The sequence below is a fragment of the Schistocerca gregaria genome, chromosome 5 (assembly GCF_023897955.1).
Source record: "Schistocerca gregaria isolate iqSchGreg1 chromosome 5, iqSchGreg1.2, whole genome shotgun sequence".
Lineage (NCBI taxonomy): Eukaryota > Metazoa > Arthropoda > Insecta > Orthoptera > Acrididae > Schistocerca > Schistocerca gregaria.
Window position 1 is genome coordinate 83,690,075 of NC_064924.1, and position 72,089 is coordinate 83,762,163.

Here is a 72,089-nt window from a genome sequence, read left to right on the forward strand (position 1 = left end):
AGTTCATTCAATTATTAGATCTTTCCTTAGGAGATTAATTATTAAGTAAAATATTTGTATATGTTGATGACGTATTAGTAGTATCTAGAACATGGAAGAAACACACAGAAATGTTGGTTAAGTTATTTAAAAGTTTAAGATCTCAGGGAATTTTTGGGAAAAAATTCAAGTCAGGAGTCAACATTACCTAACCCAAGGAAATTCTCGGCAATTAAACGTTGTTCTATCCCTACAAGTAGGTAACAGCTGAAGGCTTTTCTAGGATTTAACGGAAGGAATATTCCTCGTAATTTAATGAATAGTGTGCACTTTAATATGTTGTTATAAATGACTACATCTTGAGGAGGGGATGAGAGTTGTCAACAATAGTCTGATGCTGTGGTACGAGAATTTAGTAATCCTAGATTGTTAGGGCGTTCAGGTCTGACCAAAGAGTTTTGTGTGGTTCCAGACGCGTAATGATTTGGATTGGGTTGTCAGGTGATCAAGGAAACGGTAAATGACGGAAGAACAATGACATTAGCATTTGACAGTCGTATGTTAACCAACTGTGAGTGGAATTACTCAATTACTGAAAAGGATACTATAGCAGTAGCAACGGCTCTAAAAAAGTTCAGGTATATATTCCATGGGAGAAAGATTGGATTACATACTGTACAAAGTCCATTGATATTTTTAAGGACAAGGATGCTCTTGCACAGTCCTTTGATGCGATGTTTTCTTTTTTATCAGGAGTATGATTTAGAAATACGATATATTATAGGAAAGGAGAATTGTGGGCCAGATGCACTATCTCGCCTGTCTGTGGAATGGAAAGCGATTATAGCTGTGAACTGAGAAACAAGTTCAGTTTTCAAAGTTCGTCATTTAGAATATGAGAAAGAGTTTGAGGCATTACTAAAAAATCTTAGTAGAGCACAAAAGAAGGAGAAGTATCTTACAAAAATGAAGGAAGGGTGACAAGTAGGGATACCAGTGAAGGGGAAGTGGATTTGCTGTAATGACTTTTTTTCTTTTTTAGCAAGTTCCCACACTGCAGTATCAACTTAATTTGTAAAAGAGTTTCTGGGTATTATAGTATACACAAGTGTATTGCACACTTACATAACTATTATTTTGCATGTAAAGGGTAATAGTAGGATAGCTAGGAAGGAGTAGAGAACTTGTGAGGTGTGCCAATAAACGAAGATGAAGAATCAGAAAGACACAGTGCAGCCTGTTACAGTAATACCCAAGGGTTTGTGTGAGATATTTCAGCAGTTGTTATTCTAGGACTATTGTCAAGAGATGTTGGTGCAGAGATTTTTTTCTGTGCATGTATTGGAGGTTTAGTCCAATTTTGTGAAATTGTGTCAATTGAAAGTGGCGACCAGTAATACGGTTATGCGTATCCTGGAGAGTCGTATTTCCCTATCGTAGGGACACCATCGCGGCTCTCGTCAGACACTGAAGTGCAATTTGTGTCTTGTGAATTTCAAGATTTCTTGAAACAGAACAAAGTACAAGAGTTGTTAATAGCCAAACGTCACCCAAATCGAATCCTTGAGCGAGCATTATCCACTTATTTGGGAGGCATTTGACTTGGCCTAAATTTATTCGAGAATTTGAGAGGTTACTGAAAGATAAATCTCCTGTTAGTATTGTAGTTGCGCCTAGAGGGATAAAAGAAGGCAAGATACAAATGTATCGTCTTTCTGACTAGATTAAGTATACACCTGTAATACCTAGCTTTAGATATAAAATAATTGTGTAGATACCTATTTAAAGGAGAGTACTGAAACCAGCAACGTGGTGCCTAATGATGCTAAAAGTAATGGTAAACATAATTTTGTGGGAAAGACGGTGTAGAGAAGGACGTGTACCCTACTTTGTGGTAAGAATGTACGTATGAATGTGGGTGGAGTAGAAAGTTTATCAACAGAACTGAATTTATATTGCTGAATCAAGTAGCGAAGAACAGAACTGTAACAGCGGTAAGATTATTACTATATGATGAGTACATCTAACCAGTAGATGAATATTAAGAAGTGGGAATGAACGAAAACCAAGCAAAGAAAAGAATAAAAATATTTAAAAAATCAGTCAGAAGGCAGGATTATCAGAAGTATTAAGAAAGAGTGAAGTTTGAGGGAGACATAAACTAGTGGTTATGGTAGAGTACAACGTGTTGTTCGATATGTTGTGAAATTATTGTAACTAGAGGACTGGGAGTTTGGACGGGCCTTACTACACTTTTGGCAGGGCAGTTTTTGCTCGGGCGGCAGGGAATTTCTTCATGCAGGGATCCGTAGTTGCTACGAATCACCGCTCAACCCGACTGCCGAGCAAATGCAAATTTTATGTTGTTGTGTGAATGTAGTGCTGTTCCTTTAGTCGAGTAAATGGTTCTACGTCGGTTTGGATCGTAATAAGGGCAGCCTTCAAATCCGAGATCCCGAGGAGAAAATTAGAGCTCAAGGAAAGGCAGAAAGTCTATGCTAGGCGCATGAGGGATAGCTACAGCTGTTTCTGGTTTGTAGATGAAAGAAAAGTCGTTAAAAAGGTACCAAACAAAATAATTGTAGAGCCAGAGATAACTTACAAAAGCGTTTGGTACTAGCCTCTGGTGCTGTGAATTAATACTTCGAGGTTTAGAACGACACTGGTGAAAGTTCTGTGTATGTGGTTATTGACAAATTATTTTGGATATTAATATTTGTAAAAGTTGCGGTTCTTGACCTATATTAGCGTTTCGCGAAACTTAGTGTATGCTGTAGTGATAACGTCGTGGTGAATTTGAACGTAAATGTCCTTGGTTCCCAAACTTAAACAGCTGTATGAGGGCAGGCTGTCCGTTTATCAGTTCACTGGTTTACTATTGAGAGGAATTGGTTGATTATCTATTCGTTACTAAACTCAAGATTGTAGGCGGATTGGATGACTGGTATGGTGGGGACACAAAAGGGATCCACGACTGTTGTATGGATGGAATTGTTTGTTGGAAGTTCCTTATGTGGAAGCTATCGAAATGCTGCATAGAATTAATTGAAAGGGGGGTGGGGGCGGTCAGCCCTGTTCCGTTTTAGAAGACGAAAAAATAGTGATTGATGATACCTACAGGGTGTTTTAAAAATGACTGGTATATTTGAAACGGCAATACAAACTAAACGAGCAGGGCTAGAAATACACCGTTTGTTGCAATATGCTTCCGACAACAGTACATTTTCAGGCAGACAAACTTTCGAAATTACAGTAGTTACAATTGTCAACAACAGATGGCGCTGCGGTTGGGAAACTCTATAGTACGACATTTTCCACATATCCACCATGTGTAGCAATAATATGGCGTAGTCTCTGAGTGAAATTACCCGAAACCTTTGACAACGTGTCTGGCGGAATGGCTTCACATGCAGATGAGGTGTACTGCTTCAGCTGTTCAATTGTTTCTGGATTCTGGCGGTACACCAGGTCTTTCAAGTGTCCCCACAGAAAGAAGTCACAGGGGTTCATGTCTGGCGAATAGGGAGGCCAGCCCACGCCGCCTCCTGTATGTTTCGGATAGCCCAAAGCAATCGCACGATCATCGAAATATTCATTCAGGAAATTAAAGACGTCGGCCATGCGATGTGGCCGGGCACCATCTTGCATAAACCACGAGGTGTTCGCAGTGTCGTCTAAGGCAGTTTGTACCGCCACAAATTCACGAAGAATGTCCAGATAGCGTGATGCAGTAATCGTTTCGGATCTGAAAAATAGGCCAATGATTCCTTTGGAAGAAATGGCGGCCCAGACCAGTACTTTTTGAGGATGCAGGGACGATGGGACTGCAACATGGGGCTTTCCGGTTCCCCATATGCGCCAGTTCTGTTTATTGATGAAGCCGTCCAGGTAAAAATAAGCTTCGTCAGTAAACCAAATGCTGCCCACATGCATATCGCCGTCATCAATCCTGTGCACTATATCGTTAGCGAATGTCTCTCGTGCAGCAATGGTAGTGGCGCTGAGGGGTTGCCGCGTTTGAATTTTGTATGGATAGAGGTGTAAACTCTGGCGCATGAGACGATACGTGGATGTTGGTGTCATCTGGACCGCAGCTGCAACAAGGCGAATGGAAACCCGAGGCCGCTGTTGGATCACCTGCTGCACTAGCTGCGCGTTGCCCTCTGTGGTTGCCGTACGTGGTCGCCCTACCTTTCCAGCACGTTCATCCGCCACGTTCCCAGTCCGTTGAAATTTTTCGGACAGATCCTTTATTGTATCGCTTTTCGGTCCTTTGGTTACATTAAACTTCCGTTGAAAACTTCGTCTTGCTGCAACAACACTGTGTTCTAGGTGGTGGAATTCCAACACCAGAAAAATCCTCTGTTCTAAGGAATAAACCATGTTGTCCACAGCACACTTGCACGTTGTGAACAGCACACGCTTACAGCAGAAAGACGACGTACAGAATGGCGCACCCACAGACTGTGTTGTCTTCTATATCTTTCACATCACTTGCGGCGCCATCTGTTGTTGAAAATTGTAACTACTGTAATTTCTAAGGTTTGTCCGCCTGAAAATGTACTGTTGTCCCAAGCATATTGCAACAAACGGTGTATTTCTATCGCTGCTCGTTTAGTTTTTATTGCCGTTTCAAATATACCAGTCATTTTTGAAACACCCTGTAGACTAAGACGTATTTTATTTTTTTAAATGGGATTATGTATGGAGAAGTATGACAGCACTCGTCACAATCCTTTGTCAAGCAATACGCAGTTTCCTAGCAATAGAATAATAAAACAAAGGCTATTTATCGAAAATAAAATAAAATAAAATAAAGCAAACCCGTGCTCTAAACTAGAAATCTGGATCCCTACCTACTCACACCTTAACCCTAAAATGAACCCATTACAGACTGGAATGTCACAATATGGCAATGTAGTATTATTGGAAAATGTTACTACGTAGCTAAGGAAGAAAGAGTTATTACAAAATATAGCTAAGATTCTTTCTATAACAACACAAAACATAGTATTTTTAATTTTTCTCCAAATCAGGCTAATAACCTTCACCCGCGACTAATTATATTCATGAACGTCAGCAACGTGATAGCTATTTGGCACTGTCGTTCAGAATAGAGTTCCAAAAGTTTATTTTATCGAAGAGTCACGACGATAGAAACACTAACTATCAATAATGAAAGTAGTTGGTTTAGGTATCATAAATAATCGCAAGTAATAACCACAAGAAAGTAGTATTAATATTTTTGAAAGAAAGGAACAACAGGAAAGAAACATTTTTAGTTATATGTGTGAGGAGAAAGACCGTAGCAGTAATCATTGAGCTTGTCGCTGGTATTCTTGGATACAAGGAACATCTCTTCTCTAAGATTGCGTATTTATTTCATTCAAAGTGATAAATTGAAGTTAAACACAGAAAAAATATTAAAGATATTCTTGTGAGAGAGATAACCTACAACCTCAAGGTAATTATTTCTACGTACGACTCATGAGGCAGCGAAAGCAGTCGTTCCATTTAATTATTAATAAAATTCTAGCTGTAGCAAACATTTCTGTGGTGTGTCCACGAAAGCTCTGATTATCTATCGAAATAAACTACCTGAATAATTAAGTGGAACGTTACGTTAACACATTGGTAGATGAAAATATATTTATTTTTCTGTAACATACGACACCCACTGAATAGGGAGATCCTATTGCCCTTTTATGAGCGTATAAAACAAATGAATTTAAAAAAAAAGGTATATGCAATGTTGTACATTTACAGTTCATTATACGTTTCATTTCCTCTGCTGTACTTACATGTCATATTTCAGACACAGATTATGCATTGGTGTTTGGTCAGTGGATATTGTGCGGAAAAAAAATGCCCACACATCACGTCTCATAACCTCTAAATTTTTTGTGTTTTTCCTGATTGTTCCTGCCCACATAGCACGTTTCATTGCCTCAATTGTTTGTGTTTTCGTGATAACTCTCCTGTAAAATAGCTGAAGAGAAACAATTTCTTTCAGAGTAAACCTTCATTTTCCGGCTAGTGGTTTTCTTGTCCGCAGTCACTTCAAAACGAGAATAAAACCCGTACATAAAACATGTCAGCCAAAGATACAGATGTCAGTCAAAGGAATCAAAAGAAAGTAGCATTTACACTCACAAAAATTTCGTGGAAGCAAGCAGTTTCCCAAATGCCGGAAATGGTGGTAGTGTCTGTCAGTGCAGAGTTAAAAAGTTTAATATCTTACAGGCATTTCTAATCCTGCAATCACTATAAAATTCACAGTATGCATAGATCAATCTTTGTAGATGAAGAAAACAATGTTTTTGGAAAATGGATTTTGGACCCAAATGTATTACATCTCACCTTGAACAATAAACTGACATAATTTATTTCCTGTATGATATGCGCCAGTTTAAATTAAATAATAAAAAAGGGCGACGCAAGGAGCAGCACACGAGGGTGAGGAGTGCAGGGCTCAGCGAGGTAAACATACAAGGCCAGCAGCATTCACAGTCCCTTATTGTCTAAACTAAATAACGTTTCCATCAGAATTTATTGTAAAGTCAAGAGTTATGTCCCTAGCCCATTCAGTTTTGAACAGTTGTGTTTATCAGAATCATTAAATGATCAACAAGCATTCAAATTTCAACTGAATACTGAGCAGTAACACAAACATTAATTAATTAAGCAACGCAGTCCTATTCCCCTAAAATGACATCAATAATCAAAAAAATGGTTCAAATGCATCTGAGCACTATGGGACTCAACTGCTGTGGTCATCAGTCCCATAGATCTTAGAACTACTTAAACCTAACTAACCTAAGGACATCACACACATCCATGCCCGAGGCAGGATTCGAACGTGCGACCGTAGCAGTCGCACGGTTCCGGACTACGCGCCTAGAACCGCGAGACCACCGCGGCCGGCCATCAATAATCACAACCGAAGAGTTGTATCATCACAAATGCAGAATTTTAATCAAACTCAGGTTGCAGTAATCTTGCACCCAAAGTGGCTTTATTAGTAATGGTCATGATTAGTTACTCAGACTTTATACGACTGAAAATTTGAAATCAACTTCAGTTACAATACTTGACAGTGACAGTAACGAATACTTATAACCAAATGGGTCCCCCATGAACGATGTATCTTGCCGTTGGTGGGGAGGCTTGTGTGCCTCAGTGATACAGATAGCCGTAACGTAGGTGCAACCCGAGTGGAGGGGGTATCTGTTGAGAGGCCAGAGAAACGTGTGCTTCCTGAAGAGAGGCAGCAGCCTTTTCTGTAGATGCAGGGGCCATAGTCTGGATTACTGACTGATCTGGCCTGGTAACATTAACCAGTGGTACTGTGAACGGCTAAAAGCAAGGGGAAACTGCAGCGTAATTTTTTCCGTGGCCATTCAGCTTTACTGTACGGTTAAACGATGATGGCGTCCTTTTGGGTAAAATATTTCGGAGGTAAAATAGTCCCCCATTCGAGCCTCCGGGAGGGGACTACTTAGGAGGACGCCACTACCAGGAGAAACAAAACTGGCATTCTATGAATCGGTGTGTGGAATGTCTGATCGCTTAATTGGGCAGGTAGGTTAGAAAATTTAAAAAGAGGAATGGATAGGTTAGAGTTAGATATAGTGGGAATTAATAAAGTTCGGTGGAAGGAGGAATAAGACTTATGGTCAGGTGAATACAGGGTTACAAATACAAAATCAAATTGGAGTAATGCAGGAGAAGGTTTAATAATGAATAAAAATAGGTTTGTGGATAAGCTGCTACGAACAGCATAGTGAACGCATTATTGTAGTCTAAACAGACACAGAGCCCACACCCACCAGAATATTACAAGTTTATATGCCAACTAGCTCTGCCGATGACGAAGAAATTGAAGAAATATATGATCAGATAAAAGAAATTATTCAAATACTGAAAGGAAACGAAAATTTAATAGTCATGGGGGACAGGAATACGACAGTAGGAAAGGAAGAGAACGAAAAGCTGTAGGTGAATATGGACTGGGGGAAAGGAATGGAAAAGGAAGCCGTCTGGTGCAATTCTGCACAGAGCATAACTTCATCATCGCTGACATATAGTTTAACAATCATGAAAGAATGCTGTATACGTGGAAGACACCTGGAGACACAGGAAGATTCCAGATTGATTATATAATGCTAATACATTTCCGAACGATGTTTTAAATTGTAAAGCGTACACAGGGGTAAATGTGGACTCTGACCATAATTTATTGGTTATGAACTGCAGATTAAAACTGGAGTAACTCCAAAAATGCATGAATTTATGGATATGGATAGGAATAAACTGTGAGAAATAGAGAATACAGAGTTTCAGAAGGAGCATTCTGGAACGATTCAAAAGAACTGCAGAAAGGAATACAGTAGAAAAATGGGTAGCTTTCAGAGCTGAAGTAGTGACGGCAGCAGAGGATGAATCGGATAAAAACCTGAGGGCTTGTGGAAACCCTTGGTTAACAGAAGAAATACTGAATTTAATCGATGAAAGAACAAAATATAAAAATGCAAATAACTGAATTAGGCAAAAAGGAACAGAAACGTCTAAAAATGAGATCGACAGGAAACGCAAAAGGCTAAGCAGGAATGGCTAGAGGCAGATGTAAGGTGTAGAAGTATATATCACTAGGGGGTAAGGTAGATGCTGCCTAAAGGATTACTATAAAGAGACCTTTAGAGAAAAGTGAAACACCTATACGAATATCTAGATTTCAGATGGAAAACCAGTCCTAAGCAAAGAAGAGAAAGCAGAAAGGTGAAGGGAGTATATAGAGGGTCTATACAAGGGAGATGTACTTGAGGCCAAATTTTATGAAAATGGAAGAGAACGTAGATGATGATGATAAGAGAGACATGATACTGCGTGAATAATTTGACAAATCACTAAAAGGCTTAAGTCGAAACAAGGGCTCAGGAGTAGACAAATTTCCGTTGGAGCTGCTGATTGCCTTGGGAGAGCCGCTCATGGCAAACTCTTTCATCTGGTGAGCAACATGTACGAAACAGGCGAAATGCCCTTAGGCCTCGAGGAGAATATAATAATTCCAGTTCTAAAGAAAGCAGGTGCTGACATTGTGAAAGTAAGTCACGGTTGCAAAATACTAAGACGAATCTTTTACAAAAGAATTGAAAAACTGGTAGAAGCCGACCTTGAGGAAAATCAGTTTGGATTCAGGACAAAGGTAGGAACATGCAAGGGAAAACAGACTCTATGACGTATCTTAGAAGTAGGTTAAGGAAAGAAAAGCCTATCTTTATGGCGTTTGTAGACCTAGAGAAAGCTTTTGACAATGTTGAAAGGAACACTCCTTCAAATTGTACACGTAGATGGGGTAAAATACAGGGAGAGAAGGCCTATTTAGAATTTGTACAGAAAGCAGATGGCAGTTAGAGTCAAGGGGCGTCAAAGGGAAAGCAGTGGAGGAGAAGTGAGTAAGTCAGGGTTGTAGCCTATACCCAGTGTTATCAATCTGTATAAAGAGCAAGCAGTAAAGGAAAGAAAAGAAAAATCTGGAGTAGGAATTAAAATCCAGGGAGAAGGAATAAAAACTTTGAGGTATGCTGATGGCATTGTGATTCTGCCAGACAAAGCAAAGGACTTGGATTAGCAGTATAATGGAATGGACAGTATCTTGAAAGGAGGATATAAGATGAACATCAACAAGAGCAAAACGAGGATAATGGGATGTAGTCGAATTAAATCAGGTGATACTGAGGGAATTAGATTAGAAAATGAGATACTTGAAGTGGTAACTGAGTTTTGCTATTTGGGAAGCAAAATAACCGATGCAGGTCGAAGTACGGAGGATACAAAACATTCTGGCGTAAGCACAAGCGGCGGAACGAAGAATGCAAGAGAAGAGAAGGCGGTGGAACGAAGTCTGCCAATGGTGCACTGGTCAGGACCGCACCACGACAGGAGTGGTCTCTACAGGAGAAGAATATAAGCGCCGCTCCTGCCAGCCTCGGACGCTCAGTATCTGCTTAGTATTCGGACAGGCCCAGCAGTGAACGCTACGATAGCAGTTATTAGTGATGCTCAAACTGTGTGTCAAACTTGCATGAACCCTTTATACAGCAATGGACTGACTTATTTGCATGTCGTCCATCGCTTGCGACATCACTGTTACTTCAAAGTCGAGAGCTGTCAATCTGCTTTATTGAAATAAAACTACTAACGTTATTTGCTTGAATTTCTGTATAGCATTCCGAGAACGCGGCATCCCTTAGGCACCCTACACGCGACGAGTCGGTAGGATCCCACACAAAATGTAGACTAGCAATGCTAAGAATAGCGATTCTGAAGAAGAGAAATTTGTTAACATCGAGTATAGATTCAGGTATCAGGGATTCTTTCATGAAAGTATACGTATAGAGTGTAACCATATATGGAAGTGAAACATGGATGATAAACAGTTTGGAGAAGAAGAGAACAGAAACTTTTGAAATGTGGTGCTAGAAATGTAAATGTGTGTGAAATCTTATGGGACTTAACTCCTCAGGTCGTCAGTCCCTAAGCTTACACAAAACTTAACCTAAATTATCCAAAGGACAAACACACACACCCATGCCCGAGGGAGGACTCGTACCTGTGCCGGAACCAGCCGCACAGTCCATGACTGCAGCGTCATAGCCCGCTCGGCTAATCCCGCGCGGCAATGTGGTGCTAGAGAAGAATGCTGACGGTTAGATTGGTAAACCCTGTAATTAACGAGGGACTGAATAGAATTGGGGAAAAGAGAAATTGGTGGCACAATATGTCTAGAATAAGAGATCGGTTGGTAGAACACATTCTCAGGCATCAAGGGATCACCAATTTAGTGTTTGGGGGAAGTGTGGGGGAGGTACAATTTGTAGAGGGAGACCAAGAGATGAATACAGTAATCAGATTCAGGACTGAAGACCACAACAATAACACAACCAAGTGGGAACAATAGTAAAACCAGAAGTTCAGCAAATAATAAAACATGGAAGCTCAAATACTATGTAAATCCAGTATAAAGAATCAGATTTCAATTGTAAAATAATTAACCACTTGCTCCCAAAGTGTCGTTAATAGTGATGATAATGAGCTTTCACTCACACTGTAAATTTGATTACAAAATTTGAAATCTACTTCCGTTACGGAAGCTATTGCTGACAGCAATAAAAATTATGTGCACAAGTAAGACAAGGAAATCTCTCTTAAAGCAGTAAATACTAAAACATAGAACAAATATTAAATAACTCTAGCATTAATAATCTTGTTTCAGTTCCAAAATAGTTAACCCTGAGAGCTATAAAATGTTAAGCCCAATGTCGATAATACTAACACCAAAAACTCATTTGAGACTACAGTAATTAAAGACAGAAAATTTTAGCCGCTCATGTTAACAGACAATTTAACATAACAAAATCAAAAATGTTGTTCAAATGTGTGTGAAATCTTATGGGACTTAACTGCTAAGGTTATCAGTCGCTAATCTTACACACTACTTAACCTAAATTATCCTAAGACAAACACACACACCCATGCCCGTGGGAGGACTCGAACCTCCGCCAGGACCACATATCAAAATCATACTTCCAAAAAACTGACACTTGCCAGCCAGCCAACTTTGAATTACGGCAATAAAATAACGAAGCGACTACCTACAAGGTGTTGCCAAACACTTTGACAGAATGACACCTTCAGTGCACCGGCAGTTGGAGAGGCCAGAAAAGTGCAAAGGTAGATCTACAAAACACTAAGGCTCTGCGTGAACGACCAGTGACAGCAAAGATAACATAACAAATTGAACAGACACAACCCATGTAAGAGCAGGTTATCACATGAGATGTTTCAACATACAGAGCGGCCATCAACAAGCCACAGAGTGGATCTCAGACATGCGTCAGTGGGCGAACGCAGCTACCGCGGCCATTATGGCGGACACGGAGAGCACGCGAGAAGTGGGGAGAGCTGCCACAACGCACAAGACTGGCAGGTCCTCGCGAACTGCAAACAGTGCAGTCCGTCTAAACTATACAACGGTCGCCAAGCATGATTAACTCATTCGGATGATATTAAATTAAATGACACTTGATTTAAAGATATTACGTAGTTCAAACGAATGTACGTGAGCTAGTTATTTACTCCTGTTAGCAGGCCTTTTAAAGGAACTTGTAACACTCCAGTCTGTCTGCTGCTGTACCATAACCTTAAAGCAGGTTGTGAAATAAAAACAATCTTATTAAAGCAATTGTGGTATAACGCAACAGAGCAGTGTTACCCTCTCAGAGGAATTTTGTTGTGTTGACCGTGTTGTAACTAACGGAGGTGGCTTATCGAAAGTGAAAGTCAGAATTACGGAAATATTTGAACAGTAACAAACAAAATTTTGCCTATCTGCACTGTTTAACGGGAAAAGAAAACGGTCGCCAGCCTAACTAGGCAAGAGAATGATTAACATTCTCGTTCAAGAAAATAGTCATTAGTACCTTTAATGGATAAACACAACCTATACTTTGTCACACGCGAGTGCAGTGAACTCTTGACACATACGTATGTTTTAAGATTGAAGCTAACAACTGGAGCAGCACAAACTATTTGCAAAATTATAACAGATACCGAAACTTTCAGGGCTTACACAAACTGGATGGTCTTTATAACGTTATTATTACTATTCACTGCAGAATCATTAATTGGATGTAGGTTATGTCTCTTTCAGTTAAATACTTTACTATTTAAAATGAAAGTTAACTGGAATCCACTAACAGGTTACTTCTCACTATCATTTCAATAAAGAAATTATGGTTGTCATAATTAATGGTCTTTCCGTTACTTGTTACCGAGCATTAACACAATAGACAAACTGTGGATCCTGGTATACTATTCATATGCACTTCTAATACACAAGAGAGACAAACACTTAACAAACATGAGTATATAACGTTTCATACTGCAGTTTTCCACTCTTACTACATTGAGAGACAAAATTAACATATATGTAAGATACTGACTCACCTTCTGTGATTTAAAACAGGCAGTAATGAGATCATTTACGAAGCAAAACTTTATAAGCCTCAGTCTTAAGAATCTGCCTGGCAGATTAAAACAGTTTTAATCTGCTAGGAAGTTTCATATCAGCGCACACTCCGCTGCAGAGTGAAAATCTCATTCTGGAAACATCCCCCAGGCTGTGGCTAAGCCATGTCTCCGCAATATCCTTTCTTTCAGGAGTGCTAGTTCTGCAAGTTTCGCAGAAGAGCTTCTGTAAAGTTTGGAAGGTAGGAGATGGAACAGTTTTAATCTGCCAGGAAGTTTCATATCAGCGGATACTCCGCTGCAGAGTGAAAATCTCATTCTGGAAACATCCCCCAGGCAGTGTCTAAGCCATGTCTCCGCAATATCCTTTCTTTCAGGAGTGCTAGTTCTGCAAGTTTCGCAGAAGAGCTTCTGTAAAGTTTGGAAGGTAGGAGATGGATACTGGCAGAAGTAAAGCTGTGAGTACCGGACGGGAGTAGTGCTTCGGTAGCTCAGTTGGTAGAGCACTTGCCCGCGAAAGGCAAAGGTCCCGAGTTCGAGTCTCGGTCGGGCACACAGTTTTAATCTGCCAGGAAGTTTCACTGGGCTTTAATGTTCTTTCAGTAAGCATACTCGGAAATTACTTTAGTTCAAACGGAGAGGAACCTGAGAGGTGTTATGATAAGGAGAAAAATCAAGGTAGGTACATAAATTCAGTTATAAATTACCTTATATTTGAGCACACTAACACATCCATTTAGCTGATCCGTTACTATAGTGCTCCATTACAGTGATTGCGCAATATGGTGGCGATTGCATGTTGGTAGTTGAAATTGCAGGTAGAATTGCTCGACTCTGCCATTTCTTGATGGGGATGACACATACAAATTCCAGAATAGTTCCAGCTATTTATTCATCCATCTGAGGCATTGGATAGTAGCAGAAAAAGCCTCTCTCGGGACCAGCACAATATGCAACATTTACATGGCAGTGCACAGTTTGGTAGTTCGCCGCCGACTCGTAGCTCGTCCCCGATTGGTACCTCGTCCCCGACTGACTCTTGTTCCACCTTTTCTACATGGTCCAACCACAATTTGCGCACGCTACACAGTTTCGTTCCCGAGGGGAACCACTATTCCTTTTACATACAAACTAACTAAGAACCCTAAGTGAGGATAAGCACTTTACATAACAGCAAACAAATACAATAAATAAAACAGAACATTTGCACATAGTGACATTTCTACCAAAAATTATTCACACAAAATTACAATTATATACAGTAAGTTTTGTTCCCTCCAAGTGGGACAAAGAATTTAAATGACAGATACACTACATTGCATAGAATTATATCATGACGTCGAAGTTCTTACAATGAAAGGAGTGTAAAATTTTATGTTATCGATTCAAACAAACACATTTACAGAAACTCAGTGATGTAACATTAAATAAAACACAAGGAGACTAAATCAGTACAGCATTAGAGCTATGGTATTACAAACTCACTGACATTTAAACTCCGCTGTTTGAGCACCACATAATCGTAACTTCAGTGTAGGCTACGTACAGGGCACTATTAGGAAAACGTGTAATAAATTTTGACTCAGCAGGAATGGCCAACAAGGCACCCAGATATTCATACAAATATTCATACTAACGGCCCACAATTGCATTGCCGGAACAGACACCGTCTCGTTTTCGTGACCGACACCGATAGCAAGGGCTATGCTGCCAGTAAGCAACACTCTGAATACGACATCGGATGATTGAGGATACTAACGTTTATAGTGATCTGCAGCTCCGTTTTTACAATAGAGCGTCTATTTAGTGCAGTGGTTTCGGGGACCATTAGTAGGTGTTCCATTGAACCACAAAGTACTGAGTCAATGAGATAACTGCTAGAACATTTTGAATAAAATGTTGGAGCAGCTGCCAGAGTGTCACGATTGCTGCCTAGAGTCCTTCTCAGAGAAGAAAGCTAACTACTGGCATTGATGGTAGTCACTTGTTACAAGACATGGTTTCTCTGCACCAGTCCTCCCCCTAGCAGCACATGGATTCACCCACATACTGCACCCCCATCCCAAATCAGCTATACATAGTTTGTAAATCACTTCATTGATGGACTCTTTACTTCGGAAATGAAAGCGGTTAGCAGAATTCAAGCTGACAGTGTTTAGTAATAATAATAGTGATAATAACAGTAGAGTGTAGGGCTTACAGCAATATAATGGTCATATCCGTAATTATTGTTGCGTTTTTAGTTAGTTCCTTCATTTGTTGCCAAATGAATCATGAAACCTTTTATAGGTTATTTGCGAAAATACCTATAACTTGGAGGTTTTTCATGCGATATTTAAGCATATTTTATGTGTATATATCAATTTTACTCTCATAGATGAATGCTATAAGACACAAAGTATATGCGTAGTAGATGGACTAGCTGAAGACAATGACATTGATAAATTCCTTTCAGAAGGTGTAGCCTTCACCATATTGAGCCAAGGGCCAATGACAGTACGTGAAAAACTATGTAATTAGTATTACAATCTTTATATATACATATATATACATATATATATGGAAGAGCCCCCCCCCATAAACCATGGACCTTGCCGTTGGTGGGGAGGCTTGCGTGCCTCAGCGATACAGATAGCCGTACCGTAGGTGCAACCACAATGGAGGGGTATCTGTTGAGAGGCCAGACAAACGTGTGGTTCCTGAAGAGGGGCAGCAGCCTTTTCAGTAGTTGCAGGGGCAACAGTCTGGATGATTGACTGATCTGGCCTTGCAACATTAACCAAAACGGCGTTGCTGTGCTGGTACTGCGAACGGCTGAAAGCAAGGGGAAACTACAGCCGTAATTTTTCCCGAGGACATGCAGCTTTACTGTATGATTAAATGATGATGGCATCCTCTTGGGTAAAATATTCCGGAGGTAAAATAGTCCCCCATTCGGATCTCCAGGCGGGGACTACTCAGGAGGATGTCGTTATCAGGAGAAAGAAAACTGGCGTTCTACGGATCGGAGCGTGGAATGTCAGATCCCTTAATCGGGCAGGTAGGTTAGAAAATTTAAAAAGGGAAATGGATAGGTTAAACTTAGATATAGTGGGAATTAGTGAAGTTCGGTGGCAGGAGGAACAAGACTTCTGGTCAGGTGATTACAGGGTTATAAACACAAAATCAAATAGGGGTAATGCAGGAGTGGGTTTAGTAATGAATGGGAAAATAGGAATGCGGGTAAGCTACTACAAACAGCATAGTGAACGCATTATTGTGGCCAAGATAGATACGAAGCCCACACCTACTACAGTAGTACAAGTTTATATGCCAACTAGCTCTGCAGATGACGAAGAAATTGAAGAAATGTACGATGAAATAAAAGAAATTATTCAGATAGTGAAGGGAGACGAAAATTTAATAGTAATGGGTGACTGGAATTCGAGTGTAGGAAAAGGGAGAGAAGGAAACATAGTAGGTGAATATGGATTGGGGCTAAGAAATGAAAGAGGAAGCCGCCTAGTAGAATTTTGTACAGAACACAACTTAGTCATAGGTAACACTTGGTTTAAGAATCATGAAAGAAGGTTGTATACGTGGAAGAACCCTGGAGATACTAAAAGGTATCACATAGATTATATAACGGTAAGACAGAGATTTAGGAACCAGGTTTTAAAATGTAAGACATTTCCAGGGGCAGATGTGGACTCTGACCACAATCTATTGGTTATGACCTGTAGATTAAAACTGAAGAAACTGCAAAAATGTGGGAAATTAAGGAGATGGGACCTGGATAAACTGAAAGAACCAGAGGTTGTACAGAGTTTCAGGGAGAGCATAAGGGACAATTGACAAGAATAGGGGAAAGAAATGCAGTAGAAGAAGAATGGGTAGCTCTGAGGGCTGAAGTAGTGAAGGCAGCAGAGGATAAAGTAGGTAAAAAGACGAGGGCTGCTAGAAATCCTTGGGTAACAGAAGAAATATTGAATTTAATTGATGAAAGGAGAAAATATAAAAATGCAGTAAATGAAGCAGGCAAAAAGGAATACAAACGTCTCAAAAATGAGATCGAGAGGAAGTGCAAAATGGCTAAACAGGGTTGGCTAGACGATAAATGTAAGGATGTAGAGGCTTATCTCACTAGGGGTAAGATAGATACTGCCTACAGGAAAATTAAAGAGACCTTTGGAGAGAAGAGAACCACGTGTATGAATATCAAGAGCTCAGATGGCAACCCAGTTCTAAGCAAAGAAGGGAAGGCAGAAAGGTGGAAGGAGTATATAGAAGGTTTATACAAGGGTGATGTACTTGAGGACAATATTATGGAAATGGAAGAGGATGTAGATGAAGACGAAATGGGTGATACGATATTGCGTGAAGAGTTTGACAGAGCACTGAAAGACCTGAGTCGGAACAAGGCCCCCGGAGTAGACAACATTCCATTAGAACTACTGACGGCCTTGGGAGAGCCAGTCATGACAAAACTCTACCAGCTGGTGAGCAAGATGTATGAGACAGACCAAATACCCTCAGACTTCAAGAAGAATATAATAATTCCAATCCCAAAGAAAGCAGGTGCTGACAGATGTGAAAATTACCGAACTATCAGTTTAATAAGTTACAGCTGCAAAATACTAACGCGAATTCTTTACAGACGAATGGAAAAACTGGTAGATGCGGACCTCGGGGAGGATCAGTTTGGATTCCGTCGAAATGTTGGAACACGGTAGGCAATACTGACCTTACGACTTATCTTAGAAGAAAGATTAAGAAAAGGCAAACCTACGTTTCTAGCATTTGTAGACTTAGAGAAAGCTTTTGACAATGTTGACTGGAATACTCTTTTTCAAATTCTAAAGGTGGCAGGGGTAAAATACAGGGAGCGAAAGGCTATTTACAATTTGTACAGAAACCAGATGGCAGTCATAAGAGTCGAGGGGCATGAAAGGGATGCAGTGGTTGGGAAAGGAGTGAGACAGGGTTGTAGCCTCTCCCCGATGTTATTCAATCTGTATATTGAGCAAGCAGTAAAGGAAACAAAAGAAAAATTTGGAGTAGGTATTAAAATTAATGGAGACGAAGTAAAAACTTTGAGGTTCGCCGATGACATTGTAATTCTGTCAGAGACGGCAAAGGACTTGGAAGAGCAGTTGAACGGAATGGACAGTGTCTTGAAAGGAGGATATAAGATGAACATCAACAAAAGCAAAACGAGGATAATGGAATGTAGTCCAATTAAATCGGGTGATGCTGAGGGAATTAGATTAGGAAATGAGACACTTAAAGTAGTAAAGGAGTTTTGCTATTTAGGAAGTAAAATAACTGATGATGGTCGAAGTAGAGAGGATATAAAATGTAGACTGGCAATGGCAAGGAAAGCGTTTCTGAAGAAGAGAAATTTGTTAACATCGAATATAGATTTAAGTGTCAGCAAGTCATTTCTGAAAATATTTGTTTGGAGTGTAGCCATGTATGGAAGTGAAACATGGACGATAACTAGTTTGGACAAGAAGAGAATAGAAGCTTTCGAAATGTGGTGCTACAGAAGAATACTGAAGATAAGGTGGATAGATCACGTAACTAATGAGGAGGTATTGAATAGGATTGGGGAGAAGAGAAGTTTGTGGCACAACTTGACTAGAAGAAGGGATCGGTTGGTAGGACATGTTTTGAGGCATCAAGGGATCACAAATTTAGCATTGGAGGGCAGTGTGGAGGGTAAAAATCGTAGAGGGAGACCGAGAGATGAGTACACTAAGCAGATTCAGAAGGCTGTAGGTTGCAGTAGGTACTGGGAGATGAAGAAGCTTGCACAGGATAGAGTAGCATGGAGAGCTGCATCAAACCAGTCTCAGGACTGAAGACCACAACAACAACAACATGGAAGAGCAGGGTCTGTGTATTCTAACATTTTAGCTCCTGTGGCGAGATGTGCCACCTGCGAGTTTTGCGTGTTGCCTCTTAGGCCGAAGTACTTCAAAAGAGTCTTTTAAAGCAGTGCAAATCACAAGAGATGGTCTGAGAATTTCTATAAAAGTTCACAGCTAGTTCTAAAAGCGGAAGGGTACAACTGAACACGGCTATGTTTCTGTGAACGGTATGGGAAGCGAACTGCATTTACACGCGCAGACATCATGCCGCCAATAGCAAGGTGGTGGCCAGGACACTGGCTACTTTTAGTTTGTTGACAGAAAACACAACAAGTACTGGGGAAGAAAATTCTGCAAGCTTTCGCTACATGCAGCAACAAAGACGGAGTTTTCAGTTGTCACAGTGGCAATCCTGTAATTTTCCTCTCCTCTTGCGGTAATATGGAGAAGTATGTCAGAGCAGGTAGGCAGTAGTGCATTTTGGGGCGAGCACACATTAGCGGCGGTTCGTGTCTCGTTTGAAAGACTCTCTGCTTCTCACTGCTGTACCGTCACGCTCCTTTCACTGTTTCTGAGTGAGACTCGCGTTTGCATCGTCTGTGAACTGCGTAGCTGACACTTTGCGAGTCTTTTTCGTGACTTCGTGACTGATTATTATCGTTAGTTCTTTCTCATACTGGGATCAAAACTCAAAGCCATCCAGTATATATCGCTTTTGGGAGTTAAGCAGCCTTTGGGAGGTGATTTGCATGTTATTACGCTGGTGATTCAGAAAAATCTTACCCTTCTACGAATATTGCTGTTTGCAACGGCCTTGCCGCAGTGAATACACCGGTTCCCGTGAGATCACCGAAGTTAAGAAGTTAAGAGATGTCGGGTGTGCCGGCACTTGGATTTGAGACCACCCAGGCAGCCATGTGCTGTTGCCATTTTTCGGGGTGCAGTGAGCCTCGTAATGCCAATTGAGGAGCTACTCGACCGAATAGTAGCGGCTCAGGTCAAAGAAAACTAACATAACAACCGGGAGAGCGGTGTGCTGACCACACGACCCCCCCCCCCCCCCATCCTCATCATTAACTGAGGATGACATGGCGGTCGGATGGTCCAGATGGGCTACTTGTGGCCTGAAGACGGAGTGCATATTGCGGTTTAAATTTTTTGATGAAAGTAATTGTAAATCAATCCAGCTTCAAATTGAAAAAAAATTGATTGAAGGAAAATAAGTTATCTTTGAAATGACTTTTCCTCAGTCTACTTTTTATGAAGCGACCCTTTTAATGAAAAATTTCGTCAGAGGACTCTAGCTCACTGAACTGCAGTCTCAATATGAAACTGTTTCCGATATAGTGGAGGTGCCATTACACCTTCGTTTCTTTTAATTTGGAAAGTTAGCTGGATACTTGCTAATTATATGAACTGAATTAAATTTTATTTTGGGAATAACGAAACTCCAACTTCATTGGCATTTAGCAGCATTAATAATTATCAATTTAACATTTTTATTATTGTGTTGAAGTCTGCCTGAGCTCAGTATCTCTTGTTTGGTCGTTTGCATGTTGAGTTCACGTGCGTGGCAGGCAGCTTGCAAAACGATACCACTGCAGAAACTCAGTCGACTCGCAACAACACAACAGGTACGGCAAAGAGTCATAAACAATTCAGTAGTAATAACAGAAATAATATTTTAAAAATAATTGAAATTCGTGACCAGCACAATCGAACACTTTTTGTTTTCATTCCTCAGAGAATTTCATTTTGTCTCTCAGCGGTAATTACCCCCAGGTTGGGAAAGTTAACTACCATAAACATCGACAGTGACTACAAAATCACTCAACATTTGTCATTCTTTGGCTTTCTAAGGACCCTGGAAGGTAGGAAAGGGTACATCATCACAGAACTGTTTATTTACGATTCTGTTGTACCGTACCGACATTTACCGAATAATGTTTTCCTTTAATAACAAAAAAAAAATTGTTAGCATATACCTGAAGATCTGACCCTTAGCATAAAGACATTGTATGTCTATCATAAAAAGTCGAATTTTGTCCGCTACACTTCAAGGCCAAATCACTGAATTTGGAACATGATTTCACCTTCATTACTTAATGTACGAAATACGCCACCACAGCTGTAGCTTGAGATAAAACGCCACAGACGTGATAATAAATCATCAAACGCAATAGAACTGTTTCCCGATACAGAAGGAACGAGTTCTACACATGTGGCTAAATTTTAACCACAAACGGCAAGGAACATAAACACGTTCGTTTTTGTAGCAAAAGTAACAAGATTTACAAAATAGCTCGTGCTTTAGAGAGACGAGTGAAGTTTAAGAATAGGTGAGTCGTTTGACTCCATAAAATTACTTAAGTGTGGAGGGAAGTATTTATGATAATAACAACAGGCAACATCAGAAATATGGGCTTCACATGATCGAAATACACGTTTATATTCCCTTGCTTTTAGCGGAGGAAGCTGCAAATATGTACGTTGTTGAAAGTATATCTTCACGAATAAGTTGGAGCTTATGTTATTGGGTAAAATGGCTCTGAGCACCATGGCACTTAACATCAGGCCTCTAGAACTTAGAACTACTTAAACCTGACTAACCTAAGGACATCACACACCTCCATTACCGAGGCAGGATTCGAACCTGCGAGCGTAGCGGTCGCGCGGTTCCAGAATGAAGCGCCTAGAACCGCTCTGCCACACCAACAGGCTTATGTTATTGAATTAACGTAATTCGGCTGGTTTCACATGAGTTTCACGATAATTCATGTCTTTAGGTAATTTACTAGCGCGAGGAACGCACAATTATAGCAACCGTTTCGTTGATAGAGTAGAAAATAATCAAAAACCAGCATTATCCTCAAGACGCACCTGACTGTCTGCTTTCTTACCGCTTGGAGCGCTAGTGTCCCTGCAGCCATCAAATGTTAACAACTTTCACACCAGAGTGTCTCCTGGCTGTATTTAACAGACTGTGACATGTATCAAGACGTAGAGGAATTATGGGCAGAGCTTAAACTGATTGTAAATCACGCCACGGTAAGAATCTACCGAGTGGATTAATGGCAGAGGAAACGTGGCACGGTTTAATTCTAAAATTTTTCATAAAACAGAGGCTGTTGCACTATCGCTTCAAAACAGAACGCGCAAATGAGGACAGATAGTAAAATCGTGCCTCTGAAATAAGACCGATGTGCGAAACATACAACTACCACCGTCACCAAGCGAAACATCTTCCTGAGAACCCGAGAAAATTCTAGTCCCACGTTAAATCTCTCGACGGTTCTAAGACATCCGCCCACTCACTTTGTGACCAGTCTAGTGTGGAAAGTCAACGTAAGGAAAGCCGAAGCTTTAAACCAAGCTTTTAAGAAATCATTCACCCACGAGGATCGTACAAATATATCGTCGCCTGAACGTCGCAGAAGTTCCCGTATGGAGGTCCGAGTAATAGGCTTCACTGATATACAGAAGGAACTGAAAGGGTTGAAAACAAAGAAGTCACAAGGCCTGAAAGGATTCCCAGTTCGATTTTACAGAGAGTTCCTACGGCATTTGCCCCTTACTTAACATACATTTATCTCGAATTTCTCACCCAGCGCAAAGTCCCAAGCGACTGGAAACAAACGGAGGTGACTTCTTTATATAAGAAGAGTGAAATGACCCATTAAGTTACAAATCAATATCCACAACATCGGTTTGCTACAGGATTCCTGAACGTATTCTTAGTCGAATATAATAAAATTACTTGAAACGGGCCTCTTCTGTTTATAAATGTGCTCGAATTTATAAACCATGGCAAATGCCCTTTTCTCACGTGATGTACTGCAAACCATGGACGAGGGGTGACACACAGATTCCATATTGGTAGATTTCCGGAAACAAATTGACACCGTGTCCCATTGCGAACTGTTAAAGAAGGTTCGAAGATACAGAGAATGCGAGAATGGTTCGAAGGCTTCTTAAATAACAGAACTCAGTGTGTTGTCCTCGACGGCGAATACTCATCACAGACAAGGGCACCGTTTGGAGTGCTCGAAGGAAGCGTCCAAGACCTCTGTTGTTATCAATATACATAAATGATTTGGCGGACAACGTGGGCAGCAATCTCAGGTTGTTTGGTGATGATGCAGTGGTACACCGTAAGCTGTCGTCGTTTAGTGACTGCATGAAGGTACAAGACGACTTAGACAAAATTTCCAGTTGGTGCCACGAATGGCAGCTTGCTCTAAATATAGAAAAATGTACAGAAATCCAGATGACTAGGAAAACAATCCCGTAATGTTCAAATTCAGTATTAGCAGTGTACTGCCTGACATAGTCGCGTCGATTAAATACCTGGAAGTAAAATAGGAAACCTGAAATGGAACGAGAACGGTAGGACAATGGCAGGGAAAGCTAACGATCGAAATATGTTTGGTGGGAGGATTTTAGGAGAGAGTGGTTCATTTGTAAAGGGGACACAGGCATATGAGAGAGTGCCTTTTATCCATCGCACTATTTGCGAGTTAAATGGGAAACGAAATGGCAAGTAGAGGTGTACAAGATACCCTCCGCCACTCACGATATCGCTACTTGTAAAGCATTTACTGCATGTAGATGTTAGTAGTAGGCCTAACAGAGACCCAGGGCTGTACGTGGAAACAGTACGGTGCAATTAGAGTCAAAGTTCAACATCCAAGGTAAAAGTCTACCTCCAGCTTCAAATTGTTCCAGTGAGTCCACATATTGTTTGGAAAATAGTTACACCATTTTAAGCGTCAGGTTTGGTGGGAGGATTGTACAAGTTCGTAAAGAAGTGGCATACACAAAAATAATCTACATCAAAATGCAAACAAAAATGGTCCCATGCATAATCTTGCTACAGTTTCAGAGTTAAGTAGAAATTTTTGCGTATTTTTTAGATTTTGTGGAATAAATATGTCATTATCACTAAGGAAACTAATTTTTTATACAGGATAGTGTTTTACCAAAGCTAATTGCGATTTTAGTGGCCGGTGGTATGTTAGTGATAAGCCCTTGAAGGAACGACAACCTCACCACCTCCTCAAGGGGCGCTACTTTTTAAGGGAAAAGAGGCTCCCACAGGCCTAGGCCATATAAACCTGTGGTACGGAGAAACCCACTCTGAAATTTCTCTGGACAATGCCGTATCAACAACGAATATCTTTCCAAAATAAATGAATTTAAATTATAAAAATAGCATCTTTATAATAATTATGATGTATAATTATATCATTTTTAATCATAATATCCCTAAGACTGCAGATTTTGGAGACTTTTCCTTAGTTGTCTGTGTATTGCAACCACATTTTATTACAATTTTTGCAGTGCATAAACTGAGTTCAGTAGTAAAATTTAACAAAAATGGAATCCTAAATGCGACTTTAAATTACTGTAATGTATTCATCAGTGTTCAGTCCTCTTCCAACAGAGCTCCCTCCACGTCTAAATCTTCGTGAATGATGTTCGTGTCCCTGTTATCACACCCTCGGCCTGAGGAATTACTACATATGCTCGAGCAGTTGAGGCTGCTATTCTTGCACTCGCAGTTACTGACGCGTTCGTCTTGCAAGCGCACACTACGAGTAAAAGTAATTCCCAGGGAGCTGCCGGACGTACTGTTAAAATTGGTCTCAGGTGTTCGCCAGTCTTCTTAAGCCAGTCTTCTTCACATTCAGCCACTGCGGCACCTGGTGGTAGCTTCTAAACGAATGCTGCCAGTAAGCTGCTGAGAGGGGTGGGGGGAATGTATCCAACTTGAACAATGAATGTAAAGACTGCTTTGCAACACCCTGCAAGTAACACAGGAGCGAAAACAATCTTCAGTGTTCTTGGCTCCGAACATCGCAAGAAGGGAATCCTTTTCAGCGTCAGACACTGCACTGGGGTACCCTTCTTGTAGATAGTTGATACAGTGTCATACCCCGTGAATGCGTATACTGCTAAGAATACACCGTTCATATCCCCAATGCCTCGGTGAATGTCAGAAATAGTCTACACTTTTTCGTGCTGATTGTCTTTCTTTGGGACCACCATTTTCATTTTGTTCTGTGATGGTGTGCGTACAGTCAACAAGTCTGTGTCATCATCAATTACACAAGCTTCAACTCCTTTCATAGCTTCATCAATCGCTTTAAAACTATTAATAAGTCATCATCATCCTATGGTTGATGAACTGTGAACCATCTCTTTTCAAGTGCACTAAAAGGAGAGAAATAAGTTTATAAATTCACTTTGGTTGACAATTCGATGGATTGGGTCTTCTACTTTCACATCAATCTTAGTGGTTGAATATGATCGGCTTTAAGTGTTCATCATATTTTGTGTTTTCTTGCTTGTATCCCTAAAATAAAAGAATTGCTGGCCCATAATGAGTAACTATGTAATCTGCGTGCTGCTTGCAAACCAGTCTGTAAGTAGTTGGGTGTCACCAGACATTACAATGAAGGAAGTGACCTCCATCAATGATGTAGGACACTTACTCTGAATGTGGTGCGATTGATGATTCATTTGAATCTGGAACCAAGCCAGTAACCATTGAACATTTTCTTCCCTTCCTCACTAAGCCAGATTCGTCGAAAAAGGATGGAGGATAAGCACATAATTGAAACAGAAATATTTCTTCAAGTTTCACATGACTCCTTACTGTGCAGATCATCCGAAGTAAGAGATATTGGGGTTCACACATACAGTGTTGTTGTTAATTGTCATAGACTTGGTGATACAGGCTAGAAACTTAACAGCTAAATTTCTTTTCAACTGTACCTTATTGAATGTTTGTTCTCAACCCGTTTCAAGGCCTGTGTTCTAGCTTCAAACGCTTTATCACAGTTTACGTTTCCACCTGCTTCAACCCCTGCTGAGTTCGGGTGGTTTAGAAAACAGATTGTGTTCCTCGAAGCAAGAAATAAAAGCTTGCAAGTCCTTGCAGCTTCTTTTCTGCCTTGACTCTCGTATCTCCACGTGCCGCTCTGAAGAGACACTGCATATTCTTACATTGTTCAGACACCTGAGAATAAACTGGTATGGAGTTGATCGAAGTTGCAACAGTTGCCGCTGTTACTCCTCTGCCTCTAGTCAATCCACAGAGGCTACTCAAGGATGTCATCGAAACCTGTTAAAAAGTAATGTCACCCCAGATTCCAGACCAAAGCTTTTCAGAACGTCGGATGGTGAAGTAACCACAATTAACGAACAAATCGGTTTCTGGGCTCACTGAGTTGAGAAGTTCCAGCGAATCTTGTAGGTAAACAAGTGCAGATTTAGCGTAGTTTAAGTGACCAGACACATGGGAAATGGGGAGCATTTGATGTGCACAGTGAAGGTGAAGGAGAAAGTCCCCACTCCTCTCAGCTCTAATAAACGTTCGAACAAGTTCAACCATTTCTGTCAAGTGAATCCACAGTCTTTGTGTTCGCCCTGATTCTTCTGAACGTTGAAGTCGGTTTTTCAAAATTTCTACAAAACTGTTCACTGCAGCTGCGTTCGTAAATTCTTCAGAAGATATATTACTATGCTTGAAAGTTGAGTAGACAAAATTAAGCTAATCTTCAACCACACGAATGAGAGCTTCAGTAGTTTTCAAAAATATAGCAATTAGTGCCTCTTGGCCTAGGAAGGGAGCACAAATAACCTGCGTGTAAGCTTTCAAGTTCATCATTTGTTGAACACTATTTTTGGCATAGACATGACTGTACAACTTCTCCAAATCATTTCCTGCCATGATGAGTCCAATTGCTGACAGATCGGACATTAATAAGTGAGAACCACCTAGTCGAATGAAAAGTGACTTCAAAAGGCTGTCATCATGTGCTGTTCCTGCTATTTCACGAGCCTAACGTACAAAGGATGATCAAAAGTCAACATTGTTATTCTTTCTCCATTGCTGGTCACTTTTGTTACAGCTTGAAGAAGAGCCGTGTAAATGGTTGACGGATGTGAAGGAGCCAAGTTGATGAATGGAATCGGGACTACAGCGGAATTTTGGAACTCTCTCGTCGCATACAGAATTTCCATGCAGCCACTACAATCAGGTTCACATTCTTCTGGGCCTTCCAACCAGATACCACTCAACCAAAACAAATTAAGTGTTCTGCCATGTTCATATGACAGCGATTTTATTATCAGGCAAGCCATTTTTGTAGCAATTATTTTACAGTCGCCAAATGTACTTGGGGCTCTGTAAGTTTGCAAATGAAACAGGCCTCGTTTTTAAACAGTATGAGCAGTAACATAGTTTCGAGGTACATTGTCCTCTACCTGAACAGCTGTTTTAGGTGTTATGCAAGCAGTTCTACCCACACCATGAAATGTGTCATGGCCACCCACAGTGTGGATAATGTAGTCTCCATTATCGAAAACATACTGCACGCATCCGTTCTCAATGTTTATATGTTGGTGTATGAGAGTAACTGTACCTAATTATCTGATTTCATAGCGGACATGAACATAAAGATTGCTTATCGATAATGCAGTGTCTGAAAATGCTTTTATTTCACAAAAGCCAGTGCTTATTGCTCAGTTTTTAGATGCTTTTGTTTCATCTCTTATTCTAACGACACAAACAATGAACTACTAATATTAGTTTGTTATTGATTACATGTGACAGAATGACTTCAGTGGAAATTTTATTCTTAGTTTGGGGTATCAAAATACACGAAATTGCTTTTGTTCGAAGGTGTAGGAAGACCGGTTCCATAATTACAGAACTGAAACCGAAATTTAAGTTTCCTGCCTCCGGTATGAAGTTTTTTTTTCCCAAGAATGTTTTCGGCATTCGCATTTCTGATTTCCCCACACATTTTCAATCAGAATTAGAATGGATGGTAGTAGCTACAAATTTATAAATATATTTGAAATATTCATTGTATTTCATTATAATAGTTTCGTAGAAAGGAAATACTTAGTGTGTACTACACGACAGTGCCCATTAGCCACAGTACTGCACTTCTCTTCATTCTCTGGTAAGAAATGTCGTTAGGAAAAAGTAAAAATTCAGTGGGAGTAGCAAGTGGCGGAGGAGACCGTTGAAGAGCTGACGGCAGCGGCTTATATAGTGGAAGGTGGCGATTGGAAGACGCCGGTGAGAGCAGCTCCCGGCAGACACGCGACGTGGTCTACAGCGTCGCAGACTAGCGGTACGTGCTCAAATGCAACGCCCCAGTAGACTGGAGTTCGCTAACGGAATACACGCTGTTTGACCCCTTGTGCGATCCTCTTCGCGAGACGCTACAGAGGAGCGCCACAAAGAGAACTTCACTCACACGATTCAGATTATAGGCTTTATAGTCTTTGCAGATGGCAAATTGCGTACCTCTTTTTCATAGTTTTAAAGGAAACTAATGGAGACTTTGGACTGGGAATTTGAGATTCTCCTTTTAAAGCACTAAATGTTCTTGTGGCTGCATTGCAATCTGATGAAACTACCATCCGACCAAATCGATATATTTGACATAGGTTTCTTCCGCAGGGTGGGAAAATATTGTATTATAGTTAGACTCCTGGGGTGATAAAAATGAAAGAAACATTTTGAGTTCTGCATTTGAGAATATGGAACTTGTTCATGTGGAGATCCCAGTACCTTCATGCGTTGGGTAAAGCAGTTGGACTTAGATGGTTTGAACAACTTTATGAGAACATTTTCATACTGTATCTAATACTGCTGAATGACTATGATGTACATCTCCACTTGAGAAGCAATATTATCAAGCTCAATCACTACCACATAATCAGTTTCATTCACCAAGGATCGCCAGTGTGGTACACATCATTATACCCTCAAGATCGACCTCCACAATTTGACACTCCTGCTTAATTTTGTATAATATTCGTTGCTTGTTGAGTGTATCAGGTGAAGAAATTCCATTGATTTTACGTTTCAGGCGTAACGATAAGATATGTTTTATACATTTCTTTACAGATTGTCATTATTGTAATGGTTTTTTAACATAACATTTTATTTTCAAGTAACAAAATAAATGTTTGTGAAATAGTCGCCTGAAAACAAAGAAATAAATGAACTCAAAATGTAAAACTAGATTTTGTAACATAAAACATAGCTAATAAAAAGAAATAAACAGAATGATAATGGACGATTTGGTTTTTCATGAAAGTGTCGAAAATATTTCGACAGTGCATTATTTACAACTTATTTTCAAAAATGGCATTTCAGGGACAACCTTCATTACATGTGAATGCATGTGGTGTGAGAGCTTCTGTACTTTATGTTGTAACGAAAGCCTTCATTTTGCAGTATTAACAAGGTATTGCTGTGGTAAGGTAATTCACAAAACTTCAAATTATAACAAAATTGATTATACTGGCTTGAAGAATATAAGAACACATTTCTTTTATGTTTTGTGGATTTGAAGATATTCCCTCTGATAGTAAAATGACTCTTTACCTTTTGGGTTTGTTTATACACCTTAAAAATGAAAATGGCCCAAAACGAGACAATAACTGTACCATTATTGGCACTCTATGTATCCACCAAGTTCCATCAAAAATCTTAGAATGTTCCCTTGTGAGTATTTGTGCTGCTGAAGAGAGTAAACAATGTTCTTACTATGTTAAATCTCGTCTGACATCAAAGTCATTCTAACAGTACAGAAAACCCTCTCAGACCAATGAATTTCCACAAACTTGTCAAGTATCACAACACTGTTTTCACATTTAACTCATCTGGGAAAGACATTCTAGCTATGCAAAAATTACAGTCTTTATGTTGAGTATAATAATGCTTGAGTCAAATATTACTCTGTTATTTACCACACATATTCATCATACTGGTACCTAAAAATGACAGTGAACTCTAGAGTATACTCTTTCCATGCCTTATCACAAGTGCTATAAGAAAAATAGCATACTGAACCTTATAAATTAGGTGTAAAAGATGTAAACTATAATTCACAATACAGTTGTAGGCATGCAGTGAAAGAAATTAGGCATTCTCGGCGTACACTTGGTGTAACAGACTATTGTTCAGCACCATTTTAGGAGAGGCGAAGATAACGTGTTTTAGGTAACACAAATCGATGTCAGTTATTGCACATGACTGGATATAGTCGGGGCTAGTTATGAAACAAACTTTTGAAATCGGAATTATGACGCAATAAAAAGTTTGAAAGAGGGACTAAGGCTCTCCAGATGTGGAAGTATTTAATTTTAATCCAGTGTTCTTTCAAAGTGTACGGAGTCACTTTAGTCAGCTGTAGTGCCAGCAGTCTTAGTGTCGTCGTAACTGCCGTCTGCTCCACATCTGCTGTGCAGCAAGCTACGTAAATTTAAGTATTAACTGTGTTTTTCTTTCGTGTCACTTCTTTTTCCGTGTATTTCTGCTTTTAGGAAGCTTTAATTTTCGAGTTCTAGTAATAGTATTCCATAGATCCACAGACATTTAGTGCGTATTTTCATTGTTTCCAACAAGAAGTGTCTAGTAACCACTGTTTAGTCAGCTATCAGCCGCCTTTAGTGAATTAGCAGTCTAGTTAAAAGTTGATTAACTCTCTACAGTAAATTGTTGATTTCTTCGGATGGGTAGGATGTGTGACTGCTGTGTACGGACGCAGGAGGAGCTGGCCACTGTTCGCGAACAGCTAAACGTGCTGATGGTCACGGCCAGCCTTCTTTAGGCTGCTGCCTCGAAGTGTGGCGGCAGTGGGGAGTCTGGTGCGTCGCATGGTACACCCCAGGTGTTACATGGTCCACCCACGGTCCCTGCTGTAGAGACATGTTCGCGGGTACCGGGTGCGGTTGCTCTCGTCGGCACCAATGACTCCTGCCGTCTGGATTGAGAGGTCATCCTCAGTTCATACAGGCGGTTGGCGGAGTTGGTGAAGGCGGAAAGCCTCGCGCGCGGGGTGGAATCTGAGTTAACAATTTGTAGTGTCGTTCCCAGAACCGATTGCGGTACTCTGGTTTGGAGCCGAGTGGAAGGCTTAAACTAGAGGCTCAGACGATTCTGCGGAGATCTGGGGTGCAAATTTCTCGACCTCCGCTATCGGCTGGAGAAATGTAGGGTCCCCCTGAATAGGTCAGGCGTGCACTACACGCAGCTATCGGCTACAAGGGTAGCGGAGTACTTGTGGAGTGCACATGTGGGTTTTTTAAGTTAGAGAATTCCCTCCCTTGGCCCGACAAGACGCCTCCTGAGACGCGACATGGTAGCAGTAGGTAAAAAGCAACAGGGAATGAAAATATTAATGTGGCAATAGTAAACTACAAGAGCGTCTATAGAAAGGTCCCAGAACTGCTCTCATTAATAAACGGTCACAATGTCCACATAGTACTAGAGACGGAAAGTTGGCTGAAACGAGATGTAAACAGTAATGAAATTCTAAACTCAAATTGGAATGTATACCGCAGAGACAGGCTGGGCAGTGAAGGGGGAGGCGTGTTTATAGCGATAAAAAGTGCAATAGTATCGAAGGAAATTGACGGAGATCCGAAATGTGAAATAATTTGGATGAAGGTCATGGTTAAAGTAGGCTCAAACATGGTAACTGGATGTGTCTACAGGCCACCTGGCTCAGCAGCTGTTGTGGCAGAGCACCAGAAGGATAATTTGGAAAATATTTCGAGTAGATTTCCCGACCGTGGTTTTGTTCTGGGTGGAGATTTTAATTTGCCGGATATAGACTGGGAGACTGAAACGTTCTTAACGGGTGGCAGAGACAAATAATCCAGTGAAATTTTTTCAAGTGCTTTATCTGAAAACTACCTTGAGCAGTTAAACAGAGAACCGACTCGTGGCCATAACGTATTTGACCTTCTGGTGACAAACAGACCCGAACTATTTGAAACAGTTAACGCAGAACAGGGAATCAGCGATCATAAAGCGGTTACTGCATCGATGATGTCAGCCATAAATAGAAATATTAAAAAAAAGGTAGCAAAAGTGACAAAAAGCAGATTTCAAAGTACTTGACAACTCAACAGAAAAGTTTTATCTGAAGTACAGATAGTGTTGAGAATCAGTTCGAAACCATTGTACAATATGTATTAGAGGAGTATGTGCCAAGGAAGATCGTATGAGATGGAAAAGAGCCAGCGTGGTACAACAACAGAGTTAGAAAAGGGCTATGGAAGCAAAGGGAACTTCACAGACAACATAAACATAGCCCAAGCCAAGCAGACAAACAAAACTTACACGTAGCGAAATGTAGTGTGAGGAGGGCTATGCGAGAGGAGTTCAATGCATTCGAAAGAAAAGTTCTATGTACTGACTTGGCGGAAAATCCTAAGAAATTCTGGTCTAAACGATGACTAACTGAAAACCTCCGCTGCCTACAGCTTTTGTTGATATACCTCGATGTACTCCGACCAAGACTCGAACACGGAATCTCCTGCTCAAATGGCAGTCGCTCTATCCATCTGAGGCACTGAGGACACAGATGAAGAGCGCGACTGTAGGGACTTATCCCTTGCACGCTTCCCGTGAGTCCCACATTCCCAACTGTCCACAATTCTACATATGTACATAAGTATGTGTCCCTGTCGGGGCACACATTTTCAGCTGTCCACATCGAGGTATATCAACAACACCTGTCGGCAGCTGTGGTTTTCAGTTAGTCATAATTTATTCCAGGAAAAAGCTGCACGGTCATCAAAAGTAACTGTTCTTTCGAGAACAAGATACTGTCTTCGTATAAATTCTGGTCTCATGCCAAGCGGTAGGTGGATCAAAACAAAATGTCCAGACACTCCGTGACCAAAATGGTACTGAAACAGAGGATGACAGACTAAAGGCCGAAATACTAAATGTCTTTTTGCAAAGCTGTTTCACAGAGGAAGACTTTACCGTAGTTCCTTTTCTAGATTGTCGTACAGATCACAAAATGGTAGATATCGAAATAGATTACAGAGGGATAGAAAAACAAATAAAATCTCTCAAAACAGGAATGGCCGCTGGACCTGATGGGATACCAGTTCGATTTTACACAGAGTACGCGAAGGAACGTGCCCCCCATCTTGCAGCTGTGTACCGTAGGTCTCTAGAAGAGCGTAGAATTCCAAAGGATTGAAAAAGGGCTCAGGTCATCCCCGTTTTCAAGGAGGGACGTCCAACAGATGTGCAGAACTATAGACCTATATCTCTAACTTCGATCAGTTGTAGAATTTTGGAACACGTCTTATGTTCGAGTATAATGACTTTTCTGGAGACTAGAAATCTACTCTGTAGGAATCAGCAGGGGTTCCGAAAAAGACGATCATGTGAAACCCAGCTCGTGCTATTCGTCCACGAGACTCAGAGGGCCATAGACACGGGTCCCCAGGTAGATGCCGTGTTTCTTGACTTCCGCAAGGCGTTTGATACAGTCCCCCACAGTCGTCTAATGAACAAAGTAAGAGCATATGGATTATCAGGCCAATTGTGTGATTGGATTGAAGAGTTCCTAGATAACAGAACTCAGCATGTCATTCTCAATGGAGGGTAGTCTTCCGACGTAAGAGTGATTTCAGGTGTGCCGCAGGGGAGTGTCGTGTAACCATTGCTATTTACAATTTAAATAAATGACCTTGAGGATAACATCGGAAGTTCAGTGAGGCTTTTTGCAGATGATGCTGTAGTACATCGAGGGGTTGTAACAATGGAAAACTGTACTGAAATGCTGGAGGATCTGCAACGAATTTACGCATGGTGTAGGGAATGGCAATAGAATCTCAATGTAGACAAATGTGGGGTGCTGCGAATACACAGAAAGAAATATCCTTTATCATTTAGCTACAATATTGCAGGTCAACAACTGGAAGCAGTTAATTCGATAAATCTTCTGGGAGTAGGCATTAGGAGTGATTTAAAATGGAATAACCACATAAAATTAATCCTCGGTAAAGCAGATGCCAGACTGAGATTCATTGGAAGAATCCTAAGGAAATGCTGTCCGGAAACAAAGGAAGTAGGTTGCAGTACACTTGTTTGCCCACTGCTTTTATACTTCTCACCGGTGTGCGATCCGAATCAGATAGGGTTGATAGAAGAGATTGAGAAGAGCCAACAGAGAACAGTGCGCTTCGTTTCAGGATCATTTAGAAATCGCGAAAGCGTTACGGAGATGATAGATAAACTCCAGTGGAAGACTTTGCGAGAGAGGGACGCCCAGTTGCTCGGTAGGAGCTTTTGTTGAAGTTTCGAGAACGTACCTTCACCGAGGAGTCAAGCAGTATATTGCTCTCTCCTACGTATATCTCGCGAAGAGACCATGAGGATAAAATCAAAGAGATTAGAGCCCACACAAAGACATACCGACAATCTTTCTTTCCACGAACAATACGAGACTGGAATAGAGGGGAGAACCGATAGAGATACTCAAGGTACCATTCGCCACACACCGTCAGGTGGCTTGCGTGGTATGGGTGTAGATGTAATTGTAGAAATCTTCCATATTTTGAGAAATAATGCAATTCCATCTTGAGCTAATTGTCATGGTCTTCTGGAGCTATACTTTTACGATGAACAGCTTCTCTCTCTCTCTCTCTCTCTCTCTCTCTGTGTGTGTGTGTGTGTGTGTGTGTGTGTGTGTGTGTGTGTGTGTGTGTGCGTGCTTTACTTCTCGATAAACTATAAAAAATTTTATACATGATTTTGGTTCTGAAATATCAAAATTGTGATATTCTTTGTCATGTTATATCTCTGTCACCCACCTATGACGTGTGCATAAACAAAGCAGTTTTTCTCCATTTTAGGTAATATATCACAGTAAAGCACCTTATTCCTCTCTTCTTACATCAGTGTTTGTGTGTGTTGTGTGAATGTGTGGTGTTTTCATTACATGTTTTTGTTGATTATAGGAAATGCTGTCTGTAAATGTGTTTCTTTCAGACATCGCCTCGACTCGGTATAAACTCTTATAATAATCGCAATCTGCAATATGATCTTTTATCTACATCCTTACTAAATTGGCGCTATTCCTCAATGTGTTGGCTCAATTATGTATTCAAAAATGCGTATTTGGTTTTGTGCTCAAATAGTATTAATCTTGCTTAGGATAGTTTCAATGTTGTAGGTCTAACTTAGAACGTGAACTGTTTGTTACTTTTCATAAACGACATGTATTTTGGCATGGAAATACATGATTCTCAATAATGATTTTGCAACCTGTATGACAAATACGTGTGGGTAATAACAGTATGATAATTAATTTAGAAATTGTGATACACGTTGTCAACACTACACTTTTTGGACTGCTGGCGTGTTTTTTGCAGACATTCTATATGTGAAAAAACATAATGAAACATGGAAGGAACCCAGATGTGGAAAATAATTAGTATTAGGAGTTCACTATAATGTTTGACTGGCTTTGAAATCAGAAGAGATTTGTCATGGTGGTGTCATTGCTTGCTCTTGTCGACAAGTGCAATATAAGTTCTAGCGGCTATGTGTGTCTTGTGAAGATACATGCATTTCATGTTGTGCTGACAGGATGTGAGAGTTGTGGATACGAGGAAGAGCACTTCCTCTGTGGTTCAGTACTCTCGAAATATCGAAGCATATTTTACATCGTAAACTGGAGAAAACTGTATGCGCTCTACTCTCAGACTAGCTGAGGCGTGTAAAATACATAGTCATCTGTTTATTCTTGCCGCTGCTTTCCTACCCAACTTTCGAAATGTGACAGGAATTTAGATTTGGGAAGTAATTAATTTGTTCGTTAGTTCAGTCTTTGCAAATACGCAAGTCAAGCTTTAAGTAACGTTTGGGAAAAATATGGCAAAATATTCAGAGCATTTCTATACCTCTGAGCACCCTTGGAAGTACTATGAAATACTGCAAGTTACACATTTTACGTAAATTTTGGATAAATATGTAGCTATCTATTATATAGAATTAATACTCTCATTGCACATTCTGGAATATGAGACCTGTATTTTTATATACTTTGCGCCATCACGGTTTGAAATTTGTGTGCTTGACAACTTTGTTTTCTTAGTGAAACATTTCCTCCTACTGAACAATTAAATCAGATACGATACGATTTCAACGGTTACCGTAAAAAACGATTAGAGTAAGAAACAAATATTAAGAGGTTTAAGTCCTAAACCAGCGTGCGTAATGCCTAATTTTCAAGGTATATTAAATAAATTATAGCGATTCTCACGTCAGTTGCTACGTATAATCTCCGTCTCCAAAAAATTATAGCGTGGTCGACGTCCACAGTTCTCACGACCTGGTAGTTTTTTGTTTTTAATTTTTACTTTCTGGTTGGCCACCTCAGCCATAAGTTAAGCCTAGTGGGGGAAACTTGTGTTCACCACCTGTCTACGAATTCTGTAAACACGGTTCTTTGTAGAATGAGATCTTCACTCAGCAGCTGAGTGTGCGCTGATACGAAACTTTTTGGCAGATTAAAACTGTGTAGCAGACCGAGACTCGAACTCGGGATCATTGGCATTCACGGGCAAGTGCTCTACCATCTGAGCTATCCAAGCACGACTCACGACCCGTCCTCAAATCTTCAATTCTGCCAGTACCTCGTCTCCTATCTTCCAAACTTTCCTGCAAACCTTGCAGAACTGGCAGTCTTAGAAGAAAGGATATTGCGGGGACATGGCTTAGCCACAGCTTCAGGAATGTTTCCAAAATGAGATTTTTCACTTAGCAGCGGACTGTGCGCTGATATGAAATTGAAGCTGTGAGGACAGGTCGTGAGTCATGGGTGGCTGAGATGATAGAGCACCTGCCCGCAAAAGACAAAAGTCTCGAGTTCGAGTCTTAGTGTTGCACACAGTGTTAATCTGCCAGGAAGTTTCACTGTACTTTATGTTTTAGTATTCCAGTTGTTTGTGTATTCGTTGAGGCAGAGACTGAGGACCAGCACAGTATTGACCTAAACGAGCGTGGAGAACCGCCTAAAACCCACACTGAGGCTGGGCAGTGAATGAAACCAACATCTGTAAGACCCGCATATGGCATGCATTCGTGTCTGTTCCAGCTCCCTGCCTTGCGTACTAGCTGGCCACACTTGTAATCTAAACGAGCACATCTGTAGCTCTGCTGATGTGGAGTCCACATTACACTCAGGTTGATTTAGTGCAAGTACACTGTTTCAATCCGGTATTCTTACTCAATGTCTGCTGCTACAGTACGCTGTTATTTATTTTAGGTCAATGATACAAAAATATTAATTCAGTGTCTATCGCTGTTCTTCTTATGATGCAAACACAGCCAATAAACTACTTTAATTTACTTTAGTATTTCAGTTAATGTGACATTTAAAGCGTCAACAGCTATTTGTTGAAAAGATCGGCGTCGGTATTTTTGTAACAGATCTGACGAAGATTCAAGGAATCTAGATACTTAAGTTGTTCGTCCTCTGTTGGTGCAAAGTGTTTGATATTTACGAGGAAGTAGTGTTAACATGGATTTTTTTTATTTTATATTAAAATGTATTCACTATTTCACGTCCTTTCCCTATCTTGCGCTATAGGACTGGTAATTCGACTACGATAATTACATTTCAAGATTTTTTCCTGTTTCCTCTTTTAAAATATGGAACTCACACTACTAAACTCATTATCTATGAACCGCTGCAGTTTATAAGAGGAAATATACTAATATGTATTTTCTTACGTTATTTCATGCTATGCATTATAAATTACGTTCAACACAACAATTACTCTGTGGAATTCAGGATGAGGCTGGCAGCAGATAATTCCACGGTTGAACTGAAAGGTTTTTACTTCCATTACGGAGACTAAAGATTTCTCCTTTAAATAAAACAGTTTCAGTTGAAAATTTGAATGTGACGCTACGATTAAGTCTTTGATGTAACACCACAGTATATTTACAGTGAATGCTCCTAGTATATATGAATTATAATTTATGTTATTCTTCTACTCACCACTGCTTGCATAGCTAAAGCTTCTGCAATACGTTACCTCTGCCCCTTGTGTGCTATCGCCCTCTCCGTGCAGATCCTCCATCCATCTGCAGCGGTCCCGGGCGCTCCCAAAATGCCTCAGAACCCATGCCGACACCATCTCCTGCTTCTCCCTCGTGTATGTTTCCTGCAATAGAAAAAGACAGTCAGATTAATTCAGAACTACTTTAACCGTTAATAAATCGTATACCTATCCCAACAAAGACCTTTCCCGTTCTTCTGTTATTTATCTCGTCTACACTTCCATCCTGCAACAGATGAAGACACTGCAGTCAGTATAGGGTTAACGAAACGATAGATCCGTTTAAATAGAAATTTCTCTCTATGCTGAGTGTTGGATCATTGTTGTCAACGGTGGTGTGAATGACGAAAGTACAGAGAATGCGAGCTACAAGGGGTTTGTTCGTGATGATGTTACACTTCTTCGGGAGTGATAGGAACGCATAAATATATCAACCCGACGCATGGGACTCTCGTCCAGAAACGACAGAGTCTAAATTTGCAAGCGAAAATCGTTCCGATACTTCTGACAGTGGAAATGATTTGTTTTTCATATTTTGGGATTAGGTAGTTTGAACCAAAACAACAAAAATATCCAGTTAACAAGGGCTCTAAAATACATACCTAATGAGCTATGAGTAGTTGTTCAGTAGAAGAGATGTATTTTACAGTAGCAAACGTTAAAAACTGCTCAAAGTCCTTGAGGTATGCACTTTAGAGTTCATATTTAATGAACCTGATTTTTTATTTAATGATTCTACTTTCTCCCCAAGTACGGACAACGAAGAGCCTGCTGCAGAAAGCCGACTGTTAGAGACACCACAATAATTTTCACTTATAACTTTCGACTCGCTCGTTTATTGGACATGGCCTCCTACCTCACGCTGATTAATTTACCTTTTTCTATCAATCCTGACGGTTTGTAACATCATCTGTAGACTGCATATTATTCTCCAATTAATACATTACCGCTAAGTACAATTTGTACACTGCTTGGTGAAAATGTTATGTACTTTGTTTGTTGTACAACACTTCAGCATCTATGCTTCTGATTGCTAATATATGAAATGTTGAATGACAAACAAAGTATGTTTATTTTAACCCATCTTCTTGCATCTGTAAGTAATCGAAATGAACAGTATTCACACACTCTTTTATTAAAGTACGTTCATCTACAATGTGTGTATACACGTGTCAGGTAAAACGAGAAAGTCATGACACTTGCGAAATTTTTTGGTGATTACGCATCTCTCAATATCTTTCGACGACTATTGTGTGTGTATCAACGTAGAATATAGAGGTATAAAGACTGGAATTTTTCATCAGATTGTATCCTGGTGTGTAACATCCCAGTACGTCGCTATGTGTAGGAAATAGTAACACCTAACTCAAGTCAATCTGTTCTAAAATTGCAGCATTGCTGGTTGACATATGAGAACACACCAATTTGAATGGTACCAGCCAACAGCTAATGCAGGAACAATTTGACTTTTGTGATACCCAGCGGCCTTCGTGATTTGGAATAACGTAGAGGTAATTGCAACAGCTTACAACCAAGACAAATCTCTGAAGAGAGTGGACAGAAGCAGGAAACTGTAACCATTTTAATTTTCATTGGAGAGGGACATGTCCCAGCTAAAAGTATCAAGGGAGTATTCGTAAGCCTGTGTAACAGGACAGAGCCGGTGACTTTCCTGACGAGTGTTACAAGTACACGGCACATATTGAGAAGATAGAAGTTAATTAGTTACAGCACTAAGTATCCAAGCTATCAAAATTTTTTTTTAGAAAATGTCATATGTGCCTTGAAATAAATTAAAAATTATTCCTATTCCCCAGTTCGAAGCAAGTATTTCGAAAAACTGACCTTAATTTCAAACCATTTTCCAGTATGAAAACCTTCCTAAACATTTCCAGATGGGGAACCATCTGATTCACTACCTAGTCAGCTGCCATGTGACTGACAAGATCTGGCCTGTGGATTCTACCTCAAACTATCCACACTACTCTGTATGGTTGAGAATGAAATGTATAAGAAGATAAATTTCAAGTTTTCACTTTGTACCACTTCTTTAGTCGCAGAATATCGTTTCTTTTACAGGTAGAGCCAAGGTTACATCGTGACTCATAGACTACACTACTTAGACAGACTGAGTTACTATTTACAACTAGTCTTATTTAAATTAAGCTTCGCTAGGCTTATGTTGTGATAAGTACAATTTACTGCATATTACAATTTTCCGTCAGGGCAGAAATGATGCCAAGTGCTCTCCATCATTACTCAGTTAACTACTAATCAAAATAATGAAACGTCTATTGGACAAGTAGTAGCATCTTACAAGTCTTTACAAAGATTTTGTAAGTTATGTACATGTTTCTTTCAATACATACCGGGATTTTGTTGGCAGGGCTCACTTTCCTAGCCTGACTGCCAGGTGTCGGCGCTTCTTCAAGATGAACTCTGAAATAAACGAAATGTTTTTAGTTTTATTTATTTATGAATTTAAAATCGTTTTACAAAATATTATTAATACAAGGAATTACACATGTAGCAGCAAACTGTTATATAGCTATGATTACTTCAATTTGATTAAAACATATATATCATTATCTCACATAAATAATGCAAACTCTTTGATACTTGAGTTAGTGTTACAATATTTTCCACATTTTTCATCGCCATTCTTTGAACCTGATTGAGCTGTTTCCCTACAATCAGATTCCTGAAGACTGAGAGTGAATACTCACGTCGCCGAACACAGATTCAGAACATAAATTTCGATAAGCCCAAACACCCCTCCCCCACTCCTTCCAACGGTATCGGTCACTGTGTGGGGCAGTAATTACAGCTTTTTCACGAATTCAGCTGCGCTACAAAGTAAGTTCCACATTGAAGAATTCTGAACACACGGCACAACAGGCCGGACTCACCTGCTGGTCCTCCTGGACCTGCAGCCTCGTGGTAGCCTAATGCAGAGGCAGCAGGCCAGCAGCCGCCGTAGCAGGCCACGGCTGGTCTCGGCCTCCCCCACCTCCTCCTCCTCTTCGCCTACCTCTGCCTCAACCACATCGCGGTGCTGCTGCGGCGGCTGCTGTCGGGCTGTTTCGCCTCCGCCTTGCCTCTCTTGCACCTTACCTGCTGCCACGTTTGATACTACATACGTGAGCGCGGGTCTCGGGGACGGCTCAGACTGCACATCGTGGCGGTAGCAGTGGCCTGTAAAATAAAAGTTCACCATCACTTTAAACAACATCTATCTGCAATAACTCACTGTCATCTACTACCACAGACTAATAATGTGTCATCATTGCAGTATGTACATAGAGAGCTATAGTACTTATCATTACTGCTCTTGCATGTCAGAAAAGGTGAATACATCTTATAGTACTCACTGCTATCCAACGTTGTTGACACAGTTGGCGGACAAATAATAATGAAGTTAACATCCTCTGTAAACAGAAATTTATTTGACAGAATCAAAATAATTATGAAGTAATCTACTGAGCATCTCAGAGGACTGTGTGCTGCCCATTAGCAGTACAGTATTTAGTGGAAATATAACACACGATTCTAGTTGTAAACCACAGAGTTATTAAGATCTCCACAGCGTTTTCTCTAACTCTGTTACTACCACACAGATCTAGCTGAAAGATCCATCAGGAAACACTGCACTCACTGACAGACGCAACTCATGTCCTAGCTACTCAACTACCAGGCTAATGAACAGAACACGACCAGTAAAAGTTCATACCCTAAAACGTGGCTCCCCTGGCGTTACTCCTAATACGAATGATCGGTACAGTGATTTTAGCTGTATGACTAGCAGAACTAAATATCCTTCCCATAGTAAATGTCACAGAATGTTCATATCACATTACGTATGAAGCAGACTACGACAAAGTAACAAAGACGCAGCACTGCATTCATTTCGTGTTTATTATAGCAGATGCAGCTTGAATACGGAAACAAGTTGCTGATATAAAGTAAGCTGTGTAACAAAGCCACCTCATCAAAACCATTACACTACTTGAATCGTTGCTACTCGTATCCTCACAACACCAAAAGGTACTCATGGTATTTCAACAAGACCTCCACATCTTGCTCCCGTACAGGCCGTAGAGGTGGAACGGCCTTACACTCTGCATCAGCACTCATCACCTGTAACAGAGATACAGAATACAATGAGTAATGGGTATTACGCTAAATTGCAAGATGCGGAATTTTATGAATGTTTGTAAAACTCTCAGCACAACTTCTGATCGATATTCAAGTCAGTAATCACTCCAATTTAGTGATATTAGGACAAAACGACATATAATGTTGATTATATAAAAAAAAGTGAGAACGCTAGCTTGCGTTGATGTACTAAGGAATTATTTTAGGTACAGTTCGTAAATCTTGACGATAGCTTCCGCGTAGGGCATATCGGTGGAATGGACCTATATTCGGCAGCAGTGCTTAGGACCTGGAACAGAGACACAGATGGAATGAGTGTGGGGTATTGTGCTATATCCAAAGCGACGGTATTTTCTCAATAGTAGTCAACGTATTGTAAAACACATATCAGAATTTTTCTCAACGTTCAGTTCAGTAATTATTATAAAAATGTATTTCATCATGTTGCATCATTAGTAAGAACAAGACAAAGCGTGCTTGCACCGATGTGCTAAGAGAAACTTTTAAAATTATTCTGTAGATTACGTATAAAGCTCTTCGAATGAATGTTTATTAGTCATATATCTAGTTATGTCCCTGCCTCCGATCAATTTATAAAATAATATCAAGGAAATTATTTTCTAAAGTGACGCTATATATATTTATATTTCTGTGTCAGCAGAGCTGCAAATTATGTATATGTGCCCAAGGTGTATAAAGAAGCACAACTGGTCGCCAAAACTATGCGAAGAATCACGTGTAAATTGCGTTCGATTATTTAAATACGATTTGCAAAACTAAACGTCTAGTACGAGGCTTCTCTTTAGTCGAATTATTGTAAAAACCAGAATTACAAACAATCGAAGCACGCGTTCACCTACAAACGGTTGTATGAACTAAATTCTTCTGTTTTTCTAACCGTTATTTTGTGACATTGCCATATAACGCAATTAAAGGCAGAGAATTCTTTTAAGAATGTGACCAGCAGATGAAAAGGCCTACAGACAGGTAGAACCTCAGACGCCGTGCTGGTCTTTCGCTGTGTTAAAGAAACACAACAGGACGACAAAACTATGCGAAGAGTCACGTGTAAATTGCGGCCGAGTATTTAAATCCGGTTTGCAAAGCCAAATGGCTGGTACGAGGCTTCTCTTTTCTCGAATTATTGTACGAACCTGAATTACAAAAAATCGAAGAACGCAATCACACATAATCGGTTGAATGAACTAAATTCTTCTGCTTTTCTAACCGTGTCATTTTGTTACATTGCCACACAACGCAATTAAAGACAGAGAATTAGCTTAAGGATGTGATCAGCAGGTAAAGAGGCCGATAGACAGGGCGAACCTCTGACGCCGTGCTGGTCTTCCGCTGTGTTACAAATTAAATGGCGAGAACAGAAATAATATGAAATCACGTGTCATACGCTTCCATTAGCAATAATCGACATTCCTTGTCAGCTTCGTCGAACTTTCTTGCGTTTTGAGCTACAAAAGTATTTCAACATCCAAACGAAGTCAACGTTTCTAACCGATATTTATTTAACATCGCCATTTTGTAAGGCGCATGACAAAATTTGTGAGTTTCTAGCCCATGGTACCTGAAAGGAAATTTTCTTTTCAAAAACAAAAATGGAATGGAAAGTGTGTTGATAGGAGGGTGTACCATGAACATCAATAGGAGTAAAACGAAGACAATGGAATGTAATCAAAGTACATCAGGTGATGGTGACGGAATTAGATTAGGAAATAAGACACTTAAAGTAGTACATGAGTTGTGCTATTTGAGGAGAAAAATAAAAGATGATTATGGAAGTAGAGAGGATATAAAATGTAGGCTGGTAATGAAAAGGAAAGAGTTTCTGAAGATTAGAAATTCGTTTACATCGAATATAAACTTAAGTGTCAGGAATTCCGTTATGAATGTATATGCATGGTGTAGCCATGTATGGAAGCGAAACATGCACGATAAACCCTTTAGACAGGAAGAGAATACAAGCTTTGGAAATGTGATGCTACAGAAGAATGCTGAAGAATAGATGGGTGGATGACTTAACTAATGAAGAGGTACTGAATAGAGTTTGGGAGAAGAGAAATTTGTGGCACAACTTGACCAGAAGAAGGGATCGTTTGGGAGGACAAAACCAGAGGCAGCAAGGGATCACCAATTTCATACTGGAAGGAAGCATGAGGAGTAAAAGTCGTAGAGGAAGACCAAAACATGAATACACTAAGCACACTCAGAAAAATGTAGGTTGCAGTAGTTACTTGGAGATGAAGAGACTTGCACAGAATACAGTAGCATGGAGAGCTGCATCAAGACAGTCTTTGGACGAAAGACCACAACAACTACAACAAACAAAAATTTTCACTACCTAGCTTAGCATTCCGTCAAACAATGCAATATTTACCGAAAATCATACAGACAATTACTATCTGCTTCCAACAATTAGTAGTTCTCTGATGAATATAGAAGTTGCAGGTTAGTAATGCATGCTGATGGAAATAAAATCACCTTTTACAAAAATATGTGGAAACTTTGTATCAAAACTGTGGCTGTTATCAATATCAAGTCAACGTAAATAATCTGTAAGTTCTAACACATGTAATTACTGCAGCCACGCACTTAATGTAATACTGCATGGGTCGTGTTGCTTACCTTTCCATCCCGACGCAAGTGCACGTATTACTCCTGCTGCTTCACGTCTGGAACAGCAGATGGAACACTGCTGTTTTGCTCAGCCACTGTGAACCAACTGATGAGAAGTGTTTCTGCAGCTACAGACTTAGCGATCGTCAAATGTAATCAACTGATTTATGTTCGTGTTCGAAACTGCGAATAAATCCCGTATAATAATATTTCTGTTTTCAAAAGAAAGTCGTGTTGTAATATATCGATTTTAGGAAAGGCAAGGCGTCTTTATCAGAAAGCAAGCATTATAGCTTCATGATGGCTCTTTTCACAACTATTGGATAGGAGTTACAAGAGATGTATTATTCTGATATACTTCACCCTCGACTGTTGTCTAAAGTCAAGATTCTTCGTGGTAGGTGAAGTAGAACTGCAGCGATAAAACTAAGTAGGTTTGGAAGGGGCATTTTTTCATCATTTTGATATCGGTGACCCACTGGTTCTAATTGCTTTTTGTCAAGGAATTGCATTTCATTTGGTTTCCTATTGCCGTTGCTGTTTGTATCTGTATAGCACGGAAATTCTATGCCCAACAGTGCAAGTGTCCACTGTAATTGCCGTGTGTCTCGCTTGCAAACAAGTTTGTACTGTTTATCTATCGTACTTCCTGTTGATAATAATAAGCCCGCTTGCTTCTTCATCCCCAATCTTCTATTCAGTGGGGTTCACTGTCTACCTGGGTTTAGATTTGCGACAGTGTCACTGTGATGCACAGCAATGAGGGTAAGCTTACTGACGAAGAACAGGACGACTTTCCACTCGTGTCTGGGTTGACTGAGTGCGGTGGCAGACAGCCACGACTCCGTGCTGACTGTTCCCGCAGCCACAGAGAAACACATCACTGTACTCTAGCACTGTCCGGGGGTTTTTGCGCTACACTGCTCTGTTTCGAATATTTAGTTGGGTGCTCATCACATGCTTTACTATTGTGAGGATCCTTTCAAAGAAATATACGTAAATATGTTAAAAAGTTGAATAAATTATCATTACATTATTATTCTATAACGAGGAGCTGGTGACCACGAAACTCTTATACTGAAATACTCATAAACTGTCCACAAGAACTTCAAGATTTCGGAATCGACCTATATTTTGGACCTCATGTCTTGACTTCTTAACCTTGTACATAGATATATCAAATCACTACTGACAAGAAAGTAAAATATATTCACACTGTCGCCTTAGACATTATCACCAGTACGAAGATTTCTTTGTAATTTTGTGAGTACCTCAGTTCATGTTGTTGAGCACAAGTCCTCGCTCCACAAGTTGACTCAAACCTTTAATGTCATTATTACACACGCGATGAAAGATACAAAAATTGGCACTGTGTGATACGAAACTAATAGCCTGTAATGCGACAAACACGTAGACGTCACTGTAAACTCAGTTGGTGATTTGTGGATCTATCTTACGTATTCGCTTACTACCCCCAAACTAGTTTCAGAGGTAAGTCGAAACCTTCCATGTTTCTACTTTGTAAAATTGTTGCGCTTTCCTTAGCGACATTAACATTTCTTGAAGAGCGACATACAAGTTTAGGGGCTTGAGACAAAGGTCTCTTCTACAGTGTTTAGTGTTTCAGCGCTACATAAATATATAAATTTAGTGACGCAGAAGGTTTTTTCCTTCATGATACAGCGGTTATGGTTATCCCACCACATTATGCTTTGTATTATATAAAATAATTGTAACGAAAACGGACAACTACAAGTAACGTTTGATACCCGAAATGCACGGAAAAATTTCAAATTTTTATTGATTACGTGAAATTCACGAATGGCGAAGAAGTTACAATGAGGAAGACAGTTTCCTAGACCAATCTGCAACAAATCTTCAACATATTTGCATAGACGTAAGGGAGATAAGAATGATGGGAAATCTTCTAGGCAAGAATAGAAATCAGGACAAGACGTGCATACGTCAGACACTGGCCTTGCGGAGTTTAGAAGAAAATATTAGCTCTGTCTGAGGTAAAAGAGGATAGGGTTAAGATGGAAATGAGTTTCAACTGATCATCTACTACCATGCGGATTATATCTAAATACGCGGTATTGTATGTAATTACTCATTAATTTAAACATATATGAAACAAAAATATCCCATAAACATCACAAGCAATATAAAACTGTTATAAACCCGGAGTGAAATGCATCTTTTGTTATGATTTGTTCCTTGTACACAAAACAACTGTTTTGTAAAGAATTTTGACTTACTTTCATAGTCTACGTGATAGACGGTATAACTGTTAAGAAAGTTAATTCACGCAAAGTACACAACGCCCAGTTCATGTAGGACAGATACTGACAGGAAAAACGAAACTCCGAAAACAAAAGAGGTTGAACGTTATATTCTGTTATTTCTAGAAGGTGAATATTTTCCGCCACCTGACTTAAGATTATATAGCGAAAATAATGGCATTCCGAACAAAACATCCAGTAAAACAAAAATCTTTTTGAGATAATCATTTTTAGAGCAAATATTTCAAATCTGTTACTTAGGTGACGATATTGAAAACGATATTGAAAATAAAATGTATAATCAAACTGTCTTTCGGACCAGTAACAGAAAATTGACTCCTAAAGTGCAAAAAGGAACCAGTACTAAATTTTATAAACTGAAGGTGATTACTTCGTTAGTCCTGCCAGGTTAGCCGAGGGCGTTAATGCCTTGCTTCCTGGACTCGGGTAGGCGCCCCAGCCATGGAACGAATCCCCTCCACCCGTTATATTACCGACGAGGGAAAGTGTTCCTGCCAGCCTAGTTGTGGTTTTTAGGCGGTTACCCACATCCCACTAGGTGGATAACGGGCTGGTCCCCACGTAACGCCTCAGATAAACTACTCGCCGACATTTGAAAACGTTCGCGCTATTTCATGGCTTACACTACACACATACAGATGGGGTACACTAATTGCATCCTGGGGGGTATCTGGCCAACCTCTGACATTAGCATCGCCTAATAGGCCTATATTGTAACAACGCTGACATCACCCTAAGGTGGGACAAAGGCCCAACCGAAATGAATGGTAATGGATGATGGTGATTACTTTGTTACACTATGTAAATGTAACTTCGGAGAACACAAAAAGAAAGAACAGAGCCGTTATTGGAAATGAAAGAATACAATTAAATATTTTCAACATGAAAATCAAATGAATCAAGAAGAATCGACACAAATCCTCATGAGAATTCCAGATTCCACACAAATTCGTGAAATACAATTCGAACGCTAAAAGAGTTATTGGAGGTCTTCAGAAAAGACTGAAATGATTGTTAAGTTTGGATGGCCAAGAGCCTAATTCTTCAGAGGAAGATGATGAAATGATGTGTATCCATTGGCGTAACGCATTTTTGTTTAATTGTTATTGGGCAGAAGGGTTGGTGAGATCGCATTCCCGCCTATGGTTGAAAGTTAATGTTAAGTTTGAGGTCATGGTTAGCCAACCCATTACATTCGAACTTGATCGGATGGCCCATTTTTGGATGTACCATCTTCTTCACTATCTATAAAACTGATGTTAAGGAATAATTCTCGTGCTTCATTTATTCCTAACTCATATTTGCTGCGAAAATTGTAATATGACTGATGTTAGGCAAATGATATTACAATCAGTATGTGCTGATATATACATGAACGACGATTACAAGTCAACCAAATATGCAACGGTAGTTTCACGTGTGAGATGCGCAAGAAAAGTTAAAGGTGCACTTACCCTGTATACGGCCTTTTTATTGGAAGAGTTCCCGTAAAAAGTGGTAGGAAGTGAACACAGCGAATAATTAATCGGATGTGTATAAAGACCAACACTGCTTCTTCGTAGCTCCCTGTGTTTGATAAACGAAGTTGATGGATATTTTCTTTCACTCGGAGCAATTTTTAGTCACAATTTCGTAAATGGAGTTAAAGTCGGAAAAAAAACCGTAGTGACTGATTTTCAGTTGCTACCGTGTACTGTCAGCCGACTGGCTAATACGTATGACAACGGATTACCAACAGGAACGTACTACGGGTGAGTTGCACACGCTGTTAATTCACGCCAGTTCAACTAATTATTACAGAAACGCAAAATAGGTACAAAATGGAAGCTACAGTGATTAAATTCTCGCACTTCGAAATGTGTATCAACGATAAGCGAATTTTGATAGTCATACACAACGTCTTTTACATTTCGTCTATAAACGAACTGCATAGCACACAAAACCACGCAAATCGACCCGCATTTCAAGCAAAGAAATAACGACTACACTGTGTTTCAGTATCTTTGTCTTTCATAATCAGTAATATCGTTGGATATAACTTGCAAAGTCCCTGAGTCCGTATTAAGGTCGTTTTATGAAAGAGGAGCGGTGCACGCTGCATCCGAATTCTCTAGCTTCCAATCTGTGCACTTTCCACTCCTACGTATCTTACCTGAAACCGTGTGCAACATCTCACTTACCTTTCCGTACTCGTGCCAAGGCACGTAGTACGGCTTCCGCTTCGTCTCGGGCACAGCTACAGGAACACTTCCGACGCGCTGTGACATCTTGAAGCGAATGAAGGGATGCGTTTCCACGGAAATGACCTTAGCGATCGTCAACTGTCATTCATTGTTGCGTGTGCCTTCTCTTTTTGCATAATCGATGTCACTGTTTTTGGTGGATTAAAGTCGAGCCGTCAAACAGGCTACATGCCCAAGGATAGCGTCTGTAATCAATTCAGAGTGTTAAACCCGAGTGGAGATTCTCGAACATGACATGCAAAATGCACGCAGGAAGTATTTAAGGCTTCTTTTACACTGTTTGTCTCAGTTGTTTATGGGAATAACTAACCACACCCGTTAGCAAAATGTGAGATACGTGCTTAATTCACATCTAACTGTAATATGTGTGTCGAAAACTCAATTTAACTTTGCCGTAAATAGAGACGATCTAAAATTTTTACCATCCTCTGAGAAATTATTAATTGTCTTCTAACCGATGCATTAAACAGCATATAATATTAAATAGAACCGTGTATGTAAATGGCTATCACTTCGATATTTATATTTAATGAAGATAGTTTCTGGATAATTGAAGCTGTTCATTGGCAAACTTTTCTTTTGTGATAACCACGTTTTTCATTTCACTTATTTGATGTTTTCCGTTTGAGAATGCTATATGTCTACATCATGACCTAGAGAGAGACGCCACGGCTTAGGAACAGTTTGAGGTAAAACCATGAAACTTAGTTTTTGAAATGATTTTCACTCAAACCAATATGTGACCAGAAAGAGGTGGTAAATAAATTCTATATATAATGCAAGTTCTGAGTAAAACGTATCAATAATTCCATTTTTCGTTTCACACGGGAAACGTACCTTACTCTAAAATTCGTACTAATCATTCTACAAACGACGACCGAGAAGTGAAGGTAGTTTTAAGTACAGTTATTTCCGTTATAATTTCCAATTCGGAAATATTGAGCTCGATTGTTGTAACGCACAACAGAATGGTTAAAGGTGGTTGTATTGTTAAACTAAACACAGGTTTTTTGACTATACAAAGGCAAATCAATGCTGTTGCCAGGCAAAACACTAAGTGCAAAATTTTCATAACAAAGTGTGCAGTCGCCCTGCAGCAGATGAAGTGCAAATACGAATGAAACGTTAATTTTTTATGATTGGTGTTTAATTTCGCATCACACGCGTAAAAGTTTTTATAGTACGGAATGTGTCGAGTTATGGAAAATTGTGTTGTTTAAGTAGTAATCTTCCCACAAGTGTCGTACAAAATTAGAATCCAGAAAAGTGTTGGTAATTGTACAGCGCCGCTCCTTGTTGTTACGACTCACTTAAATTGCGGGTGGACTATAGCTGTGATAACATTGTCGGCCAGTCGGTCACTTTCTGTTACTGAATGCGCAACCTGTGCATTTATCCACATGATTAGTGACATTCATACAGTACCAAGTCTTACATTCTACCAATTCACGTCTTTCACATATTTATTGTTACATCTATCGTGATTATGCAAATCTGGGTAAGAAAAATAAACTTGATTGGCTCAGATTGTTTTTCATTCTGATGCCAATTCCCTACTATACGCTGAAGCCGTTCAAGATAACTTCTTATATGAATTCTCTAGGAACGTCATCATTTACATTCAAGGTACCGCTAAGTGCTTTGTGTTGTTATCTTCGCCAGTGTCCCAATTAATTGAATCACTATGCTCCGTAACAGCAATGCTATGACAAAAAATAAAAATAAAATAAGAAAAAAAGAATGACCATGAGGCACCTGCCTTCATAACGCCCTCATATTAAGTAAGAAACGTCATCCGGCAACAGCTTTCAACAACGAGCAATGGTCATCGTTTCGTCTGTGGGTGAAAGGCATCAGCTTCTTATGGACTATGTAATTATCTTGTAGTTAAAACATAATTTTGAACAAAACTGTGGTTTTTAGGCTTATTACGACTGTCATTAATCATTGCTAATTTGTTTAATAATTTGAAACCAATCAGTCTGCAAGATCCAGGCAATCATAGAGATTGGGATAATTGGTAGTGGGGGCTCCAGCGTTGTGCGCGTAATGGGGCCCCATAGGTACTTGGCTTACAATATGGGAAAGAAAACCAATGTGCACTCCGTGTGCATACCGACTGGAGTCATTCCAGGTATGGAAATGTTTCTCCCGGATGCCATGAAGGGCACAGGATGCAGCCAACTGCAGGTGGTTGCTCACATCGGTACCAATGATGTGTGTCACTTTGGATCAGGAGAGATTCTCTCTGGTTTCGAGATGCTGTGTGGCGTGGACTGGGCGCTTTTTTAGGTCAGAGGGCCTCGGAAAAACACAAGAAGGGCTTCAGTCACAAAGGGTGCAGGCCGAACACAGGAAGAACGTAGATACTGGAACCGTTGGTATAACAGTTGTGAATTGTCATAGCTGTGTTGGGAAAATACCAGAGCTCCAAGCGCTAATAGAAAGCACTGATGCTCAAATCTTTAAAGGCACTGAAAGCTTGCTAAAGTCGCATATAAGCTAGTCCGAAATGTTTCCGGAGTAGCAAACGATGTTCCGAAACGATGGGCTAAACACGGTTGATGGTGGCGTGTTTGTTCCTGTTAGGAGTAGTTTAATCTGGCGCGAAACTGAAGCAGATACTTCCTGTGAGTTAGTGTGGGCAGCGGTCATTGTTTGCAACCGGAATAAAAGAACAGTAGGATCCTTTACCTACCTACCAGTTTAGATGATACAGTTGCTAAAAGGTTCAAAGAAAACTTGAGTTTGATTTCAAACACATACCCGACTCATACGGTAACAGTTGGTGGTGACTTTAATTTACCCTCGATATGTTGTCGAAACTCCGAAGGTGTGCATAAAATATCATCGGTAATTGTGCCAAATGCATTCTCTGAAAATTATTTCGGCCAGTTAGTTCATGAGCCCACGCGAATAGTAAACGGTTGTGCAAGCATATTTGACCTCTTAGCAACAAATACTTCTGAGTTAATAACGAGCATCAAATCCGATACAGGGGTTTGACATTGAGTTACTACACCAGCCTTCCGAAAAGCCTTCACAAAAGAAGACGAAGTAAATATTCCAGAATTCGAATCGAGAACAGCTGCCAACATTAAGTAACGTATAAGTAAATATCCTCGGAGTAGTGAAGCAACTCAAATCACTTAATAAAAGCAAGAATTCTCGTCCAAACTGCATACCAATTACATTCCTTTCGGTGTATGCTGATGCATTAGCTCAATACTTAACAATCATATACAACCATTCGCTCGACGGAAGATCCGTACCCAAAGACTGGAAAGTTCAGAACACACCAATATCAAGAAAGGTAGTAGGAGGAATCCACTAAATTACAGGCCTATGTCGTTAACGTCGATATGCAGCAGGATTTTGAAACATAAAGTGTGTTCAAACATTATGAATTACCTCGAAGAAAACTGTCTATTGACACACAGTCAACATGGGTTTAGCAAACATCGTTCCTGTGAAACCCATCTAGCTCTTTATTCACATGAAGTGTTGAGTGCTATTGAGAAGAGAACTGAGATCGATTCCGTATTTCTGGATTTCCGGAAGGCTTTTGACACTGTACAACACAAGCGGCTTGTAGCGAAATTGCGTGTTTATGGAATATCGTCTGTTATGTGACTAGATTTGTGATTTCCTGCCAGAGAGGTCACAGTTCGTAGTAACTGACAGAAATTCACCGAGTAAAACAGAAATGATTTGTGGCGATCCCCAAGGTAGTGTTATAGGCCCTTTGCTGTTCCTTATCTATATAAGGGATTTGGGAGACAATCTGAGGAGCCGTCTTAGGTTGTTTACAGAGGACGGCTAATAAAATCGTCAGAAGTTCAAAAAATATTGCAAAACATTTTTTGAAGAGATATCTGAATGGTTTACAATTTCTAATCTAAAAGCCACAAATTCAACTAAATACGTTGGTATTTTAATTACGAACAACTTAAATTGGAAGGAACACATAGAAAATGTTTTGGGGAAGAAACGATCGCCATGATAAAATAAGGGAAATCAGAGCTCGTACGGAAGGATATAGGTGTTCTTTCTTTCCCCGCGCTATACGAGGTTGGAACAGTAGAAAATTGTGAAGGTGGTTCGATGAAACCTCTGCCAGACACTTAAATGTGATTTGCAGAGTATCCAAGTAGATGTAGATATAGGCTAATGGTGTTAATGGGAAGAAAGATATTAAATGGTTATTATTATGCCTATTCACGAAGTACACATGATCCTGAGATCTGTGATTGTACAGAAAAAGTAAATTATAGTCTCTGAGATATTTCGTAATGCACAACAAGCCAGGTTATGAAATTGGAAAAACAAGAAATAAATTTAGAAAATTCTGTTACTTAACTCTCCATTAGAGGGATGGATACTACAACACCAACAGAAAAGAGGGCTGCGGTATGCGTTACATCGTTGGAAGTGTGTGAGCGCTCAGATGTAAGGAGTTTATATAGTTTGAAACGGAAATGAGGGAAAGAAAACAGACGGGCCAAAGTGCATGGTAAAATGAATATCACAATAATAGCTTCGAAGTATACCATCACACTTGAGATCCATGTAAACCAGTTCAGAGTTGCATTAATTAAACGCTAGTGACTATTCGGCATAAGAGTCTATTCCACAATTACAATTTCATGGATATAAGGGAGAACATGAACAGGAAAATTAATACAAGCTGACCGTTTCTCTCTTTCTTTCCAAGCATTAATCCCGACTTGCGGGGTCTGCTGTTTTGCTACATCTCCTCCATTTCTCCCTGTCGCTGACACCTTCTGGTCTTAAGTCAGCAACGTGCATGTCTCCCCTGACGCTGTCAGTCAATCTCTTTGCCGGACTTCCTCGAAGTCTTGTTCCTCCTGGGTTGATGTGGAGCGCTGTTTCTGCGACTGAGTTTTGCTTCCTCATGACACGAGCTAACATACTGCACCAGGAAACAAATATCACTTTTGTGTACAGAAAGTGTTGTGACTAAAGAAGTTTAGAATAAATTTTAGCAATGACACCGATGCAACGCTATGTTATCAAACCAAGAACAGGAACAATATAAAGCATTAATTTATTGTACATTTCATTCAATGCATTCTCGTAAATGCAAAAATAGCACACAAAGATCATATATTGAATAAGTACAGTTTATGGGAATACAACATTTGTACCAGCACTCTGGTCCAGGTATGTGTAGCTATGTCATGTACAAGATGTTCAAGAAAAGTAATGAGAGTGATTTTTTTTCTAGCATAGTTTTAATTTTTTAAAACAAGAATAATGTCCACTCCAAACTAGTTCCCTTCAGGCGGTGCACTCCAGTAGGGTTGTTTGCTGTACTGGTATCAGATTTGAAAGACGTCATTTGGTAGATCTTTAACATGTCTGTCACACTCTTTTGAATGTTCTTCAGTGATCTAAAAATGATGTCGGTTTCAGATATTTTTGGGTTTTGAGAAAAAAAAGTGGCAGAGACTCATATTACGTGAATAGTGGGGGTATGGAACAACAGAATTCCGTTTGAGGCCAAAAATGTCTTGATAGATGTGACCACTTGAAGTGGAGTGTTGTCACAATGCAGTATCCACCTGCCTGTAATGTCCGGCCTCAGTCGAGTCACCCTCTTTCTGGCTTTTAAAGGACATCTTTGTAAAACTCTTGCTTGACGGTTTTGTCGTGGAGAAAGAATCTCACAAGAGCCCACACACGTTCGATGTTCTGGTCGGATTTTGAAGTTGAAGTCTCTCTCTGAGCACAGTTCTGCTTCAACGTGTTGTCGGCCTTCCTAAATCTATTTGCGACAGTAAAAACTTGTGCCCTTTATAGAAATGATTCCTAAGGACCGCTTTCTAGTGATCTAAGGTCACACACGCTGATTCCCCAATTCAACATCAAACTTGATGGCATAACATTGCTCTAAATTCTGCTGTTCCATTTTCGTAACAGACAATAAAAACTCCAGATCACTCATGGCGTTCTTAGAAGTCACATAATGGGTGTACGGAGGTGAAACTCAGACTGAGTGTCAAGAAGGGGTGAAAGCTCTGGTTTGCAAAAGAACAACAACACAGCATTACCAGATCACTCGCATTGTTGCCCGTCTCGATACTTTCCTCACACGCCTCGTGCATTTCATATATTCTCTTCTGCCCTCTCTGCTTTTACACCTCTGTCTGTCTATCTTGTATTGCCCCCTCTCCTGGGCAGAACGAGCGTTGTACTTGCTTAACGCTGCGTGTAATACGTTACACATAGTCGATGAATCTGGAGAAGTACTATTAAAAATAAATCGATCGTTTTCATAATCGGTATACCTACTTCTATGGATAACGCAACCATACTGTTACATGTATATATCAAAAACTTCCATACTCTCGGAGGTGTAAATTTTACATAATACATACAATATCCGTGCTGGCATTGAGAAACCCTATTACGGTTGAAATGGCACTAAGCACTATAGGACTTAACATCTGAGGTCATCAGTCCCCTAGACATATCTTAGTTAGGTTTAAGTAGTTCTAAGGACATCACACACATTCATGCCCGAAGCAGGATTCGAACCTCCGACCGTAGCGGCCGCGTGGTTCCGCACTGATGCGCCTATAACCGGTCGACCACAGCGACCAGCCCGGTATTAGGAACTGTAATGTATTCATCTGTAGAATCAACTTCAACCAATAGTATGGTTTCGTATGACCTAATTTTATCAAATTTCTCTAGTTTCATTACCACAGATTTCTGATGTAATTAGAAATACGTTGGAAAATTATTATTTCATTGTATTTTGGTTGTGTGAGTGCTTTGGCGAGACAGAGACTAAATGAAGGACATACGTAGAGTGATAATGTGACGTTTTACTACAAGTATGTAAATGCATGCGTGAGAAAGTTGCTGCGTAGTAGGGCAGTTTTTGACGATGTCCGAGTGAGCTTGATTTTGTAATAGGCAGCTAGAAATGGCATGGAGTATTAAATTTATTAGTAATGTGTTTTGTGGAAAGGAATCGCATTTTGTTTTCACTAAATTTTATTTAGTTTTGGAATTACGGCATTTGTTGTCTAAATTGCTTGTGCTAATCTGACTAGCTGACATTAGAAGTACCTCGGGTATAGAAGTGGTGGGGATGATCTGATTGGCTTCTTAACATACTATTCGAAAGGAGTTTAGCATTTCCCTTGCGTTTGAGTAGGGTGGTAAAGATCCTGTGTATATGTTTGCTGATGAAATTATTGCGATGATAATACTAATTAGATCTGCGGTTCGTGACCGAACATAGGATTTCCCCAAGTGCAGTGTGTACTGGAGCAATTACATAGTTGGGAGTTCACTCTGAGCCTTACTTAATTGTATGTGGCCAGGCTGCGTGTTCATTGGCATACCCTGCTGATTCGTTGCAAAAAGTCAGGCTTGAAGGCGGATTAGGTGGCTCACCAGGTCAGGAGGACACAATAGGTGATGAGAGACTATTTCATGGGAGAATTTGTTGGAAGTCTGTTAAATGGAAGCTATTCATATGCCCCACGTAATTAATTGACGGTGTTTTGTGGGGGATGATGGTGAGGTTGCGGCCCTCCCCGTAACAGCGAAAGACTCTGTGGAACTATTTATCAATAATGTTTTTCACATTGTACATTCTGTAATGCATTTTAGGATTGCCGAGTGGTCAGCAGAGCCAGAGTAGGCTCAAGGGGTGTCAGTAGATTTTGCTAGCCAATGCCTAAAGAGGCTGAGTTTTTGTGTGCTCATTTGTAATTTCTAGTAGTTAATGTTGGGGTCAAAAGAGGTGATGGCGATCTTTTTATTATTTTTTTATAAATGAGGTTCTGTGTACATAAATGTTTGGAGGACACTCGTGACAAATCTTTGGTAAACACCCTGCAGTAGTGATTGTTTTTATTGAATAAACCCGTTGTTACTTGTTGGAACAAAAAAAAGTTCGGATTCTAAAATTAGAGCATAGTACCCCACCTACACATATCTTACCCTTTCTATAAAAACATTAAAGGCTGAATTTTTATTTTCCTCAAAGACAGACAAATAAGTTACGTTTGCAACTGGACTCATATTATAATTACAGAAATTGGTAGAAACAACATCAGATCTGGATTGTATGGTAATACCAGTTTCTATCATATCATTGATATTCGTGTACTGATATGTTTAAAGTGTATGAAACTGTATTGGAATGTGATTTATGATCACGAATAGACTGAAATGTTCCGTAAATTTCATGATTTTGAAAGTAAGAGCACGCATAATGGATACCTTCCAGGGCTCATCGAGAAAGAAGACGTGGTGCTCAAAAGACCCTGGAAAAAAGTTATCGATATCGCATGTTAACTACAAAGGCGGGGACTGTCAAAGTGTGCAAACCGTAATTTTGCAGCCTTTATGGCATTGAAAATGAACGTGTGCGACGATTTTTGTTATTGTGTGAAAAACAATGATGAACCCAATGCGGCACCATAGTCAGACCTGCAGATAATTGAGAAGCATATTAAACCATCCTCTATGAAAATCACGCATTACACTACCGAAGACGTGCATTACTTAGATGCTGAGTTGTTTGTAAAAACTATTTGTGAAATTCTCATAAAGTTACATTTGCACGCCATGTGAAATATATTTCAGGGGATTCACTGAGTGTTTTAATTATACTTTGACCAGCCACTAACCGAATTTGGTGCTCTATTAAGTGACTTACAGTGGAAATTAAGAGGAAGTAGTTCAACGATATAGCATACCCTGCAGCTATTAGCAATTAACGGTACGTAAAAGACGTAGTAGGAAAATTCAATTCAAAGATGGATGCAGTAAAGTAGATGTGTGCAGAAAATGAGCATTTTGTGTCATTATGTTTCTGTTACATGCAGTATCTGTAAATTCACGAGCTCGCAGTGCAGGAAGCATTTACTTTGAGTCGACTTAACGTCAATGCATTCTGTGATACATAACTAAAAAGCAACAGATCCAAGCTATATCTGTATCATGAAGATACAGCTGACAAAGGACCTAACGAAATATGTTCGTTTTTGGATGATTACATCAGGACAGTGATTAATAAATGTGTTTGTGAATAGCACGTGTTCTCTGACGTGTCCCCAGCATAAAACAAGAACAACTCAGTGGTTAAGCTAATGCTTTGAAATTCCGCCAGATTCAAAGGTGTGTTCCAGTGTTTTCCTCTGCGTGGTCGTGTAGGTTTGGCATGTCATCATAAACCTGCTTGCGTAAAATAGGTGATGGGAAAACAAGACATAATATACTCCTTGTAGGGGTATCTCGGAAACATGGTCACTTGGTCCAAAAATCTAAATTTTCAAGTATAGCTTGTTAACACATAAGGGATTTTGATTTAAAATAGCTCTTGGCCCAAATTTTATGAGCGATGCTGTTTGTCTGATGGCAGTTATTGGAGCTGTTTGGACCAGAACAGTACAATTTAATTCACAGTGCCCTCATTTATGAACGTCCATCACATTTTATAGGAGAAATTGGGTGTTAGTATCATATTGATGGTCTCAAAAAATTTCTTTGCGACTCTCGTTATAGGCACAACCAAAATTGCCCTCATAAATGGCACATAACAACATAGTTGCAATCAATGTCAAAAAGCTGAAAGACATAGGACAACTAATTCTGTATACTCCTGAAGGACACAAAGTCTTTTATCTGGAACTGGCTCAGTGGCCTCTGTGGACATTCCTGGAGATGATTCATAGAAAAATCTGTCTTTTACATAAAGCTTTGCATAGATTTTTGCCAATGTTCTTTTTAAAAGATAAACAACTGACGCGAAACTATCCTAGAAGTAATGTTGTATATTACATTTATATAATAAACTAATATTTTGTAACAGAAACAAACTATGGTATTAAAATGTTAGTATAAAATGTTTAACCTCCAATACCACATAAGTTCATAAATTAAAAGAAAATGATACATGCAACGTTGTACATTTACAGTTCATTATTTTATTGTTAAAATTTACCTAACAGATACAGCTCATTTTTAAATGAATGCACGCATCCTGCATCTCATCATACAGCTAGTATACAGATTCTTCTTCTTTTGTAAATCTAGCATTTTTGGACTAACGGTATTTTCGCAATTACTGATTCATACTTACTTTTCATTTAGGCAGCTGAGAACACAATGCTGTAAGCATAAAATCCAAGTATCTCAAATAATTTTGCACAATGAGAGTGGATGTTGTATTACCGAGTGATTAGACTGTGGTTACTGACACAGAAATAGTAACGCTTTTTTTTTTTTTTTTTTTTTTTTTACTTCCGAGTGGAACCAACAGTACACGTGAAGTGACGTGTGTGGTGGTGATTTCCGACCATTAAAAGAAAGACTGCTAACGGATCGCTAAAAATTGCTTTAAATGGGTAAAATTAAGAGAGATAATAAGTGAACTAGTCTCGCCATTTTTTTACTGTGAATAGAGAGCAGCTACTGGCTCATGTAACTATGTTATTATATTCTGCTTAAAATGTACACCTAAGACAGCGTTTAATAAAAGCGTAAATAAGCTACATCCTGAAATCGTGAGATATACAGCCAGTCCATTGCGCGAATAGTCTGCTGCTTTGCCTTGAGCTACGTCTAATCCCTGGTTCTTGATATTCTGAGCTGTGTATCTTGCTGAGTGTCTTATACTAAGTACACTGGTTTTGAGTTGCTGTTGAAAGTAAATACTCGCTAGTCATATGGTCTTTGCGGTTAGGGAACGCATTTACCTTAGTGGAAGTGCATCTGGACGGGAGAGGGGTTGTCCCTTTTGTCTATGGTATAGAAGATGCAGCGAAACTTAGCAGCTACCCAAAAAGCTGTTTCTTTCCAGAAACAGAGTACAAACTAATCGTTCAGTACATTTTGTGTGAGAATAGTATAGTTGTCTGTTATGAGGACATATCATAGCAGTAAGGAATAGTACAGGTGTCTGTAGACAATGTGGTCCAGGATGTACTGTTGAGTGTACATAGTAATGTTGGTACATTCTGAGGGTGTTAGGTGACAGAAAAACAGTTTTTCTGAAAATGATACAGAACATACGTGAAGGAGAGAGTAGATCTATTCACAGTGGAACGTTTGATATAATTAAATAAAAGAAAAGAATTTTGGTTTGATTATTTATTCTACTTCAAATCACTTTATGACAAATGAGACATAGTCGTGTACAGATAAGGCGTGACGAGGATGCAGCCTGATTGTACTTCATGCTGTGCCTCTGCTGTCTTCACTGCGCCTACCAACTGCGAGCTATTTGTAGCCTCCTCGAAAGGTTCCGGAGAATGCAGAACAAATAACGTTAAGTAAAAAAACAAGAGTTATTTGTTTATCTGATTAGACGAATGTTTTTGGGATTCTTGCCAGACAGCCTTTTCAACTGCGAGTACAGTTAAGCACTGTAGGGAGTTATTTTGTACTAAGTGGTATCCCAAGCGGACTGTGGCTTGTTTAAGTGTGGTTACGAGAATTTAACGATCGTGAAGTAAAGTTCGGATGTTTAAAGGAAACACTAGTCTTTTTTTAAAAATGGCAGAGCATTATCCACTCCCCTTAGCAGAAATTCTAGAGGGGATTAAAAAGTTTCGTAAGTAGACAGAGGAACATGGTAAGCAGTTCCATAAGAAGACAAAACAGAGTATTGAAAATTTGTCACAAGGCCAACAGCGTTTCAAGGAAAGAGCTACTTAGAGCAAAAGAGGACTTAAGCAGTTTTAAATAGTACGATAATCTTGAGTTTACAGATGTTAGTACAAAAATAGGAAATCTAGAGGATAATTTAAATGAAACAAAGAGGAACAGGAAACGTCTACAAGTCCCTCGCATCAGGATGTGACTGACCGGATTAGTAACAATCATATTAAAGTTAATTCTGAGATTAACAAGTTAAGTACTAGTGTATAAGAGTGAAAACTAAGGCACACAGATAGGTAGTAGAGAATCTAAAAAAGGCTAACCTTTTAGTATCTGAATTCAGTTTTAACCAGAATAAAATCAACAGTAAGCGAAAACCTGATGGTAGTAATAGGTGTTGTGTCTTCCACTCCATGTAGTATACAGATACTGTGCTGATAGTGGATCGAAGGAAATCTGAGAACGATCATTGGGAGTTTCACGCACCTTTATTAAAAGTAAGTCTCATGTGTAGTGAGTATGTTCGCGTAGTGGAACTAAAACTGGTAATTAGAGACAGTAGTAACCATTTTCCTACATTCGACCCTATTGATTGTGTGCATCTATTAATTTTTCTTGAACCGTTTACAGGTTTTCTTCCAGAGTCATGGGGTAATAATAAAAGTGTGATGCTAAATATAAATGTATTTTCAACTTTTCATCAATTCATTAAAGTCATTGAGTATGCACACAAACTAAGACTAGAGTAGTTTGGCCAACAGAAATACGACGAGAGCTGGGGAGGAAACCGCAGTTTTATGAACTACCGTTCAAATGAAGTAAACGAGTTGCATCTGGTCATAGAACTACCAGATGGTGTTAGAGAATGACTGATGAAGGAGAGAGGGACTCAGGTCCAACCCCTCTTCGAAATATTCAATCAGTTTCATTGTTTGAAGGGATGTAAACAGGAAACGGCACAGGGTGACTTAATTGGTTGTCTGTAAAGTACATATTTAAGTATGGTTGGTTTCATGGCCGGCCATTACCAGGTTATCCTCGCTGTGGAATTGCGGAATTACGTGACTTTTCTATTTAACAGGCGAAATTACCAGTTTAAAGTTCTACCATTTGGATTGAATTGTGTGTATCAGAGTTCATTCAATTATTAGACCTTTCCTTAGGAGATTAATTATTAAGTAAAGTATTTCTGTATGTTGATGATGTAGTGTCTAAAACATGGAAGAAACATACAGAAATGTTATTTAAAAGTTGAAGATCTTGGGGAATTTTTGGGAAACATTGTAAGTCAGGAGTCAAAATTACCTAACCCAAGGATATTGTTGTCAATTAAATGTTGTCCTTTCCCTAAAAGTAGGTAACAGCTGACGGCTTTTCTAGGTTTTACAGAAGTAATATTCCTCGTAATATAATGAATTGTGTTCACCATAAAATGTTGTTATAGATGACTACACCTTGTAGAGTGGATGGGAGTTGTCAACAAGAAGCTGATGCTTTCGTAGAGAACTTAGTGATCCTAAATTTTTAGGGCATCCAGGTATGACCAAAGAGTTTTGTGTGGTTGCTGATGAATAAGGATTTGGATTGGGTTGTCACGTAATCAAGAAAACGGTAACTGATGGAAAAACAGTGACATTAGAATTTACCAGTCGCATGTTAATCAGGTGTGAGTGGAATTACTCAGTTACTGAAAATGATACTTTAGCAGTAGCAACGTCAACAAAAAAGTTTAGGAATATGTCCTATGGGAGAAAGATTGGATTTCATACTGTACAAAGACCATTTATATTTTTTTGGAGAACGAAGCTTTTGCACAGTCGTTTGTGCGATGGTTTCTTTTTCATCAGGAGTATGAGTTGGAAATACGATATATTATAGGAAAGGACAATTGTTCGTCAGATGAACTATCTCGCCTGTCTGTGGAATGGAAAGCGAATGGAGCTGTGAACTGGGGAAGGAGTTCACTTTCCAAAGTTAGTCATTTAGAATATGAGCAAGTTTTAGAGACAGTGCAAAAAAATGTCTTAGTAGCGAACAAAAGAAGGATAAGTATCTTAGAAAATTCAAGAAAGGTTGAAAAGAAGGGAAACCAATGAAGGGGAAGTGGATTTTCTCTAATGATGATTTATTCGTTAGCAACTTACCACAACCTTTTAGAGGAAGAGTTGCAGTACCAACATAATTTGTAACAGAGTTTATGGGTATTTTGGTATAAACAAGTGTATAGCACCCTTACGTAAGTATTATTTTGCATGCAAAGGTTAAGAGTAGGATAGCTAGGAAGGAGTAGAGAACTTGTGAGGTGTGCCAGAAAACGAAGATTAAGAATCAGAAAGATACAATGCAGCCTGTTGCAGTAGTACCCAAGGGTTTGTGTGAGATATTTCAGCATTTGATATTCCAGGACTATTGTCAAGAGAGGTTGGTGGAGAGATTTTTGCTGTGCACGTATTTGAGGTTTAGTCCAAATTTGTGAAATTGTGCCAAGTGAAGGAGGCGACCAGTAATACGGTTATGCATATCCTGGAGAGTCGTATTTCCCCATCGTAGGGACACCATCGCGACTCTTGTCAGACATTTGTGTCTTATGAATTTCAAGAGTTCTTGAAACAGAAGAAAGTAAAAGAGTTGTTAATAGCCGAACGTCACCCAAATCGAATCCTTGAGCGAGCATTATCCGCTTAATTGGGAGGTCTGGACATAGTTGTTGTGCGAACAGGCATTTGACTTGGCCTAAATGTATTCGAGAATTTGAGAGGGTACTGAAAAGTAAATCTCCTGTTACTATTGTAGTGGCGCCTAGAGACTTAACAGAAAGCAAGATACAAATGTATCGTCTTTTTGACAAGATTAGGTATCCACCTGTAATAGCTAGTTTTCGATATAATGTAATTAAGCGTGTAGATGCCAATTTAAAGAAGAGTGCTGAAACCAGACAAAGCAGATTTGGAAGAGAAGGGAAAGTAAACCCTTACAGGATAGGATATTTTGTGCTATGAAGAGGGCATTATAAAACCAAGAAATTGAATAATAATACGAAAAGTGTTTCTAAAAGCTTGAATGACCATTTATTGTTAAAAGTATTCCTCATGCTACGGCAGTAGTGCTGAAAGAAGTTAATAATGATAAGGAAGTAGGGAAACGTAAAGTTCACCGTATTAAGAAGTGCTTGGTGGCTAATGTTGCTAAAAGTAATGGAGAACATAATTTTGTGGCAAAGACGGTGTAGAGAAGGACTTGTGCCTTACGTTGTGGTAAGAATGTACGTTTGAATGTGGGTGGAGTAGAAAGGTTATCAACAGAACTGAATTTATATTGCTAAATCAAGTAGCGAAGAACATAATTCTAACAGCGGTAAGATTCTTACGACATGATTAGAACATCTAACCTGTAGATGTATATATTAAGAAGTGGGAATAAACGAAAACTAAAGAAAGAAAAGAAGAAAAATAAAAAAAAAGCAGTCAGAATGCAGACAGCTTCAGGGTTATCAGAAGTATTAAGAAAGAGTGAAGTTTGTGGGAAATGTAAACTAGTGGTTATGGTAGAGTACAGCGTGTTGTTCGATATATTGTAAAATTATTGTAGTTAGAGGACTGGGAGTTTGGACGGGCCTCACGACACTTTTGGCAGGGCAGTTTTTGCTCGGGCGACAGGGAATTTCTTCATGTCGGTAACCGTAGTTGCTATGAGTCGCTGCTCAACCCCACTGCCAAGCAAATGCAAATTTTATAGTGTTGTACGAATGTAGTTCTGTTCCTTTAGTCGAGTAAATGGTTCTACGTCGTTTTGGATCGTAATAAGGGCTGCCTTCAAATCCGAGATCCCGAGGCGGAAATTAAAGCACAAGCAAAGGCAGAAGGTCTATGGTAGGCGCATGTATAGCTACAGCTGTTTGAGGTTCGTAATTTAAGAAAAGTCGTTAAAACGGTACCAAAGGCAATAATTGTAGCGCCAGAGACAGACATACAAAAGTGTTTGGTAACTAGCCTCTGGTGCTGTGAATTAATACTTCGAGGTTTAGAACGACATTGGTGAAGGTTCTATGCATGTAGTTATTCATGAATTTTTTCGGATGATAATATTGCGGTTCTTGACCGATGTAGCGTTTCGCGAAACGCAGTGTACGCTGGAGAGGTAACGTAGTGGGGAATGTGAACGTAAAAGTCCTTGGTTCCCAAGCTTAAACAACTGTATGAGGGCAGGTAGTCCGTTTATCCGTTCACTGGTTTACTGTTGACAGAAACTGGTTGATTACCAATTCGTTACTAAACTCAAGATTGTTAGCGGCTTAGATGAATGGTCTGGTGGGGAACAAAAGGTGATCTACGACTGTTTTATGGATGGAATAGTTGGAAGTTCTTATGTGGAAGCCATCGTGCTGAACAGAATTAAAAGAAGGTTTATTTTCTTGGAAGGGGGGATGGGGGGTGTCAGTAGTGTTCAGTTTTAGAAGACGAAAGAACGGTGACTGATGATACCTCGACTAAGAGGTGTTTAATTTTTTAAAATGGGATTCTGTATGGAGAAGTAAGAGAACACTCGTCACAATCCTTCGTCAATCAACGCGCAGTTTCCTCGCTTTAGATTAGTAAAGCGATGGCTATTTATTGAAAATAAAACAAACCCTTGTTGTAAACTAGTAATTTGGAAATTTTGATCCCTACATACTCACACCTTAACCCTAGAATGAACCCATTAAAGACTGGAACCTCACAATATGCGAATGTAGTAATATTGTGAAATGTTACTATGTAGCTAAGGAAGAAAGAGTTATTACAAAATATAGCTAAGATTCTTTCTATAACAACACAAAACAGAGGTTTTTTATTCTTCTCGAAATCAGGCAAATAACCTTCACCCACGACTAATTACACTCCTGGAAATTGCAATAAGAACACCGTGAATTCATTGTCCCAGGAAGGGGAAACTTTATTGACACATTCCTGAGGTCAGATACATCACATGATCACACTGACAGAACCACAGGCACATAGACACAGGCAACAGAGTATGCACAATGTCGGCACTAGTACAGTGTATATCCACCTTTCGCAGCAATGCAAGCTGCTATTCTCCCATGGAGACGATCGCAGAGATGCTGGATGTAGTCCTGTGGAACGGCTTGCCATGCCATTTGCACCTGGAGCCTCAGTTGGACCAGCGTTCGTGCTGGACGTGCAGACCGCGTGAGACGAGGCTTCATCCAGTCCCAAACATGCTCAATGGGGGACAGATCCGGAGATCTTGCTGGCCAGGGTAGTTGACTTACACCTTCTAGAGCACGTTGGTTGGAAAAGGATATATGCGGACGTGCATTGTCCTGTTGGAACAGAAAGTTCCCTTGCCGGTCTAGGAATGGTAAAACGATGGGTTCGATGACGGTTTGGATGTACTGTGCACTTTTCAGTGTCCCCTCGACGATCACCAGAGGTGTATGGCCAGCGTAGGAGATCGCTCCCCACACCATGATGCTGGGTGTTGGCCCTGTGTGCCTCGGTCATATGCAGTCCTGATTGTAGCGCTCACCTGCACGGCGCGAAACACGCATACGACCATCATTGGCACCAAGGCAGAAGCGACTCTCATCGCTGAAGACAACACGTCTCCATTCGTCCCTCCATTCACGCCTGTCGCGACACCACTGGAGGCGGGCTGCACGATGTTGGGACGTGAGCGGAAGACGGCCTAACGGTGTGCGGAACCGTAGCCCAGCTTCATGGAGACGGTTGCGAATGGTCCTCGCCGATACCCCAGGAGCAACAGTGTCCCTAATTTGGTGGGAAGTGGCGGTGCGGTCCCCTACAGCACTGCGTACGATCCTACGGTCTTGGCGTGCATCCGTGCGTCGCTGCGGTCCGGTCCCAGGTCGACGGGCACGTGCACCTTCCGCCGACCACTGGCGACAACATCGATGTACTGTGGAGACCACACGCCCCACGTGTTGAGCAATTCGGCGGAACGTCCACCCGGCCTCCCGCATGCCCACTATACGCCCTCGCTCAAAGTCTGTCAACTGCACATGCGGTTCACGTCCACGCTGTCGCGGCATGCTACCAGTGTTAAAGACTGCGATGGAGCTCCGTATGCCACGGCAAACTGGCTGACACTGACGGCGGCGGTGCACAAATGCTGCGCAGCTAGCGCCATTCGACGGCCAACACCGCGGTTCCTGGTGTGTCCGCTGTGCCGTGCGTGTGATCATTGCTTGTACAGCCCTCTCGCAGTGCCCGGAGCAAGTATGGTGGGTCTGACAATGTGTTCTTTTTTCCATTTCCAGGAGTGTATATTCGCAAATGACAGCAAGCTGATAGTTATTTCGTACTGTCGTTCGCAATAGAGTTCTAAAAGATTATTTTATCATAGAGTCACGACTACAGAGACACCAACTATCAATAATGAAAGTAGATGCCTTAGATATCATAAATAATCTGAAGTAATAACCACAAGAAAGTAGTATTAATATTTTTGAAAGAAAGGAACAACAGGAAATATACATTTTCAGTTATTTTAGATGTGTGAGGAGAAATACCGTAGCAGCAATCACTGAGCTTGTCACTGGTATTCTTGGAGACAAGGAACATCTCTGCTCTAAGATTGCGTATTTATTTCATTCGAAGAAATAAACTGAAGTTAAACACAGAAAAATATTAAAGATATTCTTGTGAGAGGAGGGGTAACCAACAACTTCAAGGTTATTATTTCTGCGTACGACTCATAAGGCAGCGAAAGTAGTTGTTCCATTTAATTATTAATAAAATTCGAGGTGTAGCAAACACTACTGTAGTGTGTTCACGAAAGCTCTGATTATCTGTCGAAATAAACTACGAGAATAATTAAGCGGAAAGTTACGATAACACATTAGTGGATGAAAAATATTTGTTTTTCAAAATGGCTCTGAGCACTATGGGACTCAACTGCTGTGGTCATTAGTCCCCTAGAACTTAGAACTACTTAAAGCTAACAAACCTAAGGACATCACACACATCCATGCCCGAGGCAGGATTCGAACCTGCGACCGTAGCAAAATATTTATTTTTCTGTAGTATACGACACCTGCTGGATACGGAGATCCAATTGCCCTTTTATGAGCGTATAAAGCAAATGTACTTTTGGTTTCAATACCTGAGGACACTGCAGCGCTATCAGCGCAAAACCCATGTATCTAAAATAATTTTAAACTATTAAAAGTGGTTGTTGAAGTATCCCCGAGTGATTAGATTCAGGCATTAACTGAGAAATAGTATTTCTCAATTTTTTTTTTTTTTTTTACTTCCGAGTGGAAAGAACACACACATGAAGTGAAGTGCGTATTGGAATGCTTCATAAAAGAAAGACGCCTACTGGCTCGTAGGACTACACTGTTGTGTTCTGTAAAACGTACTCTTGGGAGAGAGCTTAATAGAAGCATAGATAACCGACATCCTGAATCGATATATATATAGTCCACTACAGGAATATTCTGTCACTGTGTTTTGAGCTCGTGCTAATCCCTGTTTCCTGGTATTCCGCGTTGAGTGTGCTGCTGAGTGTGATAGACTACTGCGAAACTATTATCTGGGGCTAAAAGAAAAGCTATGGTAAGGCGCTCGTGCTCTACTAAATGAAAAAGCTTTGAGTGATCGTTAGGAATAAACACTCTATAATCACACGGCCACTGGTGTTCGGAAACGCATTTACTTTAGTGGACCAAAAGGGGGGTTGTTTCCTTTGCCTATGGTCTAACAGATTTACGGAGACCTAATAGCCATCTAACAGGGTATTTCTTTTTCGAAGCAGTTTCCAAAATGATCGATCAATAACGATAGTGAGAGGATAGTAATGTTGCCCACTATCACATCAAATCACCCAGGTAAGGGACAGAAGGAAGGGGTGGTTTTATCGACGCCTTTATGACACTCCCTGAGGCCATTTTGTGTCGATTCTCAGAATAGGGACGTCTGAAATATTTTCCCGGCCACACGCAAGGAAACCGCGTGATGGAAGTTTTGCTTGTCGTGGTTATGACGTCAATCGCAGACCCAACAATAGACGGGGTTAAATTTGGGTAAGAGGGGGTGTGGCACCCTCCCCATCGTGTGGAGCGTCCACGGTGGCACGGGGCAGAACTGTGGTGACTCTTTGGTGCCAACGTGACGTCATTAATTCAAGTGACAGCTCACTGGAACGTCTGAGCTGTGGCCTTCTTTCAGCGCTGGTCAACATTTTGCTGTTTCAAAATGGTTCAAATACCTCTAAGCCCTATGCGACTTAACATCTGAGATCATCAGTGCCCTAGACGTAGAACTACTTAAACCTAACTAACCTAAGGAAATCACACACATCCATGCCCGAAGCAGGATTCGAGCCTGCGACCGCAGGAGCAGCGCGTCTGCAGACTGAAGCACCTATAACCGCTCCGCCATAGCGGGTGACTGACAAACTTTCATTGCGGTAAAGTTTTACTAACGAATAATGGTTCTGCAATAAATCTGATGTTAGTCGAATATGCATTTATCGAAAAGAATTCAAATCATTGTCTTAACCCTCGCAATACCAAGGATAGATAGGAGCGGGGGCACTTTATGTCCACCATTTGGAAATATTATTATCTATTCATATACACTAAATTTTAAAATTTTGAAAAAAATGTTTAACGTTTTTAACGATTTATTCTTCCAGGTCCCATATTTTAATTCTTCATTTAAAGTTAACACAAAAATGTAAGCCGTAAGTGTAGAAGTGACTTCCCCGATGAGTGTTGTACTCAGTATTTCGAGTTTCAGGACTTCACTTACACATCAACATCTCTTTAACTAGTAAGTTGTCAGTAAAATTCAAATTTGCGTTTCTTAAATATCTTTTTCTTTGGACGTAAAGTACTCCGACGCCCCTTTGGTATTACACATACTCTAGGTGTGTTGTTATTGATAAGAGTATGCTAGGAGACAGTCTCAAGTTGCGGTCTCTACTTAAGTAACATTATGTCTTCAAAAACTATGCTGTTGATATAGGACAAAAATAAATAACGAATTTTATATTTTTTCATTGTGTTTTAGGATGGGCATTAAGTACACACCACGCCCACCCTTGATAATTCTCGCTATCAAAATGCATTGGTATTAATAAAGCTAAGTTTCTCAATACATGAGTATTGTCATTTGGTCTGTAGCCAGTTTAAAGCGAGCGTTGTGATCATGTATTTTTTTTTCTTTTATCACCAAAGATATGTTTGTACGTTGTTAGAAATGCAGAAGTGAGTTCATTGTGTTGATCAGGCAGAGAAAGCGGCAAAAGAGGTTTATTTAATCTATTGCAGAGTCATTCATAAATATTGTCAGAGAACCCAGATGTGATTACATGTTTTCGTTATCAGTTAGTATGAGAGGAGCATAGCAAGTTCATTGTCAAATCCTACCCTACACCATAGGTTTATATAGACAGGATTGAGACAGAAATAGAAAAGATAATACAGCAGCTTGTCATTGAACCTACTATAAGTTCTTACAATAATCCGTTGCCTGATGTCCCAAAGAAAAGAGTCAGACTTCTATCGTCCACTGACATGATATATGTTATTGGCAGATTGGGTTGCATCTGCCTCGTCCAAAATATACCTCATCTTTACGTAATGCCCTTCGTAATCGGTCTGACAAATTGCCGTCCGGACTTATTGTGAGTTCGGCTACGTTCATTGGAGGTTAGAAAGATTTAATGAAGAGTGCAACAACGTATCTTTATTATATCTTGAAAGCAGAAAAATACCTGGGAGTGCCACATTGATCTACAGCATTTAATTTAACCTCTACCACCTGACAAATCATCTTTAAGTTTGATAGCCTTCTTTCACTCATGTGTGCACTGTCATAGCACAGTTCAGTGAGTGATATTCGGTGCACAGCGCTCACTTGACACATCTATGTTTAGAAGTAATTATTCCAACCAAGCTTCTATGGTCTAAATTTTCTGTTTTAAATGGTTAATGTTACACTGTGGCGACAGGGATCTTGCTAAAACAGACTGAAATTGGACTGGTTGGAAACGCGTCATAATAACCGAAAAAATGTGCGGTCTGATCTGTCAGTTCTTGTTTGGCCAAATTGTTGTAAACGCTTTATGAACTTGAATACTTTAGCTACTTCATGTCTTTGCGCACATACGGCTAAAAATGCCCCGTGGAGTTGGGGTGTGTAGGTGCAAACTGAATTCAGTGGTGTGAAACAGGTTCTTCTTCACGCTCCTCTCTTAACATAAGTTGATTTGAGTAAAGATATTTCACTCTCTTTGAACTGGCCTTACTGCAGAGCTATTTGAACTTGATGATTTTATGTGTCATCTAAATATTGCTTTGCGAGATGAATGCTCACAATATGTGAATGTTACTATTCAATTATTGAGCTGGAAGATTGTGTCAGAAGGGGCTTAGTCAATTTCGTTGTTATCTGTTCTATTAAGTGGCCAAAGTATCCATACAGAACAGAGCATTATAATTTTTGATGAGTTAAATCAAGTGGGTCCTATAACTGATTTGATTTCAGTGTTACTAAAATTCTTGTAAAAAGATAACATTATTGCCAATGTTGCCTGGAGTTAGTCTCAAGGTTCTAATAATGAAAGTAAGGGCAGTCATAATCAGAATAGATTAGTTTTCTTTTATTTGTAGATTTTTTTTTCATGGTCACTTGCCAGTATTGGTAAGGCATGGGAATAGGATACTCCCTGGAAGGAAGTGAAATTGAAGTGGATAGATCACTTTACTACAGTGATTTGGCAATACTAGATTGCTGAAACTGACATTTTTTTATGATAAAGGATATCGGTGATTTACATGGGTTTGATTTTATACCATCTTTGTAATGTATGCTTCTTTCTAAAAATAGGGAACAGAATCTGTAAGCCAGAGCTTCTGGCAATCTTGTTAGAGAGGTAAAGCTGCTACCAGTATCTCATCATGGTCCGATGTTTCCTGTCATTCCTTCACAGCTAAAGAAGGTCTCTGTGGTCGATCTATTTGGTCCACTGCCAAGGAATACTAAGAATGTCTCATATCTCTTTATAGCGGTATAACTGAAGTAAAAGTATGTGTCATTGACACCACGTAAGGAATAGACTCGTATGTCTGCCAAATGAGTATTAGTTAAACATTTTATAAAGCAGTTTGACATGTTTAAAAGGCCATTTCGGACAGGCTTTTGTTTGTTTTTCTTAGAACAGTACAATATCAGTTAGACTGCCAGCGTGAGAGCACCTGGAGGTCCTGCTGGTAGTAAGTCGAGTACACTGTTTGATTGTTACACATTTTTACGAGCTTGAAACGGGTCTGACTTCAGTAATGGTAAGGAAGCGAGATGAGCTGTTGA